The sequence below is a fragment of the Phascolarctos cinereus genome, unplaced genomic scaffold (assembly GCF_003287225.1).
Source record: "Phascolarctos cinereus isolate Bilbo 61053 unplaced genomic scaffold, phaCin_HiC Scaffold_9;HRSCAF=440, whole genome shotgun sequence".
Lineage (NCBI taxonomy): Eukaryota > Metazoa > Chordata > Mammalia > Diprotodontia > Phascolarctidae > Phascolarctos > Phascolarctos cinereus.
In genome coordinates this window covers 257,177,031-257,243,640 of record NW_027556402.1, presented here as the reverse complement: position 1 = coordinate 257,243,640, position 66,610 = coordinate 257,177,031, and the positions used below count along the sequence as shown (strand labels likewise).

At 50.8% G+C, this 66,610-nt stretch overlaps 4 protein-coding genes and 1 pseudogene across 4 annotated transcripts; 3 read left to right on the top strand and 2 right to left on the bottom strand.

Annotated features, from left to right (window-relative positions):
- Nucleotides 1–12,166: 12,166 nt before the first annotated feature.
- On the top strand, nucleotides 12,167–12,568 carry LOC144455350 (NADH dehydrogenase [ubiquinone] 1 alpha subcomplex subunit 1 pseudogene; annotated as a pseudogene).
- Nucleotides 12,569–14,734: 2,166 nt separating this feature from the next.
- On the bottom strand, nucleotides 14,735–22,891 carry CCS (copper chaperone for superoxide dismutase). The gene is given in 10 exon segments (XM_020968247.2): nucleotides 14,735–14,953; nucleotides 14,955–15,081; nucleotides 15,191–15,294; nucleotides 15,391–15,468; nucleotides 15,735–15,795; nucleotides 16,590–16,767; nucleotides 17,034–17,060; nucleotides 17,063–17,170; nucleotides 22,231–22,303; nucleotides 22,639–22,891. Coding segments are annotated over 10 exon segments (846 nt in total). The 5' UTR covers nucleotides 22,702–22,891; the 3' UTR covers nucleotides 14,735–14,926.
- A 243-nt stretch (nucleotides 22,892–23,134) lies between these two features.
- On the top strand, nucleotides 23,135–27,272 carry CCDC87 (coiled-coil domain containing 87). The gene has a single exon (XM_020968244.2). It carries the CDS (start codon nucleotides 23,271–23,273, stop codon nucleotides 25,956–25,958), a length of 2,688 nt encoding a protein of 895 aa, XP_020823903.1. The 5' UTR covers nucleotides 23,135–23,270; the 3' UTR covers nucleotides 25,959–27,272.
- A 5,210-nt stretch (nucleotides 27,273–32,482) lies between these two features.
- CTSF (cathepsin F) lies at nucleotides 32,483–40,813 on the top strand. Its single transcript, XM_020968163.2, has 14 exons — nucleotides 32,483–32,794; nucleotides 33,895–33,993; nucleotides 35,540–35,612; nucleotides 35,723–35,778; nucleotides 35,897–35,972; nucleotides 37,848–37,961; nucleotides 38,507–38,652; nucleotides 38,793–38,889; nucleotides 38,975–39,055; nucleotides 39,213–39,332; nucleotides 39,444–39,508; nucleotides 39,615–39,705; nucleotides 40,040–40,098; nucleotides 40,229–40,813. Exons 1-14 carry the CDS (start codon nucleotides 32,606–32,608, stop codon nucleotides 40,301–40,303), a joined length of 1,341 nt encoding a protein of 446 aa, XP_020823822.1. The 5' UTR covers nucleotides 32,483–32,605; the 3' UTR covers nucleotides 40,304–40,813.
- An 826-nt stretch (nucleotides 40,814–41,639) lies between these two features.
- ACTN3 (actinin alpha 3) lies at nucleotides 41,640–65,506 on the bottom strand. Its single transcript, XM_020968160.2, has 21 exons — nucleotides 65,339–65,506; nucleotides 60,427–60,541; nucleotides 56,325–56,444; nucleotides 56,153–56,239; nucleotides 55,981–56,068; nucleotides 55,382–55,460; nucleotides 55,141–55,222; nucleotides 53,485–53,570; nucleotides 52,000–52,092; nucleotides 50,865–51,095; nucleotides 50,625–50,772; nucleotides 49,047–49,197; nucleotides 47,596–47,704; nucleotides 47,361–47,501; nucleotides 46,427–46,609; nucleotides 45,353–45,487; nucleotides 44,461–44,640; nucleotides 43,111–43,257; nucleotides 42,898–42,963; nucleotides 42,165–42,323; nucleotides 41,640–42,024 (listed from the first exon to the last, which is right to left on the bottom strand). The coding sequence occupies exons 1-21, from the start codon at nucleotides 65,471–65,473 to the stop codon at nucleotides 41,866–41,868; spliced, it is 2,694 nt and encodes an 897-aa protein (XP_020823819.1). The 5' UTR covers nucleotides 65,474–65,506; the 3' UTR covers nucleotides 41,640–41,865.
- Between the last annotated feature and the right edge of the window lie 1,104 nt (nucleotides 65,507–66,610).

The window sequence follows — 66,610 nt, the reverse complement described above, 5'->3', positions numbered from 1 at the left end:
TATAAAATATTCTTGGAATGTATGAATTTGACTAGGAAACAATCTTTTCAAAAATAAAAAAGAGGGGCAGCTAGGTGGCTCAGTGGATAGAGCACCGGCCCTGAAGTCAGGACAACCTGAGTTCAAATCCAGCCTCAGACCAAGCACTTGACACTTACTAGTTGTGTGACCCTGGGCAAGTCATTTAATTCCAATTGCCTAAAAAAAACCCAAAAAATAAAAAAAAGACTTAAATAACTGAAAAGCATGAATTGTTCTGAGTAGATCAAGTCAATATAATAAAAAATGACAATACCACTTAATTTACTTATTCAGTGCTATAACAATCAAAGTACCAAAGGGGTGTTTTCTAAATCTAGAAAAAATTAACAAAGTCATGTGAAGGAAGAAAGGGTCAAGAATTTCAAGGATAATTATGAAAAAAGTGGGAAGGGCTTCTATTAGCAGCCATTATCAAACCCTACTATGAAGTAGTAATCACTGGAATAAATGGTGCCGGTTAAACAAGAGAGAAGTAGATCAATGGATCTAGGTGGCAGCTAGGTGGCAAAGTGGATAAAGCGCTGAAGTTGGAGTCAGGAAGACTGGGGTTCGAACCCAGACTTGGGACTCTTACTAGCCGTGTGACCCTGAGCAAATTACTTCATCTCTGCAAGTCTCAATGTTTTCATCTGTAAAATGGAGATAATAATAGTATTTACCTTCCAAGTTCTTGTAAGGATGAGCTAGTACGAGTAAAGCATTTTGCTAATTAGCTATATAAGTGATATACAGAAGCCAACATAGCAGTGATAGGGAAGGACTGAGGGAAGGACTCACCATTTGACAAAAACTGCTAGGAAAACCGGATAGCTGTCTGGCAGAAGTTAGGTTTAGACCAGCACCTTGTACCATCTACTGAAGTGCGCTCCAAATGAATATATGCCACAGATATAAAAAGTCACATCATAAACAGGTTAGAGGAGCAGGAAAGAAACTGTCTTTGTTTCTCTGGACAGGGGAAGAGTTCGTGACTCATAAGATAAGCTATATGATCACACATGATGAAATGAAGAGTTTTGATTATATGGAAATTTAAAAGGTTTTGTGCAAACCTATTTAATGTAGTAAAAATGAGGTGGGAAAACTGGGGAAAATCTTTGCAACAAGTTTCTCTGATAAATGTTCTATTCCCAAGATATATAAGGAGCTGATTCAAATTTACAAAACAAAGAGCTATTCCCTGTTAAGTAAATGGTCAAAGAACATAAATCGGCAGTTTTCAAAAGAAGAAATACAAGCTATCAACAACCCTATTTTTTAAAAAATGCTCTAAACTATTAATAATTCAAGAAATGCACATTTAAGCCCCCCCTCTGAGGCCCCATAAGACTGGCAAAGATGACTAAAAAGGAAAATGACAACCATTGGAGTGGCTGTATACTCTTGGTGAGTTGGGAATAATCCAGTCATGCTGGAAAGGAATTTGTAAATACGCCCCAAAAGTTTCTAAAATGTGCCTACCCTTCGACCCAACTATACTGCTACTTGGCACGTACCTCTAAAGACATCAAAGGGAAGAAAAAGATGTTTTTAAAAGTGTAAAAAAAATGTAGCAACTTTTTGAGGTTGCCAAAAATTGGAAATGAAGGGGGTGTCTTCCTATTAGGGAATGGCTAGCCGAGTTGTCATAGATGGATGTAATGGAGTATTATTGTGCCATAAGACATAATAAAATGGAAAGCTTCAGAGGAAACTGGGAAGATTAAATTGAGCAATACTAGGACTATTTATACAATCATCAGAACATCATAAAGAAAAACAACTTTGAAAGAATTTAGAACTCTGAACAATGCAATAATAAGCCAGGAGTCCAAAAGAATAAAGATGAAATACCCCACTCACCTCCTGATCAAGAGGCGATGAATTTAAGGTGCAGAAGAGGCATAGATGTTCAGACATAGCCAATGTTTGAATTTATTTTGCTGGACTATGCAGCTATTTAGTGATAGCTTTATTTTTCTGAGTCCTAAAAACATTTGCTCAGAATGGAGTAAGGGGAAAGACAGATTAGTTGAGAGAGAAAAAAGAGAGAGAGATTCACAGGAGGTAAAATGGATAATTTTGGCTACCTAAAATTTCGAAGTTTTTTGCACAAACAAAACCAATGCACCTAAAATTAGAAGAAAAGCAGGAAACTGAGAGAAAATTTTTGTAGCAAGTTTCTCTGATAAGGTCTCATTTCTCAAATATACAGAGAATTTAGTCAAATGTATAAGAATAAGAGCCATTCTCCAATTGATAAATGATCAAGGGATATGAACAGGCATTTTTTTCAGAGGAAGAAATCAGAGGTAACAATAATCATGTAAAAATACTTTAAATCAATAATTAGGGAAATACAAATCAAAACAATTCCAAGGTAGTACCTTACACCCATCCTATTGCTTAAGATGACAGAAAAGGAAAAATGACAAATGCTGGAAGAAATGTGGAAATATAAGACATATAGAAATGTATACATAGGAATATATATGTATGTATGTGTGTGTGTATGTATGTATGCAGACAGAGAGACATACACACTAATGTACTGTTAGTGGAGTTGTAAACTGGTCCAACCATTCTAGAGAGTAATTTGGTACTGTGCCCCCAAAGCTATAAAATTAGGTATCCCTTTGACCCAGCAATACTACTACTAGTCCTATCCACCAAAGAGATCAAATAAAAAGGAAAATGACCCATATAAAACCAAAAATATTCATAGCAGCTCTTTTTGTGGTGGCAAAGAATTGGACACTGAGAAGATAACCATCCAGTGGGGAATGGCTGAACAAGTTGTGGTACATGAATGTGATGGAATACTAGTGTACTGTAAGAAGTGATGAAGGGGATGGTTTTAGGAAAACCTGGGAAGACTCATGAACTGATGCAGAGTGAGGTGAAGAGAATTTACACAGTACGGTAATTTTGTAAAGATAGTCAACTGTGAAAGGCTTAGTGATTGATCAACACAATAACCCACCACAATTCCAAAGGACTCATAGAGAAACAGGTTATCCACCTTCAGAGAGAGAACCAATGGACTCAGAGTACAGATTGAAGGATATTTTTTCTTTATTATATTTTCTTGTTCCTCCCCTCCCCCATCCAAAATATGGCTAGTACAGAAATATGTTTTGCATGACTTCATACAGATAATGGACATTGTAATTCTTGCCTTGTCCATGGGTGAGGGAGGGAGAGAATTTGGAAATGAAAACAAAAGTAAAATTGAACTTAAAAAAAGAGAAAAGAAAGCAGTTAACAACATTGTCAACCATAAAACAGAGAAGCGGCATCAAAGACATTACTGAAGAAGTGTAGAACCAGAAAAGCTACAGACAGACAGTTGGAGTGGCCCATTGGTACAACAGAGGGCACAGCCCCAATGTGTTGAGATTTGTCGTAGAGGATTTATGGGAAGACACGAGGCAGAATGGCAGAGAGAGGGCAGTAGGAAGGAACTGACCAGGAGAGGCATGCTCCCATCAAAGAAATCACATGACCACCAAAGGAACAAAACCAAGGGGGGTGAAAACAAGCTTTATTGCAGACAGGAAAAGGTGAAGGAAATATCCTTTTAAAGTAAGCTCTATTCACCCACATAAGTCATCAGCATTTCTATATATAGTACTGACAAAGCCCAGCAGCAAGAGATAGAAAGAGAAATTCTATTTAAAGTTACTGTAGACATTATACAATATTTAGGAGTCTACCCCCCAAAACACACCCAGGAACTCTATGAACACAATTACAAAACACTTTTCACATGAATAAAGTCAGATCTAAATAACTGGAAAAACATCAGTCACTCATGGGTAGGCCGAGCTAATATAATAAAAATGACAATTCTACCTAAATTAATTTACTTATTCAGTGCCATACTGAATCAAACTACCAAAAAATTATTTGATAGAGCTAGAAAAAATACTAATAAAATTCATCTGGAAGAACAAGAGGTCCAGGAATTAATGAAAAGAAATGCAAGGGAAGGTGGCCTAGCAGTACCAGATCTTAAATTGTATTATAAAGCAGCAATCGTCAAAACTGCTTGGTGCCGGCTAAGAAATACAGTGGTCAGTGGAATAGGTTAAGTATGCAAGACACAGTGGTCAATGACTATAGTAATCTACTGTTTGATAAACCCAAAGACTCCAGATTCTGGGATAAGGACTCACCATTTGACAAAAACTACCGGGAAAACTGGAAAAGAGTATGGCAGAAACTAGGCATAGATCAACATCTTATACTGTATACCAAAATAATCAAGATGGGTATACAATTTAGATATAAAGGCTGATACTACAGGCAAACTAGGAGAGCAAAGAACAGTTCACCTGTCAGATTTATGGAGAACAGAAGAATTTATGACCAAAGAAGAGACAGAGAACATTATGAAATGCAAAATGGATAATTTTGATGTCATTAAGTTGGAAAGTTTTTGCACAAATACAGCCAATGCCACCAAGATTAGGAGAGAAACAGAAAACTGGGAAAGAATTTTTACAACCAGTGTCTCTGGCAAGTGCCTCATTTCTAAAATATATAGAGAACTGAGTCAAATTTGTAAGAATACAAATCATTCCCCAATTGATAAATGGTCAAAGGATATGAACAGGCAGTTTTCAGATGAAGAAACCAAAGCTATCTATAGTCTTATGAAAAAATGCTCTAAATCACTATTGATTAGAGAAATGCAAATCAAAACAGCTCTGAAGTACCACATTGCACCTATCAAACTGGCTAACATGACAAAACAGGCAAGTGATAAATATTGGAGAAGATGTGGGAAAATTGGAACACTAATGCATTGTTGATGGAGTTGTGAACTGATCCAACCATTTTGGAGAGCAATTTGGAACTATGCCCAAAGGGCTACAAAGATGTGCATACCCTTTGATCCAGCAATAGCACTTCTAGGGCTGTATCCCAAAGAGATCATACAAACGGGAAAAGGACCCACATGTACAAAAATATTTATAGCAGCTCTTTCTGTGTGGCCAAGAATTGGAAATTGAGAGGATGCCCATCCATTGGGGAATGGCTGAGCAAGTTGTGATATATGAATGTAATGGAATATTATTGTTCCTTAAAAAATGATGAGCAAGCAGATTTTAGAAAAACCGGGAGAGGCTTGCATGAGCAGACACTGAGTGACATGAGCAGAACCAGGAGAATGTTGTACATGGTAACAGCCACAATGTGCAACGACTGACTTTGACAGACTCATCACCTTTCAGCAATGCAATGGTCTAAGACATCTCCATGGAAAATGCTGTCCACATCCAGAGAAAGAACTAGGGAGTCTGAATGCAGATGAAACCCATTATTTGATATCTCTATTTTTGTTTGTTGTTTCTTCTTTCTCGTGGTTTCTCCCATTGATTCTAATTCTTCTTTACAACATGACTAATGTGAAAATAGGCTCAATATGAATGTATATGTAGAGCCTATATGAAATTGCATGCCATCTTGGGGTGAAGGGGAGGGGAGAGATGGGGAGAAAATTTGGAACTCAAAAACTTATGGAAGTGAATGTTGAAAACTAAAAATAAATACGTAAATAAATGAAGATTAAAAAAAAATAAGCTCTGTTCATCTTCCATACCTCCATGACTTATACAAGGCAAGGCAGCTGGATTTTAATACTGCAAAACAATTGTTTTCAGTGGTTCATGCAGGGTATTCAGCAGATAAAAAGTTTCAGCAAGCAAGGAAGGGAGACTGAGAGAGGCTTCTCTCTCTCACTTGGGTAAGTCCAAAGAAAGACCTTCTGGATTCCCGGAGATAGAGGCTTTGTGCTGTCCTCTGGGGAAACAGATTGCAACCACTCCCTGAAACTATTCCTAGAAACCTCATGCTTTTGGGCAGGAGGGCAAAGATCATCTAAGGCATCTGCCAGGGGTGCTTAGCAAAGCAAACTCAACTGAGCCATTCCTGGAAACAGATCCCTTTTTACAGGTCCACAAACAGATAAACAGGATGTCAGAGAACCCTTCCAAAACAGAAATGTTAATTTGTTATTGGGTTCTGAATGGATATCTGGATGATATCGGCACTAATGAGCTGCTGTAAATCTGTGTGGTGCAATGGCATATATGACTTATTCCAGCCCCCCTCCCTACCCACACTGGCATCCCTTCACTTTGCGGCATTATTACATGGCCAGGAGGGTGGCCTTGATTTGGGTTGCTTTTTAAAGCATTGATTTGTTCTAAGCTATCTGTTCAGGTTTGGGAGTGAAAGAGGAAAGAGCAGAGGAGAAAAGATGAGAAAATACAATAGAAGTACTTTATAGATTCCTTCATCTAGAGAAACAATGAAGAGTCATGGTGGTTTCAGGGGAAAAAATTCAATGAATGAATGAAAAAACACACTAAACAATTACTATGTGCTAAGCACCTGCCTAAGTGCTAGAGATACTAATTCAAAAATACAGTCCCTGCCCTCAAGGAACTTACATTCTATAAAAAAAATTTGTATTGATACCTTTCACTTTTTACATTACCTGGATTTCCCCCTGTATTCCCCTCCCATTCCCTTCTCAGAGATCCATCCCTTTTAACAAATAATTTTTAAAGAAAAAAAGGAAAAGAAAAAAGTAAGCAAAACTGATTAATGTATTTTTACAAATCTGATCTCATATGCCATGTTCCCCATCTGTGCCCCTCCCCGACCTCGGCAAAGGATTGGGGGTAGGTGTCTTCTTTAACTCTTCTTTAGGAAAATTTTGAAATTCCTTCCTTCCTTCCTCCCTCCCTCCCTCCCTCCCTCCCTTCCTCCCTTCCTTCCTTCCTTCCTCCCTCCCTCCCTCCCTTCCTTCCTTCCTTCCTCCCTCCCTCCCTTCCTTCCTTCCTTCCTTCCTCCCTCCCTCCCTCCCTCCCTTCCTCCCTCCCTCCTTCCTCCCTTCCTTCCTCCCTTCCTCCCTTCTGCACCTGGGCTGATTTGCCCCTCCTTGGGCAGCTTGGCTCCATTTTCTCCTGCATTAGGCAGCTAGATGAGAACTCCACTCCTCCCTGACCTCCTGCTCCCAGGTACAGGCCATATTGGTGCCACCTGTACAGAGGATAGCTTTTTAGTTCTACTGAAGCTCAGAAGTCCCCACAATCCCATACTCCAACAGCCTCACCTCACAGCCTTCAGGCACTAGAGCCATGCGTGGCCCTACCTCCCACAACATTCATGGTCTGTGGTGTCTTGGTGGTCCGTAGATTCTGTGCGCTCTCATAGGTTCTGCTGATTTCCTCCTGCACCTAGCCCTCTGCCTCCTTCCACGCTTCTTTGGATTCATCTGTGTTGTTTCTTACAACACTGTCCCATTCCATTCCATCCATATCCCCCAATCGATGGGAATCTAGGTTTTTTCCCCAGTGTTTTTGCTGCCACAAAAAGGTGCTCCTGTAAATATCTGGGTCCATAGGCAGCCTTTCTTTTGGTTAGTGGCCTCTAGTATATTCCTAGCAAGGGAGACCCTGTGTCAAAAGTTATAGACATCTTAGCCACTTTCCTCAAGTAATTCCAAAATGAGGAACTTACATTTGAAACGGGACACATCACTCATAGTGGGGCAGCCGCCAGAGAAGAATCTTTTGGTTTGTAAAGTTAGAGGGAAGCAGAGTTCCACTCCAGAGGAAGAAACTCCGAATTTAACAAAAACAAACAAAACTGCTGGGAAAACTGAAGAGCGAGTCTGAAGGAAATCAAGCCTAGATCATTATCTCTTACCATGCACCCCAATAGTCTCCAAACGGACAAGTGGCCGAGACTTTAACATACTAAAGGAGCCAAGTCTTTTTCAGTTGACCATCATTACAATGTTGCTGTTACCATGTACAATGTTATCCTGATTCTGCTCACTTCATTTCGCATCAGTTCATACAAGTCTTCCTAGGTTTTTCTGAAACCATCCCTTGCATTATTTCTTACAGCACAACATTCATAAACCATAACTTGTTCAGCCATTCCCCAATTAATGGACATCCCTTCTTTCCACAAAAAGACCTTCTACATATGAGTGCACATGGATCCTTTTCCCTTTTCTTTGATATCTTTGGGGTACATACCTAGCAGTGGTATTGCTGGGACAAAGGGTATTCAGTTTCACAGCCCTTTGGGCATAGTTCCAAATTGTTCTCCAGAATAGTTGGACTAGTTCACAGTTCCATGAACAGTTAATTAGTGTCCCCATTTCCCCAAATCCCCTCCAGCATTTGTCATTTTCCATTTTTGTCATCTTAGTTGATCTGACAGATATAAAATGGTACCTTGTTTTAATTTGCATTTTAGAGGAAGATTTCTTGATGGCTCACAGGAGACCAAATGGACAATTCTGATTACATAAAACTGAAAAGTCTCTGCACAAACAAAATGAATAGTTATATTTAGAAGGGAAAGTTAACTGGGAAAAAATAGTCTTTGCAACAGCTTTCTTGACAATGATATGATATCCAAGATAGAGAGGGATCTAGTTCATATATAAGAGCCATGAGCCAGGACATAAATTCTCAGAGGACATAAACAGGCAGTTCTCAAAGGAAGAAAACAAACTTATTGATGACAATATGAAAAAATGCTCCAGATCCCTAACGGGAGACGCAGATGAAAACATCTCTTCGGTTCCATTCCATACTCATCCTGTCAGCAAAGACGCCAGAAAGGGAAAATGATCCTTGTTGGAGAGGCTTTTGGGAAAATCGCTGCACTGTGCTCAGAACCAAGCATTGGTTCAGCAGTTCTGGAAAGTAATTTGGAGTTATGCCCCCTAAATTGTGTGTATGATTTTACCTTTTTGGGCTATGCCCCCAAAGAGATCAAAGAAAGAGGGCAGAGGTCTATTGGTATAAAAGTAACCCAGAGATTCCACCATTAGGCATGTAACCCAAAGAGCATGTTGTTTACTTTTTATTTTTAGGCAGTTGGGGCTAAGTGACTTGCCCAGGGTCATACAGCTAGTAAGTGTCAAGTGTTTGGTCTGAGGCTGGATTTGAACTCATGTCTTCCTGACTTTAGGGCCAGTGCTCTATCCCCTGCACTGCCTAGCTGCCCCAAATGTGTTGTTTAAAATAAAGGCCCAGTATGCACCATAATGTTTATAGCAGCATTTTCTTGTGGTGGTAGAGAATTGGGGGGGAAAAAAGAGGAGGCCCCTGTGGATCGGAGCTAAATAAATTGTGGAACATGAATGTGACAGAACATCACTGTGCTTTGAGAAATGATTAATGAGATGAACGCAGAGAGGCGTGGACATGCTTACGTGTATTGATACAGAATGAAGTCCACACGGCCAGGAAAACAAGATACCTGTGACACAATGCAAATATTCCAAAACCAGCCAAACAACTGGAAAGGCATGCTGGAAGACTACAAAGAACAGCACAGCCCGAAGAAGAGTTCTGAGAAGGCACCTCCACCTACTCCTTTGCATAGGTCGGGGGCCCCTCAGGGTGGAGAACATTTCCAGAGGATGTCAGACTTTTTCAATGTGTTTCTGGGATTGGCTGAAATCTTTTTCTTTTTTAAAAAAAAATTCTTTGTTATAAGAGATAGGTCCCTGGCAGCGGGGAGAGGAGGAACATAAGGGGAAGTTTAAGCAATGTTAAAAAACAAAAACATAGCTGTGTGACCCTGGGCAAGTCACTTAACCCCATTGCCTAGCAAAAGACAAAAAACAAACAAATTAACCATAAAAAATTATTTTGAAAAGCAGCAAATTCTTTGAGGGTGGGAGCTGTCTGTCCTTAATATTGATGCCCCCGGGGCTTCTCATTCATTCATTAGCGCTTGCTGACAGAGCTGGGAACTGGTAGCATTCTGGACTAAAATGCCCATCCTGCATGTAGAGATTCCACTACAAGTCGTAAGTCCTCAGGAGGAGAAGGGAAGGGAAAGGAACAAACATTTATTAAAAACCTACTAAGTGCAGGTATTTTAAAACACCTGCTATGCACCAGGCATCGGGCTAAGCACCTTACAGGTATCTCATTTGAGCCTCACAAAGATCCTGTGAAGTAGAAGTCATCATTATCTGTACTGTACAGGTGAGGAAACTGAGGCAGACAGGTGAAATGACTTGTCACACAGCTAGGAAGTATCTGAGGTCATATCTGAACTCAGGTCTTCCAGACTCCAGGCCCAAGTGCTCTGTGGCGCCACCTAGCCGCCTCTAAGAGGCTTTAAATATTTAGAAAATACATATGCAATAGTTACATATTTATATGTATTTTATTTATATTACATATTTATTTGGTTTGACATTTCCCAATTGCATGTAAAGTTTTCATATTTATCTTTAAAATTTTGAGTTTCAAATTCTCTCCCTCCTGCTTGCCCCTCCCCTATCCCTGGAGAAGGCAGACACTATATCCATTATATGTGTGAAGTCATTCTAGGAAGGCTTTGATCAAGAAGAAAGGCTCCATGCACACCCAAATATTCACAGCAATGCTTTTTGTGGCAGCAAAGAGTTGAAAATAAACCAGATGCCCATTGATCAGGGAATGGTAAGACAAAGCGCAGCACGCAAATGTAACAGAATATTACTGTGCTGGAAAAAATGACAAGGAGATGAATGAAGCGGCATCAAAGCCAAGGAAACAACATCCACGATGCCGAACGACGCAAAGGAAAAGGGGACCAGACAACGGAACTGAATGCCATGAAATGGCCCCAAAGGGGAGGGAAGAGGAAACACCTTCCTGGCTCCTCCGCAGAGGGGGGCCTTGGGCGCAGGACACACGGCCAGGCTTCATTTTCTGTTCTTTAGTTTTGCACTGTTTTCGTTCTTTTTTTCCATAGTTATCCCTCTCACATCAAGACTTTTCCCATCTCCACAGATAAAACTCGAGTTGGCTGAAGAATTTCATGGAAGCCGCAGACAACTCATGAAGGCCAGCAGATGACACAGAAAAAGTTTAGAAACTCAGAAGTGCACAAAAGATATGTACGTTATTGTGTATTAATACCATAAATATGTACCATTTCTTCTTCTCTGATACGAAGAGAAGGCCGCAACATTTTACACAGATTTCCTAGATTGTGGGGGGAGGTACTACATCCCTGAACCCCAAAATGTGGAAGGGATAACTATTCTTTATTATGAAGGATGGCTCTCTGAGTGGGATGAGGGGATGCAATGGGGGCACAGGTCAGTCAGTCTACAATCATTCATGAACCACTTACTATTAGCGAATCACCTTGCTAAGTACTGGGGATACAGAGGCAAAAAATTGTCCCTGCCCTCAAGGAGCTGACATTCTAATGTGTTGGGAGAAAGGTGCAGATAACTCAGTACATACAAGATGTATACGGAGGAGATGGAGGATGTCATCTCAGAGGAAAGAACTCCTGCAGAAGGAGAAATCTGAGTATTGAAGCAAGCCCCGGAAGCCAAGAGACAGATGAGGGGGCAGAGCCAATACAAACCACAGATGAGAGACAGAGTTTCAGGAAGGAACAGCAAGGAGGCCAGGGAGCTGCTCTTAGAGAAGGAAAGGCAGCCTAGGAAGGAGCCAGGTTGGGAAGGGCTTTGAAGGCCAAAAACTGGGGGGGTTAGAGTGAAGTTTATTGAGGAGGCAAGTAACACGGTCAGACCTATTAGAAAGCCATCACAACAGTCCAAGTGTGAAGTGACGGGGGCCTGCACCAGGCTGGTAGTGGTGTCAGAGGAGAGAAAGGGGCACGTAGGAGGGATGTTTTGAAGGTGGAAATGAGAGGTTTTATTATTTGCCCTGGTTATTGGCAAGGTAATTTAAAAATTCTATTGAGACCAATCTTGTAGGAGAGTGGACAAATGAAGGAAGATCTCTACAAGAAGAGAGTCTGCTGGACTCTGTTTGAACAGCACTTGGACCAGAGGACTTCGCCAGATGATGTCCAGTGTCAGACAGCTGTATGAGAAGAGATTCCTGAAGCTTTAAATGGACAATTTATCATTACTTTTGGGTCTCTGTATCTGTACTCAATCAGGGGACTGCCCCCTTTTTACTTTGTCAGTGCCGGTCGGTCAGTTCCTCCCTTCCTTTTCCCATATTGTTTTAAGTCCCCAAAATCCCTTGATGAAATGTTGCCCAGCCCAGTCACCTTAACCCCGCAGCCGGTGTAGTATCCGAGGTCAGTCGCAGTCTGTGGCTGTGAGCCTCCTGCCGAGATGTGGTTTGAAATTCTGCAGGGGCTGGCCGTTACGGGCGTATGTCTGACAATCCCGGGAATTAGCACCACCCTCATCCAAAAGTACAGCAATGGGGGCAAGGAAGAGAGAATTGCCCGTAATCGATACCAATGGAATCTATTGGAGAGGGACAGGAGGATCTCTGGATTCGATCGTTATTATGAGGCTAAGGGGTTGGAGAACATAACTGAAGATGCATAAGTGACTGCATGATGCCCATCTTCGAGATTGCAGAACACTTCTATGAGATGTTGTCTGGTGCCCGTTAAGGACGTAGCAGCCACCCAGAAAAAAAAAAAAGAAAGAAAGAAATGCTGCCCAGCAGCACAACCCCAGATAGAACCGTCACTAAGGCATTGCGAGGTTTAACCACTTTAGCTGAGGAGTTGGCAGAGAACTCTCGGATAGATAACTGATTAAAGGGTTAGTTAGAATCCTGGTTTGGCAAGTGGAAAGGAACAGCTGTATCCATTCAGGAGTATTAACTGCTGTAGCATGTTGTATAGTTCCATGCACTAGGAGACTGGTATAACAATCGATAGAGACATCCCTCACTAAAGATTATCCCAGTAGGACCCACAGTGGGAGTCCAGAGGGCAGGCTCCAGGAATATAAGGATGATGCTACATTATGGATCAATGAGACTTTCCCCAGTGATGGAGAATGTGAAATCATGTTAAGGAGATTAGAGGATACGGAAATTGGGAAGGTGTGGAAACCAAATCTTTACTTAAAAAATACAAAGTAGGAATTGTGAGAAATGAGTTAAGTTTCCCCATAAGTAGATAAGAAATCAGCACAGACAGGCTAACTTCTCCAGTGTATGTGTGTGTGGGAGAGTGATAACACAATTCTAGACATATAATGTATGTTAGGGGTGGGGCATATAAAGAAGATTGTAACCCAGAAGGATTAGGACCAATCCTGATCCAGAAGGGAGGAATTAAGCAATTACTAACTACAAAGCTTGCCTTGGCTTCTATCACCAGCATTTTCTTCCCAAGGAGGTGCGCTCCCTTCTGTCAAGAATCGAAATGACGCACTTCAACCTGTTTAATAGTCTTCGAGACACCAGTCTTCAGAACTGAGTCTGGGGTCATCTTTATAACATGAACTTTCTCTATCAGTTACGTCATGCAACTTCTCATAACTTGGTTACCAGTAAACTAAGTTAGCTATTGTCAGGTATCATTTCAATGTGTAAACTTGCCAAAAACCTTGTTGGGGTCATGTACGGCTTGCTGGGAATTTGCAAGTGTATAGAAATCTCTAATGACTGGCTTTTTACACCAGGACAAATTTAAGTTTGAGATGTAAAGCCTGGAAAAGTTTTTCCTAAGCTGTGATTAGTGAAACTTGCTGTGTGAGGTAAAAGGTCATAGGATTTTGAGTTGATGGGTCATAATCCATTGATAATCAATAATCCACCATCTGAGAGAAATGCCACAAGCCGCTCAAAGAAAATGGGATACTGGTGGGAAGTCAGCACTGGGAAAAGCTGAGAGGACAATTTTAGCCTCAGTCTAAGAATGGGAGCCTCCTGGATCAGTTTCTCCATTACGTTCCCTAGAAAAGGAATGTTACCCACCTGCCTATTCCTGAGTCTGGTTATGACGTGAATTTGATACCGCATGGTTGGAAAACGGAATTATCTGAAAACAGGATGTTTCATCCTGTCATATCTAGGCCCTGCAGTTTCTTTTCTGTCAGAATTGGGTCTTCCAGACTATAGGCCATTCACCTACGGTTGACAGCAAACAATGAGTACCAGCCGATGTCCACACATCATTCCCTGGATGCAGCCTGTGCTTTGTTCCATCAACCTCCTCTTTGGGGACCCTTGAGGCAGGGACAGCTCTATGCCCCTTGCCAGCAGGAAGCAGTTTCAGAAGCGGAGACCTTCGCCCCTTACTCCAAAAGAATTTGGGTTCTATTTGTTTGAGGGGGGAATGATGGGATTGGGATCTGGGCCCCAGAGAGAAAAACCCTGGACTTTCCCACATGGCCAAATCTCTGACATTAGCCTGAGGCTATAATCCCATCAATTGGACTTTCATTGTGGCTACACCCAATCTTCCTTCCACAACTTACCTCCCCATGGCTCCTGGCCGTTTTCCACCCTTAATCCTAGCTAGGCTCCATTCTCCCTTGGCCACTGTGGTCCAGGTCCCAGGAGTTCTGCTCACTCTAGCTTACTGGCCATTCCCATCCAGATCCTCCTTAGACCCCTCCTCCCATCACCCCAAACTACTAGGCCCCTCCTGGATCCCTCCCACCGTCCTTCTGTATATGAGGTCCATCTTGTCACCATTAAGGTGCTCAGATTCTTAAAATCTAGCCAATAGCTTACTAATGTTCAGACTCCTTAAGAGTCTGCCCAATATGACAGATGTTCTAACAAACCTTTGTTTATTAGGTGTTTGAAAAACAAAAGCTACTGATTAAGTTGACCTTATATCAATTGGGAAACAGGAAAGAAGCTAGACCCTGGCTACCCTTCCTCCGCTAGGGGGAGGATGCGGTGAAGAGCACTGGTAAGTGTGGAGCTTGATAGGAAAATAAAACTTTAATTTGAAGAGAAAGCAGCAGAGGAGAAGCAGTCACTCAGGAGCATCGCGGCCTGCTCGGTGCTGGTCCCAGAGGGGAGGGGAGGCATTCTGATTCAACTTGATTAGACAGTGAGACATCATTGGAGCCTCTTAGGGAGAACTGTGAGAGGGCCTGAGCCATCCCAGCAGGTCAAAGGTGAGCAGGGTTTGGGGCAGGCTTCCTTCGCCCCCTTCCCAGCGAGGGGCCGGCCCCGCTCTTCCCAGATGGTGAGGCCGTCACAGGAACAGATCTGCTTGGGGTTCTGGAAGAGGCCTGCAGAGCGAGCGATGATGCCACAGGCTAGCCTACAGGAGACAGAGGATGATGGTTGGTGTGAGCTGGGAAGGGGCCCTTGCCACACCCAAAGGCTCCAGGGAAACACCCCCACACCCAGAGAGGGGAGGGCTTCCTCACCTCTCTCCAGAGTTCCCGGTGACTTTGGAGAGTGGGTGTCCTCCCTGCCCCAGGTCATCTTCATCTGCATCAACAACCAGGCTTCGGCCAATGACGTCCCACACCTGCAGAGGAAGCAGCTCTCAGGCCCCCCCTGGACAGAAGGCCATCCTGTCCCATTTCTGCCCCCCCCACCCCCACCCCATCAGCTGCCTCAGTACCTTGAGCCGCTCGTCCTCTATCCTGAAGGTCGCTCTTCCAACACCGTTGGCATGGACGTTCCCCAGATCTCCCAGGTGCTGGGAGGGGCAAGACAGTGGAGGGTCTCCTTGCTCCTCCTGACTTCAGCCAGGACAACAAGGGCAGGAACTGGAAGGCACCTCTGGTGTCGTCCCCCCCCACCCCCTCTGGGCTCCAGCCCCTTTGGCGCCTCTGGGACAGTCACTACCTCCCCGGGCCACAGCGCCCTCACTCACAAAATGAGGGGGTTGGCCTGGCTGGCTCCAAGGTCCCTTCCATCCCTAAAGCCAGGGTCCCACGATGCCTTTCTGGCACCAGCGCTTACCCGGTGGGTGTCCTTGGGGCCTCCATGGGGCATTCCTTCAGGGTTGAAGTGGTCTCCACAGCTGCAACCCAAAGGCATTTCGCGGGCATGGAGGAGCTCAGCAGGTGAGGGATGCCGCCCACCCCCACCCACTCCAGCTACTCCTGGGCTCTGCGTCCCTGGCATTAAATGTGTAGGAGCTGAGCAAACAGCTGGTGCATTGACTCGGTCCCATCGGGGCTTGTGAACAGCTCTGCTCCTTTTTCCTGGCCCCGGCCCCTCCCCTGCCCCATCATTACGTCCATTTCACTCAGAATCCCATGGGGCACTGGCCTTTCAGCAAGGACCACCGAGCCTCCAGGGCCTCCCGGCTCATAAGCACTGCTGTACATCTTTCTTTGGCAAGCAATCAACAAGCATTTATTAAGCTCCTCTGGTGTACCAGGCAGCGGCACATAAAGGAAAAAGGGGACAGCCCCTGCCCTCTACTGAGGGAAGGCAGCACATTCACACATGGGCAAATCGAGTTCATGTCCCAATAGACGCAGAGTGACTGGATGGAGAGGCAGGGGAAACGGGGGCCTCTGGGGGGCCACAAGGGGCCACGGCAACCCAGGCAAGGTGGGTGAAGACGGCAGACGGAGCGTCCACGTGAAGAAGTGTGGGTGAGCCACTTCAGCTCCACGGGTGGACGAGCTGGAAGGAGAGTCTGCAGGGCGTCCTGGCAGCAGAAGGGAGCCAGTGCAATCCCTTGAGGGGTTAGGTATCCTGCCCTCCTACCAGAGTCTGCTGGCTATCCAGGCATCTGAGCACCTAGAAAAAGGGGCCAAAACACCCAGGGAGGACACAAGGCTGACAGAAAGTCATTCTACCCACCTGGCGCAGTTTTGGGTCAAGTCTCCATACTGATGGACATGGAGGCCATGGGGTCCAGGCTCCAGGCCATCGATTGTCCCCTCGATGAGGCAGCACTGAGGGGACACTTGTAGGAAGCGCACGACTCCCTGTACGGCCCCGGGCTGCCCCAAGATGGCCACGGCCGCTCCCAAGTTCTCTGTGAGACAGTGACAGGGGAGTTGCCTTCCCCAGCCCACCCTGACCCCCCCCCCAACATGGCCACAGCCACCCCCAGGCTCTCTGTAAGATGATGACAGGGGAACTGCCCTCCCCAGCCCTCCCTGACCCCCTCTCTCGCCCCCAGCTTCCTTTTTTCTAGCGATGATAAGCCTTCCCATTCCCAGGATGAACATTCTCCCCATGCCCGTCCCAGGCTCCCTAAGCTTGCCCTCCCTGCCACAATCCTGGGGCCCGGGTGCTCACGAAGCTCGTGGCTGCCCATGCCCTTGACACCGCCTGGCGCCCCGTGCTCTCCAGGATGCTCTGCACCTCCTGGCTGGGCAAGGTGGTGGTCACCAGGACACTCTGGTTCTCCAGGTGCACCTCCACTCCCTGGACACCTGTGAGAACAAAGGAGGAGGAGGAAGAGACAGCAACAAGAGAAGAAGGGTGGACGACCTGGGCCGCCTGCGCCAAAATCCAGCCGATTCCATAGCAGCCCCTCTGTGGCACCCCTGGGTGTCCCAAGGAGTCACAGCTGAGGCAGTGCCCATGTTTCAAGAGAAGCCCTGGACGGACACCTGGCCTCCAATGCCCACACAGCCCACAACCCCGACTGGGCCCCTGGGCCAGCGGTGCGCCCTCCTTCCCAGGATAACAGCTGGCCTGTACCCCAGTCTAAGGCAGGGGTTCTTAACTTGGGGCCCACGGACCTGTGGATAGATTTCAGGGGCTTGGACAGGGAAAACCAAACCAAATCAGGCCCTCTATCTTTCTTTCACTAACCTGTATGCGAAATTTAGCATTTCCTTCAACAGCTTAAAAACACAGTTTTGAGAAGGGATCCCCTGGCTTCACCAGACAGGCTGCCCAAAGGGTCCTGGACCCCAACATGGTGGCGTACCCGGCTCTAAAAGGACAACGAGGCTGGCGGGAGGGAATCACCTGCGCCTCGATGAAGAGCAGCCCAGTGTGGCAGATGGGGGAGGGGAAACAAGACCTGGATTCAAATCCCGATTCAGCCTCTTAGGACCTTGGGCAGGGAGCAACCTCTGTGGCCTTCACGCTGGCAGGAACAGGGAATTTAAGGGTCGGAGGCATGCCTGCAGCTGGGCAGGGCTGCAGAGGCCAGCGCCTTCCACTCTGGGCCAGGTCTGACTATTTGGATGTGAGAACGGCCTTCGAGGATTTGAGGAAGGGTCTGCGTTGCTCTGCCTGGCCCAAGGGAGCCACGGCTTGGCAGGGAAAAGTGCCCTCTGATGGCCTGCGGGGCAAGGCGAGCCCCTCCTTCCTGGATCAGCCCTTCAAATACTTGACTTGTCTCTTTTCCAGCCTCAACAGCCCCAGCTCCTTTGACCACTCCTCAAGGCCTTTCTCTACCTCATGTGCCTTCCTCTGGACACTTCAGCTTATCCATGGGTAGAATACTGGGCAGCCCAGATATGGTCTGACCGGGGCCAAGGACAGGGGGCTATGGCCTCTTTTTTTGGTCTATGTGTTCTTCCACAACATGACTAACATGGAAATGGTTTTTGTTTTGTTTTGTTTTGCTTTTTGGTGAGGCAAGTGACTTGCCCCGGGTCACACAGCTAGTAAGCATCAAACGTCTGAGGCCAGATTTCAACTCCGGTCCTCCTGCCTCCAAGGCTGGAGCTCTACCCACTGTGCCACCCACCTGCCCCCGCTACAGCCTCTCTTTAAGCAAACCAAGAGCGCCCCAGCCTCGTGGGCTGTTCTATCACGCCACAGGACTGATCCAAGCTGAGCTACCGGAGTTGTTACAAGTGCTTTTCCCAATGCTCATGACAAACCCTGGGAGTGGAGTGCTGGGAGAGTCCCTGCCCAGGGCCACCCAGGTCACCCTGCGAAAACCACTCTGGATGACTCAAGAATGCTGACTGATGCAATGGCCAACGAGCCCCCCAGGGGGTGCCTCCTGACCCCGAGAACGCCAGGGCCAATGGCTGGGGCTGTGAGCTTAATTATACTTCCTGGTTACTAGGGAGGGATTAAAAATGGTTTCTGGACTGGAGCAGTATTGCCGCTGCAGCCATACCCATACAAAATGTTTTTTAAAAAAGAATAAAAGCCTAAGGAAGCATTTTTTTTTAATGCCCAGAACAGAACAGAAGGGAAGGAAAAACAGACAAGGGGGGAAGCTTTGGAAGTCCGGATCCACCAAGCTGTATGTGAGGAGCTTCCCACTTCTCTGTAGCGGGAAATGCTCCTATTTGTACGTATTTGTCAAACCCAGAAGGGCAACAACTGTTCTGAAATTTATTTTTAAAACAACATGTCTGAGCCAGGCTTAAAAGCCAGTCTTCAGAGCCTTCTCTCCCCACCAGGCCTCCTGCTTTTCAGTCAGTCAGTCGCCCATGACCATCTCGACAAGCCTTCCTCATCCTGAATCTGTGCCGCTTTGCTTTTTGGAGGCCGAGTATGGGGCCTGGCCTGCTAGATTCAGCCTAATGCTCCCAAAGCCTCGTGGCTCCAACCATGGCCGTGGCTGGGCAGGCCATCAGTGCTTTTTTCTTAGTCCTTGATGAGAAATGCTGAAGGGCCCAGGGTCACAGAGAGGCCTGGGCACATTCCTCTCCAAAGTGGCATCTAACCATTGATGACTACTCTGGGTGTCCAGCCGTGTAGCTGGGTCCAGAACCACCAGGACCAGAAAGGAAACAAGGTGAGTCTGTGTGACCTGCCTGTACCAGAGGAGGGAGGGCAGAAGGCATGAAAGCAGGAGAACAGTGCTGAGGCCAGCCCAGGGGTCCAAGGAGGGGCCAGCTGCCAGAACCCTGACTCAAAGGGGCTCCCCTTTCCAGCAGACCCTGAGGGGCCACACAGGCCTGTCTCCTCTCTCTGCCTTCCAGACTCTAGGGAGACGCATGAGTCAGCAGGATTAGGGAGGGGGGTGGAGCAGGAGAGAAGCTAAGGGATGATGGTTTGGGGGTTCCTCTTTTTTTGGTGTCTTGGTGTCCTGGGGAAGGCCTACTTGCTTCGTGTTCCTGACCTGGTCCCCTATAGCATGAGGATAAGCCTAGAAGGATAGTGTCTTTTGGTGACTGGGGGGTGCTGTGGTTCAGCCAATGGGACTCTGAGCTGATGGGACTCCAGGGCAGGCCCTTCCCCACCTGCTTAGGGCCTCAATTTCCTCTTCTATATAATGACGTAATTAAACCCTGCGATGCTCATTCCCAGCCTCCCTGGCCCTGGTTTCCTCCAAAGATCTCACCAGAATGTGGCGAGGAGATTACTTTTACAACTCCAGCAGTTTTTCAGTCTGGCCCCTGGACTTCATCTAGGGAAGGGATTGTAATGCAGAACATTATTTTACCATTTAGGTAGTAGAACCCTTTAGGCCATGGAAAACAGAAGCTGCTGCTTACTCTTGCCCCAGACCTCTTTCCTCCTAAATCTAAACAATAGTGAAATGTACTCTTGCATAGCTCAGGCTCCAGCCCTCAGATCATATCTCTGGAAACCTCCAAATTCCTAGCAAGACCCTTATCTGGCTGCTCAGGCCACAGCCCTCAGATCATATCTCTGGAAGCCTCCATTGTGAGAAAGTTTGCAGAGCATTATCATGTGTAGACAGAGGGAGAGGGGTGTCCTTGACCAGCCCCAAAACTCTTCCTCTTGCCAGACTTCAAAGATCCATCCCCCTCCCTGTCCTGTATACTCCCTATATAAACCCTAGCTCAACCCCTAATGGGGGCTGCTTGATTTGGATGTGAATATCCCTGGCAGCCGCGCACTAATATAATAAAGTCCACAATTTATATTAGTCTGGGTCAACTCGCTAATTTTTTGGTATAACAGGATCTCCCAGTCAGGAGAATCCCCCATCAAAGCAGGCCAGGCTAGCATCTGGTCCGCAGCTCCTGGTCTTACAGTGCAGCCTGGGAAGGCCTTCAAAGGCATGGCCGCTAGCTTGCCAGACTCAGCCAGCCAGAAGGTACGGGAGCTGACATGAGCCCAGGATGGCCTGGCCACAGGGCTCACTAACTCCGGCCAGGCCAATCCAGGTGAATGTTAGCCTGGGACAGGAAGGTAAGAATTACAGGGTGTGGGGGTCTGGAGTGAGAAGATCCAGATGAATGCAGGCATCGCTTGTGGGACCCTGCACTGCCCCTCGCCCAGTACAAGCTGATGTCTACAAGTGATCCTGTGTCCCTACCTGTCACCGTTAACATCCTCCCCTGGCCCAGCCACAGGGCAGGAAGAGACCTTGAACTCCCTCATTTTACAGAGGAGGGAACTGAGGCCCAAGAGAACACGGAGTGAGAGGGGATCCTCCCTGGCCTCACCCTATGACCTATGACCTCAGACCCTTGGGCAACTTCAATTCAACCAAAGTCAATGACGCACCTACTAAATCCAGGCCTGCCCTCAAATCCATTTATCTAGGTACAAAATAAATGTAAATTGAACTTGGGGGAATAAGGGGCTGGGGCACCAAGAAAGGCTCCAGGACAACAGGGTAGTTGAGTTGAATCTAGAAGGCACAAAGAGAGAAGGGAAGGCATTCCAGGCAGGGGAGACAGCCAGTGCAAAGGTATGGAGGGCGGGAGATGGAGAAGCAGCAAGAAGGCCATTTGGCTAGAACACAGGCTAAGAAGCAAAAAGGTCCAGCCAATTAGGTTGGCAGAGCTGGCGTGCCAGGACTTTCAATGCCAAAAAGGAGCTGAGGCCGCCTTAAAGGCGGGAGAAGGAAAGAGGGAGAGAGAGAGAGAGAGTACACGCATGAACCAGAGGAGAGAAGATGGACTGCAGAGGGGCAAGGCTGGAAACAGAGGGGCTGGGGAGGAAACAGAACGGGAGACCCACTGTTTAAGTGTCTGCCACGGGCCAGGAATCCAGAAAGGCTTTGTGGGAGATGAGCCCCAAGCTGCACCCTGAAAGAAGAGCAGGAATGTGAGCCCCAGAGGTGAGTGGGGATGACATTCCTGGAGGGGAGCATGCCTGTGCAAAGACACAGAGGTGATCCTGGGGAGGGGGGCTTAGGAACCTCAGCGAGTGAGAAGGGGGTGCGCCCACATCCAGCAGGTCGTTGGAGATGGGTTGGAGAGAGACAACCCAGAGGCATCAAACAGAGGGGACAGTGGAGGGAGCTGATGAGATCAGCCAGAGGGAACCTCAGGAAAAGGGCAAAGCCTTGGAGGAAGGTGCAGCAAAGATGGGAAGCTGGGTGGGCCAGACAAGGGGATGGGGTCAGGAGGGAGGGCAGCGATGACAGAGTCCAGGTCTGCAAAAAGGTCAAGGTGAAGAAGCCGCCAGAAAAACACTTGGCAGCCGACCCCCTAAGGCCATGGCCCCAGACCTGGAAGCTGCCCTGGGGCCATCGGGCCATGCCACCGCACTTTTACTGACGGGAAAACTGAGGCTCAGAGAAGGCAGGACGCGGAGGGAAAGGGATTCGAATCCAATCCTCAGTCGCCAAACCCGGGCCTCACTCTCTTACCTGCCATGCCACGCAACGATGTCTGCACCTTGTCCACGCAGCTCTGGCAGCTCATTTGCACAGTAAACTCCAGCTGTGGGAGAAAGAGCTATGATGGTGGGGCGGAGCTATACCAGAGAGGGCGGGGCTACGCTGGTGAAGGGCGGGATCATGTTGAACAGGAAGGCAGGCGCATGGAAGGGGCGGGCACAGAAGCGAGGGGTGGGACTATGCAAATAGGGGCGATGTTTCCCAACCCACGTGACTCGCTGCTCAAGCTCCCAGTAGCTACTGGAACCTGGAACCTGGAACCGGGGGGGGGGGGGCCCTTCCCCCACACACACACGCAGGGGCTCCCTTGGAGTGAACACTCCAGTCAGCGCGGTTGACCAGTCCGCCCTCTCTACCGAGATCCGCTTGCCCCCTCACCGTGCACGCTGTCTTGCTGTCCCCGGCCTGCGCAGGCGCAGCCACATCTACAGCAGAAGCCATATTCAACCTTCCAAAGGCAGTACGACTCTCCCAGTGGCGCTGGAAGCCGACGGGTAGGGCGGGACCGTGAGACCTTTGGCCCCTTTTACGTGTCCACCGGCGGTTCTAGACTCCGCCCTCTCCCCACCTCCTGACTTCAGTTAGCCATTCACCAGACAGATTGGCATAAAGGAGGCGGAGTCACGAGACTTAGCGTTCCTCACCTCCACCCCCACCCGTAGCGGTCGGGATTCATAGACTCCGCCTCTTTCCTCCTCCTGACCGCGGTTGGCCACTCACCAATCAGAAGAGTCCAGAGAGGGCTGTATCCCGAGACCTTACGTTCTCCAACTCATCATTGGTTCATTCCTCCCGCCCGTCTTCTCCACTGCGTGTAGTCATTGGCTAGGCTAGGCCCAGCGGTGCTGCCCCTTCCTTTTCCCTGTCTGTCTCCATAGCGACGCGTCCAGGCGTCTTAGAGGCTCCTGAGAAAGCTGTCCTGGTGCTGGGTATCAGATGTGAGAATCCATGCGTCGGGGGTCTGAGGTTCCCAGCGCCAGGTGCTCGGGGGTCAAGCAGCAGCTGCAGCAATGGAGTACAGGAAGAACGGGCTGGGGCGAAGGAAGCGGCAGCGGCCTCCGTCGGACAGGACGGCGGACCCGGAGCTCCGGAAGCTGTACCATCGGCTTTTGCGGCCCCTGTCGCTGTTCCCGGGTAAGGAGGCACGGATCTCTGTGACCCCCGAGCCTCTGCCCACGTCTCCGCAGATCAAGAGTGACGCCCGAGTGGGGCGGGACTCCTACTTCATGGAGCAGCTGTCTCCGGGCTCGCTGTGCTTGCTGGTGTCGGAGCGGCTGTCCCGCGTGGGCCACGTGCCCAAAGTGCCCCCAGAGGGCCGGCGGCGGCTGGCCGAAGTCATCCTGTCGGAGTTGCAGTATGGCTGGCAGATACCGCCGCCCGAGCCGGGCCTCAGCCCGCGGGACCAGCAGAAACTGCGCCAGCGCGTGGAGACTCACGTGGTGCTGTCCTCAGAGGAGCTCTTCCTGCGTTACCTGCACCTGCTGATCACCCTGTCGGTGCCCGAGTCCGTGCTCACCGAGCCCGCCACGCTCACGCGCCTGTCTGCCTGCCTGGCCACCGACTGCTCCCGCTTCCTCACCAGCCCCGTCGTCTACCGCCGCCTGGTCTCCGACTTCAAAGACCTGCAGGGCCTCCGCTCCTTCCTGAAGAAGGGCACAGGGGCCATCAAGCCAGACTATTCCCGCAAGCAGGCCCTCATTCCACAGCAAACCATTGGCACCTTCCAGGCGTCCAAGCTCTGCCCTCTGCCCTGGCCTCACAGCATAGGCTTTGCCCAGATCCCGTGTTCGGCCCTCAACATGAATTACTTGATTCATTTGAGCCGGCCAGACTTCCTAGGCAGGCCCTGTCTGGATCGTTTAAAGGGGCTGTGGTCCATCCCAGACCTGGACCAGAGAAAGTACCTACGCTGGCTGCCCACTGTAGCCCCCAGGCCCCCCAAGGCGCCAGAGGTTGACCATGCCCCGAGGGCTGACCTCTCAAGGATTTTGAGCTTGGCAGGAAATCTGGATTTGCGGACCTTCCTGCACCTCCATAACCCCAGGAAGTGCCGCTCTTTGCCCAACCTCAGAGAAGGTTGGAAGCTTTCAAATGAACTGGGCATATGTTACCCTCCCCCTCGAACTTTGACCCCACTGATCCTAGCCTGGGAGACCCGAAAGGAGGCCTTCATAGGTTCAGCTTCAGAGGACCTCAAGCACATGATGAAAAACTTGAAGGTGGAGCTGTCCAGGAAGCCCCACCACAGCTCAACCCTACCTCCTCTCCTTGGAGCCCTGACCCGTGGCCCAAAAGGCAACTACCGAGTAGAAGAGCTGCAGACGACTCTGCAGACCCTCCAAGAAGAAGAAGCCTCAGGAAAGTGGGAGCACAAGCCCAGCCTGAAGGCCACTATGCATCCTCAGCCAGTTACGGTGGCCCTGACGCTGAAGGACCAGATGGTGCTGCAGGCAGCAGCTGTCCGAGTCTCAGAGCGGGCCTTCCACGACAGCTTCTTTGTGAAGGAGGAAAGTGTCCTCTATAACCACCTGTCAGGGGAGTTGGACAGCAGAATCTTGGAAGACCTGGATGCCGTCCTCTTTGCTGGGGCTAGCATCCAGGAGATCTACAATGAGCTTCTGAGTCGAGTCTCCACTGATTATCTGCTCTTTGATAAGGGGCCCCTAGTGGAGCCCACGTCAGAAAAGGACTGGTCAAGCCTCATGGCCTCAACCTTCCTGTACAGAGATCCCAAGTATCGAGTCATCAACCCCGTCCTTGACGGCATTGGAAAGCACAGAGTCCATACCATAAGCCTCGATCCCCTTCTCCCACTGCCGACTCCCCTGACGCCTAAGCAGTGGGCTAAAAGTAAGGCCTCCTGGATGCGCTGGTGGAAAGCCACGCTGACCCCAGATGACTACTTCTTGTACCTGGCCACTCAGGACTGTGACTTCCTCCATGTGGTCTTCCACATGTACCCAGAAGAGGAACCCGTCCATCTTCCTGTCATCACTAAAGACACCCTGGAACTTCTGCCCCTGCCTCCACTGGCACAGGAAGAGGATGCCAGGGAGTTTGTGCCAGGTATCTGGGATGCCAACTCAGTCCTAGAGGATGGCCTGGGGGCTGAGGGGAGCAAATGCCTGGGAGACCACAGGAAAGTCAAGCTGCTCCAGAGACGACTGGAGAGAATCTGGGCAGCGCTGCAGGTGCCAGACAAAGATCGACTGGACATGGCTATCAAGTACAGCACCAATGCCCGCATGGGGCATCTCCCTGCCCTAGTGAATGCCTGGGAGAAGGCCTTGCAGCCCATCCAGGAGCGAGAGCTTTTGTTAGCCCAGCTGGAACACTTTGAGCAAGAGGCCTCTGACCCCAATCGCTTCTTCCTGAAGGTCGATTATGACCTCTGGCGCTGGACAGAAGAGTCCCAGATCCGAAGCCACTTGTATGAGAAGATCAGTAGAGTGGAGGCCTTGCTGACCAGGCTCCTGCGGGACATCCAGATTGCCTTCGGGGAGTCGGTGACGTACAAGGGGCGCTGCTATCTGGAGAAGATGAAGAGGGACAAAGTGGAGATGTTGTACTGGCTGCAGCAGGAACGGCGAGCCAAGAAGCTGGTCCGGGTCCAAAAGGGCTCACAACTGCCTTCCCTTAACCCTAAAAACACAGGAAACTCAGAAAATGGCCTCATTCCCTCTCCCAGAAATGTCTAAACGGCAAACATTACGCCCTTCTCTACTCTCTGTCCCCATTTGTCCCCCAAATGAGTCACCCTTGGTGGTAGACTAAGAAATCCAGGCCTCGGGGTGGGGGAGGAGGAGGGGGAGAAGGGGACTAATTAGGGAGATCTTAGTTGAGTTCATATTTTGTTATAACAGATACCGTAGCTATAGGATGAAAATTGCTGTTTTACAAAAGGCTCTGCAGGCCCCAAGTTGACCAGCTAATTTCAAATCCTGCTTAATCAATGTGGCCAAGTTCTGGTACCTCAGAATAATTGGGTCTGAACCTTAGTGTTTGGTAAAGTAGGATTTGCCAGGTAAAACAAAAGAGAGGGAACCTGTTTAGCAATTCATTCTGCTCCAATTCTAAGGGATGCTTGGTTTGAGTCTAGATTAAAAAAAAAAAGCTCTCTCTCAGGTCTGGCTTAATCAGCAGTTACAGAAGGCCGTGGCTGGCTGATAGGGTGGGACTTGGCCCCATCCTACTTCCACATCTCCAGACTGTTGTTGATAGCTGAAAACCATTGCTAGAGCTGTATTTCTTTCTCTCGGCCCTGTTAAGAGCAGAGCTGACACCATCAGTGAGCCCAAAGGTACAATGGAGCATCTTGAACCTTTGCTGGGAGTGGGTTTTGATGGGGAAGAGTCTGGAGAAGGAGAACGTATGCATTGCCCTGGGTACTGGTGGGGCTTGGGCCCTGATGGGATGGGGTGGATGGGATGGAAAGGGTAACAACACACTTAGCCAGCTTTTACAGTTTTCCCTAAGGTGTATACCCTGACCTTTTTCCTCAAAGAGGCTGAACTCCACTAGAAGAATCTATTGAGGCTTTTTTGGACCACAGAAGTCTGAGGGAATCTTTCACAGATCTAGATCCATAGTTTCCCTACTTCTGTCCCCCATGGCTGGGTTTAGAGAAAGTCCAACAATCCAAGTTATGATACTCAGCCAGTTACACATCTACCAGGGACCCTGTGCCCCAGCCTGAGGGAATTTTTTTTTTAATCAGAGAAAGTTTCTTAGAGGAGGTAGCATCTGAACAAGGCTGTTACTGATGAGGAAGGAGATTCACTGGCTACCTGAGCCAGAATTTGGAAGGGGGAGAAGGAATATGCTTTCATCCTAGCTCCTTTCCCCGAAGCCCTGGGATTTCTCTGCTTGGTTGCCTTTAGACAGTTTGACCCAGTCTCCCCAGTATGGACTACCTCATCACCAGTTTGATTGTGAGCCCTATAGGAGTAAATGGAAAGATTTAAGTTTTCTTGATTATTATAACAAGATGAAATGATGCAGTCATACAATCAGCCCTGAACATCTGAGGTTTGATTTTTTGAGATCGTTTAATTTCAACATTTGTCCACCGGTCAAAATTGCACATACAAACAGATTTCAAACATGTAAAATACATGTGTGTGCCTTTATGTATATGTATGTGTAATGTGCATTTGCATGTGTGTATTGTTGTTTGTCCTCCGTTCCTTGAAGAAGACCATGACATCAGGGAGATGATGCCATGACATGCAAGTGAATTAGATTTAAGTGAGGCAGGGCTGTGCAAAGTCACCAGCCTCACTTTCTCCTCTGGAGCCATCTGGGTCCAGTGGCAAGATATAGAGCAGGACAACTGGAGGTGATCCTGAATGCAGTGGGAGACCTTGGCCTTTCTAAGCTAAGGTCTTTAATAGGTCTCAGTTTGACTGGGGCAATACCCATTCAGTGATTAAGGCTAGGTAAGAAATGAGGCAGAGAATGTCCTCTTTACCTAGTCAAAAAAAAAAAAAAAAGAAAGAAAGAAAGAAAGAAAAGAAGAGAAAAAGATAAATTTGGGAGGGGAAGACCCTCAGGATTTCTGGCCAAAACAGAAACAATTGTTGTTTACATTCATTCTGAGCCAGTCTGGGCCCAAATAATGACCAAGTGGGGCTTGGCCTGGAACCTATTGCTGGCCAGAGTGATTTGGGTTTAAAGCATAGTACATGTAGGTATTTATATATGTCTTACAAAACCTGTGATTCCATCAAAGAATCTCTTAATGAGGAACTTTCTCTACCAATTCAGATTTAAGCCTCCTCTATGCCTTAGTCTCAGTTGCTTGAGGGCACTGAGAAGTCAGTTGATAGATTTAGAGCTAAAAGAGAACTTAGAAGTCATTTCGTCCAAACCCTCTGACTTTACAGATTAGAAAACTGAGGCCTCCAGAGGCCATGAGAGTTTTCCAAAGTTGCCCAGGTAGGAAGCCAAAGAGTTGGCATGGTGAGCTCCACTATGTGATGGGGGGGGAGGGGAGGGTCATCAGCCCCTTCTCCAGCTCTCCAAGTCAACTTTTCCAGTTGACCTCCTACATTCATATGGAGATAGAGATGTATGTGTATGCATAGATGTGGTTTCTATATGCATATGTATACACATGTGTATCCCCTCTGTGTATCCTCAGATGTACATGCACGTACAACATCCACGTTATTATGGACAGAAGCTGTGATTGCTTTGGTGCAATCATATAAGAGATTTGCTGAGAAAACTCCCTCTCTCAGTATCCAGAGGAACACCTGTCCTGCAACTTGGAACCTTTGAAAGCTTCAATTTTGGCCTAGCTTCATTTCTCTTCTGGTCAAAATTCAGGGCAGCTAGGTGGCACAGTGAATAGAGCACTGAGAATCAGGAAGACCTGAGTTCAAATCCAGCCTCAGACACAAGCTGTGTGACCCTGGGCAAGACACTTAACCTAACCCTGTTTGCCTCAGTTTCCACATCTGTAAAATGAGCTGGAGAAGGAAATGACAAACCACTTCAGTATCTTTACCAAGAAAAACCCAAATACAGTCAAAAAGCATCAAATATGACTGAACAAAAAAAATTGCATTCATACCACAGTTTACAAGACACAGCCCAGTGAGGCAGGGTGAACGTGTGTGTGTGTGTGTGTGTGTGTGTGTGTGTGATTTCACTGGTATATGGAAGTCCCTGTGCAGAGATTCCTTTCACCAATGCAAATTGCTGCCTGCTCTGCAACTTATATTCCTTTTTTTTTTTTAAGGCAATTGGGGTTAAGTGACTTGCCCAGGGTCACACAGCTAGTAAGTGTCAAGTGTTTGGCCTGAGGTTGGATTTGAACTCAGGTCCTCCTGACTTCAGGGCCGGTGCTCTATCCACCTCACCACCTAGCTGCCCCAGCAACTTACATTCTTAATGGAAGCACTGCTGTGCCTGTTTTACAAATGAGCAAACAGTGGACTTTAGAAAAACCTGGAAAGACTTGTATGGACTGATGCTGAGTGAAGTGAGCAGAACCAGAACATCATACACTGTAACAGCAAAACTTTGCAAGGATCAGTTATGAATGACGTAGCTCTTCTCAGCAATACAATGATCCAATCCTGTGATAAAACAATGACAATTCCAAAGGACTCATGATGGTAAAGGCTATCCGCTTCCAGAGATGGAGTTTGAATGCAGATTGAAGCCGACTATTTTCACTTTATTTTTTTGTGGAGTTTTTCTTTTGGTCTATTTCTTCTTTCACAACATGACTAATATGGAAATATGTTTTACAGGATTGCATATATATAACCTATGTCAAATTGCTTACCATTTTAGGGAGGGGGAAAGGAGGGAGGGAGGGAGAAAAATTTGGAACTCAAAATTTTTTTAAATGAATGTTTAAAATTGTCTTTATGTGTAATTGGAAAAAACAAAATACTATTTTTTTAAAAAGAAAGTATATTTTACAATGATAGACAAAACATACTGGAAAACATTTTTTTTTTGTCTAGACAAGTAATGTCATCTTTGTGGTGAAATCCTGGTCTGAAAATTTCCTCCACTAAAACATCTCAGCAATTTACCTGTAACTCCCAGTCTTATCAGTTGACTGGGGACACCAAGGAGTTAATTATCACAAACAGCACGTGTCAAAGGCAGGACCACACCCATTTTAGAGCATTCTTGGCTTGATGTCAGGGCCAAAGGACTTAGAAATGGAAGGGCCCAGCCCAAGCCCTCCTTTTACAGACCAGGAGGCTGAGGCTTAGAAAAGTCTCAAGGAGAGTCAAATCCAGCATTCTCTCCACTGGGCCATGTTGCCATGGGAGGGGTTTCAGAAGCTACTCAGCCACACCCCCTCATTTTACACCTAATACTTAGCCCACACAGATGTCTACATCTATAGACATGGCTGGCAGGTAGCACAGATAGGCTCTGTGGTCTGGCCAGCCTCTGAAGGGAGGAGGAGAGCCTAGGGCCAGGCCTTTACCACTCACACCCAAGCTCTGTCGGGGGCAAATAGGCCTCAGGAGCCCTGCAAGGTGGAATGCCCTTTCTTCATCTGTTCCTCTCAAATCCTGGTGGTGTTGGGATGATAGATCCTGAATGAGAGCTCCCTTTACTGCTCTTAAGGGGGGAGGGTGGCCTTGCACTTTTATATTCACCATATCAAAGGCTGGTTCCCCAAAAAACCATCACAACTAGTGACTATTGAGCAAACCCATTTATCCAAGCCGAACAAGCCAGCCAAAATCAGAGAGGTTACAGAGATTGGAATCCACCAAATAATACACAAGAGTGAAAGAGGGAGGGAGGGAGAGATGTTAGCTCATACATGGAGAGAAGAATCACTCAGAATTTTCTGAAAGCTGCTAGAATTTCAAACAAGTCCAAGGATATAACAGGGCCAGCTTCTCAAATGTTTGCTATTTAGAAGTCTGTCTGTCTGTCTGTCTGTCTCTACCGCCCCCTGAACCATCCTCTGTCCAAACCCTTTCCCGAAGAGTTTCTGGTCCCTGATACAAATCTTTCCTGGGTCCCCCTCTCCCCTCCATTCTCCTCTGCCCTCTGTCATCCCTGCTGCCATCCAGGCACCAAGAGCCTTGTCCTCACCTACCCCAAACCCTCCGGCTGTGAAGTGAGCAAAGCTCCTTTCCAGTGACTGCCCACCTCCCTTCTCCCTGTGCTAAGCTTGGGGATACAAAGAAAGGCAAAAGGCAGTTGCTGGAGAAGCTCACTGTCTAATGGGAGGGGAACAGGCAAACTCCTTGTACAAAGGAGACCCAGATGGAATGAACTGGAGGTAACCAGCAGAAAAGGCCAGATGGTGGAGAGTTAAGAAGAAAGGAATCGAGGAAGAGGAGCCACCAATTGTCCAGAGCCTTCTCAGGGAGTTTAGCTACAAAATGCCAGCTATGGGGATAGAGTTAGAAGGTCAGGATGGGTTGGAGGACATGGACTGGCTTTTTCTTTCTCTTTCTTTCGCCTAGTACACGGTAGGCATTTAATAAATATTTACTAAATTGTTTGGAGTTGAGCGGAGCCAGGGTTGCAGGGAAGCAGGTTGAGCAAGGGTTAAGACCCCAGCGGTCTCAGCCACCCCAGGCTGCTGACCCGTCAGCTCTTTTTCCCCCACCTTCAGGCACGGTCCCCAAGGGCACAAGGTCTCGGCTCTTTCAGCCACTTTGAGGGAGGCAGCCCCCAGCCCTCCTGCGGCTCAGCGGGAAGGGAAAGGGGGAGCAGGGTAACCCGCAGTTGGACCTGTGACTGCCCCTCCCTCTCATAGCTTCATGTGGTTTCTCTACCTCTGGCCTGTGGGGCTTCTCTGGGCAAGGAAGGTCGTCTAAATGTCAAAAATCCTAGAAATCATGCCAGGAACCAAGACCGCATGGCAATGTCCCTGGCAATGGGGCCCCATTGCCCTCAAAGTCTTCCCTCCCCTCCTCCTCCAGCAGAACAGAGGAAGCCGCTTTCCGTCAGCAAACACTCCCTACTATGTGCCGGTCCCTGACTGGGTGCTGGCGATGCAGAAGTTTACCTTCCACGGAGAGAAACACTGCATTTAAATACAAAGCGGTTTGGGGTGAAGGCACTAGCAGCTGGGGGAAGGGGGACCACCGCGTCTCGGTGATTCTAAGAGGCAGAGATGAGGACGGGGGAGTCCGATGTCACTCACTACGGACTAGAACCCCCCTCCCCCAATTCTCCCACCGAAGTGGGCCGGGCGGCTCTGCGGCATCTTTGTCGGATGAAATAGGTCTGACGGCCGCTCGTGGAAGGAGACTGTCCCAGGGAGACGTGGGCGCCGGGAGCCGGCGGAGCAGGCCTTCTACACCCTCCCTGCAGGTTACTGTATTGGGGTAGTGGAGACAGAGCTGGCCTTGGAGGCAGGTCTTGGGTTCCAGTTCCACGTCAGTCACACACTGGCTGAGAGATCCTGGCCATGTGAGGGTTGTGCCAGGCACCGTGCCAAGCGCTGGGCATACAAAGAAAGGCAAAACACAGTCCCTGTTTTCCAGGATGTCATAATAATGGGGAGGGGGGAGGACAACAGACGCACAACTATGTACAAACATACAGTAGAAGGAGGAGGGGGAGGAGAAAAGGGAGGGGAGGGGAGAGCCCGGGGCTCTGAGGTCCGCCCAGTAGGGCCCGCCCCGCCCCGCCCCGCCCCGCCCCGCCCCACGTGCTCCTGTAAACAGGCTAAGGCGCAGGCGCGGGCCGCCCTCCACGCCCATTGGTCAGCCGAGCCCCCGCCTCCTCCAGGGAGCTCGCTGCGGGAAGAGGCCTCACTGGTGGCTGTGCTGGTCCTCCAGAGTAGTCGAGAGCTGAGTTCAGCAGCTGATCCCGATCGGAGTCTGACCCCTGTCCGGCCATGGCGGCCTGGCTGCTGCTCCTCCCGATACTGTCGTCTCTGCTCCCGGGCGGGGATGGCTGGCACCTTCCCCTGGCGTCAGACCCCACGCTGGAGGCCCCGGCTCAGTTTGCGATGGAGGTTTACAACCGAGGCCGCCATCCTGGGGCTGCGGCCGTGCTGCAGAGTGTCCAGGGGCGGAGCCTGAAGGTGAAGGGGCGGGGCGTCAGGGGCCGGTGGGGAGGAGCCTGTGTGTAAGAAGCAGGGACTAAGAGGGTAATTTGACTTCAGGGGCGGGGGCCTGAGGGGATGGGGGTGCAACCTACAGGTGAGGGGCTCGGCATTGGGAGGGGGTTGTCTTATTTGGGAAGGGGCGGGCCTTACTTGATGGGGTGGGGCCTGCAGGTGAGGGATCTCAGGGTGGGGCTCCAGAGGTCCCTCTACCCCCCCCATGGACTGGGGGCTGAGGGCGTGCCCTAAAGTCGAGTGGGGGCAGATAGGGTGGACATGTGAGGCTGGCCTTCTTAAGGGCCTCCTAAGCGCTGGGGATGCAGATGCAGAGAGGAGAGACAGCTCCTGCCTTCAAGAAGCTCGCAGTCTAATGAGGGGAGACAACTGTGCACAGGAGATCTGGCTTCTGGGTTGCAGGGGTCCTGAGGGTGTCACAGCTGTAAGCTGGCAATGCCCAGGGGTCCACAAGACCAAGCAGAGGGCACATGGCCAGGCTCTAGGGGCCCTTGGGTCATTGGCACAGCAGATGGGCCCCGACCAATAACTTGGGAAGGGGGGAGTGGACCCTGATTGGATAAAGGGGGAGAGTTGGAGTCCAGCCCAGGAGGGCTTGTCCTAGGGCAGAGCGGTTAAACAAATAAAAACAAGGTCACCAAACTGTACATAAGGATCCCTGTGGATCCCATATGACATAGTTTTAAAATGTGTTACCTGTTTTATTGTATTTTTATTTATTTTGTTATATATTTCCCAATTACATTTTAGTCTGGCTTGGCAGCGCTGCCCTATGTGTTGTGGGCCACATGTACGTTTGACACTTCTGGAACTGAAAAGTGGGGCCTGGGGGAGAGGAAAGGAGGGGGAAGGCTTCCTGACCCATGCTCCTTCTGGGCCCTCAGCATCTGGAAGGCAGTGTCAGCCTGCCAGTTGGCATCTGTGGATGGGGCCTGAGAATGGAGGGGAGCATCTGCTGGGTGAGGGCAATGGAGAGCAGGCAAAGGGAGGCCCCAGAGCTGGATTCAGGGGTGAGGACCTAGGTTCCCAATTCCCCTTCTGACCTCTCCTTCTCTCTTGTCCAGATGGCCCATGGGGTGCTGTATTCCCTAGAAGTGACATTGCATGAGCCTCCTTGCAGCCCCCCCACAGCCTGCAAGGACCCGCAGTCTTCAGGGACCCTGGTAAGCACTGAGACCCCAAGCTTGGACAGGTCTGAGCCTGGCTCAGGTCCTGTGACTTTCTTGGCCCTAACACATCCACAGTAAGTCTGACTCAGCTGTTCAGCGTCACGGGTTAGGGAGCTGACCAAACAGCCTTCCCCCCACTTCCCCAGATATAAACAACTACACCATGAGTCATACCCAAGCACCTGGGGATCTGGTTCAAGGCCTGTTTCTCCCAGAGCATCTGTGTGGACTTTACTCAGGGTGTCTTTCCAGATCGGGGAGTAGCCACTGGGCTTCTCATCAGCCCCCAAGGCGTTGGACTCGGGCCCCAGCCCCTTTTTCTCCATTCCAGGCCTACCAACATTTATTAAGTATTATTGATGTGCAAAAGTACAAACGGGGCCGTGCCTGTCCTCCAAGAGCTTCTGGTCTGCTAGGAGGGCTATAACAGTACTGAGATGGTTCCTATGCTCTGGCCAAACTTCTGCTCAGACACTCGCTCTCTCTGAGACTTAAGGTTTCCTTATCTGTAAAGGAAACAGCCCCTGCCTCAAGAACTGTCGTGAGGAGCAAGGAAAGGCAGCTTAGAGGGTCTGGTGCGTGGAAGAATCTGGGCTTTAGAGCTGCCTCTGCGGCTTCCTGCCTGGGAGACCCTGGGGAAGACCCCCCCCCCCTTCTTCTGTCAGATGAGAGGTGGGCGGGGCAAGCAGCCTCTGAAGGCTCTGAGGGCCAAGTCTGGCATGCTACGATGAATGCATGCTCTATAAAAGTAATAATAATAATGATAGCCAATGTTTATATAGCACCTACTATGTGTCAGGCACTGTGCTAAGTGCTTTACTATTATCTCGTTTCATTTTCACAACAGTTCTGGGAGGGAGGTGCTATTATTATCATCCCCATTTTACAGATAAGGAAACTGAGGCAAACAGGACTACGTGACTTGTCCAGGGTTACATAGCTATTAAGTTCTGAAGCCATATTTGAATTCAGGTTTTCCTGACTCCGGGCCTGACGATCTATTGACTGATGTCATCAAGTAGTAAGCATTTATTAAGCACCTACTATGTGCCAGGCATTATGCCAGGCAACGGGATGCAAAGATAAAAAGGACGCCATCCCTGCTCTAAAGGAAATGATGGTGATGGTGGTGATGAGGATGATGGTGAGGGTGAGGATGGTGATGGTGTGATGGTACAAAGGAGAAGTTGGGGCAAAGAGCTCTCAGAAAGCCTGACGAGGAAGAGGCCCAACTTTTTGAGGGCCCTTTGTCCAGGGAGGATTGTGGGATCCTGGCTTCTGACCTGGAGGGGCCCTTAGAGACCCTCCAGTCTAACCCCAGCCCTGTCCTACACGTGAGGAAACGGATTCGCAGATAGGGAAAGGGACTTGCCCAGCGTCACCCTGAGGCCTCAGTCTTCTTGACCCCAAGTGGGCTGCCTCTCCAGGAAGGGGCCCATGACGTGCCCCTCGCTGCCAGGAAGCCATGCCCTGACTCTGCTCCCCACTTCTCAAGGGAAGTCTGATCCCCACCCCAACACAGACTCATTCTCTGCCTCAGCATTGTCGCTTTGAAGTCCTGGACCAGATGTGGGCCAAGCAGACGCTGCTGAAGCAGGACTGCGGCCAGCCTGGTGAGAAGAAAGAGCCCTGCTGGGGTCCCCGAGGAGTGGCTGGGCTCTTGTGGGAGGGGGGCTGGGCCAGGGCTCCCCTAAATGGCTGCTCTTCCTTTCACCCTGGCTAGGGGCCCAGCATCTTCCCTGGAGTTCTGGCGATCAGCCTCCCGTCCCCCCATCACAGGTGAGAAGCCAGAGCAGTCCAGGTGTGGGCCTCCCTGGGCTGTTCTCAGGGCTGAGCTCACCCCTCCAAGCCCCTCCCCCTGCTCAGGACATGTGGGCAGCTAATCCTTCTGTTTTAGGGTGACTCAGTGCAGCTGATTACACTCTTCAAGGACTTCCTCACCACCTACAACAAGAGTTATGCTAATGCCACAGGTGAGGCCCGCCTGCCTGGGAACCCACTCCCAGCCCCATCCAATCTCTACACCTCTTACAGGTGAGGAAACTGAGACCCAGAGAGGTTGGGTCACTGGGCCAGAGTCATGCAGGAAGTAAGGAGGCAGTCGGGCCTGGCAGGTCAGTGCCCACCTCCAGGCCTCCGGGTCTGCATTCCCATGATGAGGATGTACCTACAGCCCTGCAGATCAAACGAAGAAGACCCAAGGCCAAATTCTTCTTGGGGCAATGACCCTGAGCCTCTGTTTCTGCAAAGTGGCAATGCTGAGGTTGACATTTGCGCTTAGAATAGCCTCCTCAGCGGGCAGCTGATGGCACAGTGCACAGAGTGCTGGGCCTGGAGGCCGGGGGAAGACCTGAATGCAAACCCAGCCTCAGAGTGGCCCTGGGCCAGTCACGGAACCACTGCCTGCCTCAGTTTCCTCCTCTGTGAAATGGGTCAATAACAGTGCCCGTGAGCTCCTCTTTGTGAAGCTCGCTGCCGCGCTTCTAGGGCACACCAGCGCGTGCTGCCGTTGTCGTTTTTGTTCCTATTCTTCATTGGCCTCAGTGCCTCGTCTCTCCTGGCTGGGTTTCCCCTTTCGCACAGCTGCTGCTCCAAAGTGATTCCTAAAGCAGGCCTGAGCCGTCCCTCACCTCCTCAGTAAACTTCCACCACTCCCTGGGGGCTTCAGGAGCCCCTCTGAGCTTTGACGGGAAAGGGATGGGAACAGGCATTGATTAAGTGCCTACTACGTGCCAGGCACCCAGCCTGGCCTCCCCTTCCCACCCTTTCTCTCCAGCATCTCTTTCCCTCCACTCCTCATATGTCCCATCTCCATACCCTTACCCAGGCTGTTTCCCGTGCCTGGAATGCCCTCCTTCCTCCCCTTGTTTCTTCCAAGGCTCAGTTCAAGTGTCACCTCCTCCAGGAAGCCTTCCCTGCTCCCCATCACACACACACCCCAGTTCTCTCGTATCATTTTCATTGAGGTTTGTCTGTGTGTGTGTTTTCTCCTGCCAGGGAATGTAAGGTCCTTGAGGGCAGAGACTCTCATTTTGGGCTTTGTAGCCACAATGAGTAGGACGGGCCTTGGCATATAGTGGCTGCTTGGTCGGCCAGTCAGGAAGCATTTATTAAGCCCTTTCTGTGTGCCAAGGCCTGTGTTAAGCACTGCCATGCAAAGGACAGCTCCAGGAGCTCCCGGGCACCTTCCAGAACATACGAGATAAATACCATGACATTGAGAGGGGGAAGGCGTTACCCAGCAGGGACATGTAAGGGGCGGAGGCACTGGGAAAGGCCTCTGTGGAAGGCAGCATTTCAGCTGACACGTGCAGGAAGCCAGGGAGGCCAGGAGGGGAGGTGGAGGCGAGAAGAGAGAACTGCACGGGGTTGGCTGGGGAGAGAACCTGCCTCAAGGCCATTCTAGGTCCTTAAGTGCAGCCCTTTGACTGAATCCACACTTCACAGAATAAATCCCCTTAATAAAAGGACCCCCACCCCTGGGGTAGAGGGTGCATAGAGAATATTTGTAATGCGCTCAGCACAGAGCCTGGCACACAGTAGGTGCTTAATGTCCCCCTCCCTTCCCCAATCCTGCCCATTACTCCCTGAATGAATGAAGCATTTATTAAGCACCTGCTAGGTGCAAAGCACTGTGCTGAGCCCCTGCCCTCAGGGAGTTCCCACTCTAATGGGTGAGACTACACACAGAGAAGGCTTCAGCTCCAGTCAGAGGGAGAGGTCCCAGGGTCCTTGGGGGGCAGCAGAGGAGCCGGTTTGGTGAAGCCTATCCTTCCTGGGGAGACACATGCCCCAGATACCCTCGTGTCCCAGAGTACGGCTTGGTAAGCCCCCTTCCTCATCCACAGAGACACAGCGGCGTCTGGGCATCTTTGCCCAGAACCTTGAGCTGGCCCGGCAGATGCAAGAGTTGGATCAGGGTTCTGCTGAGTACGGAGTCACCAAGTTTAGTGACCTCACAGGTATGAGGGGATAGCAGGATCAGCTTCACCCCCACCAGGGGGTCCATTGGTCAGAGCGGATCCCAGGGAGGTGTGGTCTGCCAGATATTGCTGATGTGAGCCGCCCTTACCAGCCTCTGCCTCACCAGCCTCTCTGCCTTACCAGCCTCTGCCTTACCTAGCCTCTGCCTTACCAGCCTCTGCCTTACCCAGCCTCTGCTTTACCAGCCTCTGCCTTACCTGGCCTCTGCCTTACCTAGCCTCTGCTTTACCAGCCTCTGCCTTACCAGCCTCTGCCTTACCCAGCCTCTGCTTTACCCAGCCTCTGCTTTACCAGCCTCTGCCTTACCAGCCTCTGCCTTACCAGGCCTCTGCCTCACTAGCTTCTGCGTTCCAGCTTCTGCCTTACCAGCCTCTGTTTTACCCAGCCTCTGCCTTACCAACTTCTGCTTTACCAGCCTCTGCCTTATCAGCTTCTGCCTCACCAGCCTCTCTGCCTTACCCAACCTCTGCCCCGACCCTGCTGAAGGGCTGCTCCCCCATGGTATCTGTTTCATTCCCCTCAGAGGAGGAGTTTCGGACCTTCTATCTGAACCCCCTATTAAGCAGCCTCCCAGGCCAAGCTCTGAGGCCAGCCCCACCCGCCAAAGGCCCAGCCCCTGCTGCCTGGGACTGGAGAGATCATGGGGCTGTCACTGAAGTCAAGAATCAGGTGAATGATTGGCCATGGAAGAGCACAAGGAGGGCTGAGAATGGGTGGGAGGCTGGCCAGCCAGGGAGGAAGTAGCCTTGGGGAGCCTTGGGGAGGGGGTGGGCCCCAAGGCAGCTCCCTGCTCCTCTGTCTCTCCCCAGGGCATGTGTGGGTCCTGCTGGGCCTTCTCTGTCACAGGCAACGTGGAAGGGCAGTGGTTTCTACGCCATGGGACCCTGCTGGCCCTTTCTGAGCAGGGTAAGTATGGCTCTGGCTCAAGATCTTTCCCTGGCCCTACTTTGACCACTGGTCACCTCATGACTTTTTTTGTCCCTCCATGCAGAGCTGGTGGACTGTGACACCCTGGACCACGCCTGTGGTGGAGGCCTTCCCTCCAATGCCTATACAGCTATTGAGAGACTCGGTAGGCTGAGGCAAGACCTGGGAGATGGGGGAACCTAGCGAGGGAGGGGGCCCTGGCTCTGCTCTCCTGACTCTCCCCCTTCTCAGCCTGGCCCAATGCTTGGTGTCCCCTGTCTGCCTCCTCCTCCCTCCTCCTAACACATGCTGTGCTTCCCCAGGTGGGCTGGAGACAGAGAAGGATTACAGTTACGAGGGCCACAAGGAGCGGTGCACCTTTTCTCCTGACAAGGCGAGGGCCTACATCAACAGCTCGGTGGACCTGAGCCGAGATGAAGAAGGTAGAGAAGGAAAAGCTGGCAGGGAAACAGTCATAAGGAAGACCCTCCGTTGTCTTAGCTGCCTCGGGGGCTACCCCACAAGTAACCCCTGTTTCTTTCCCTCCATCCCAGAGCTCGCTGCCTGGCTGGCGGAGAATGGCCCCATCTCCATCGCTCTCAATGCCTTTGGCATGCAGGTGAGGGAGGGTACTCTGGCCTCTGTCCCGCCCCCCTCAGACCCCCAAGCCCTCAGGAGGGAATGGCACCCCCCCGCCCAGCTCCAACTTCGTACTCTCTCCCCAGTTCTACCGCCGTGGGGTCTCCCACCCATTCCGGCCCCTCTGCAGCCCCTGGTTCATTGACCACGCTGTGTTGATTGTGGGTTATGGCAACCGTAAGTCACCCAGCATCCCGGGCAGTGAGTGGGGGGCGGGCAGGTGTGGGGTGGGGTGGGAGGTGGCCATCTTGGGACAATTTGACGCCGTCCCCGTCCATCCTCCCCAATAGAATCGGATTGGGTTTTCCAAGCCCCCATGACTGAATGACATGCCTATTTGAGAGTGTCTCATGGTGGAGAAATGCTGGCTCAAACATCCGCCTCTCTGGACAGTACCCTGTACCATGAAATGTAATCTCTCGATGAACCCATAGGGGCTTCTGGGGCCAAGGCTGGGCCCTCTCAGGGCCCTGCCTGGCTCATGGAGCCATCAATGGTTTCTCTTCTGCAGGCTTGGGCCTCCCTTTCTGGGCCATCAAGAACAGCTGGGGCCAAGACTGGGGTGAGGAGGTGAGTAGTAGCGGTCTGGCCTCAGCCCCCCCCCCCAGTCCTTCCCCCCACTTCATCCCCTCCTCCCATCCAGCCCTCCTCTCCCATTTTCTCACTCCAGCTCTTTTTCTCTCCCTCTCCTTCCTTATAGGGTTACTATTACTTGTATCGAGGGGCCCGGGCCTGTGGGGTGAATGCCATGGCCAGCTCTGCCATCGTGGACTAGAGAGCCTGCTCGGGTCCGCAGTTGGTAACAGCACTACCCCCACTGGGCAGGGCAATGCCTCAGCAGCTGCCCGGCCTGGCTCGTGCACTCAGACCCCCTAGAGTAGCCTAGGCTGTTGTGGCTTATCCTGGTTGGTGTAGACACTCTCAGCCCTGCCTAGGGCTGTCTGAGGGCAAGGTAGCTTGGTGTGGGGAGGGAGCCAAGAGCAGCTGGGGGTCCAGATGGAGCAGGAGGGACGGGAGGAAGTCAGGGAGAAGGGGTCACCTCAAGTGAGCCAGGACCCCTGGGATCTGCTGTGGTAGTTTAGGGAGTGCTCTTCACTCAGATCTGAAGCCTGGTTCTGTCATGTTCCCAGCTACTGCAGATAAGGCCCTCCTCTGAACCTCAGTTTCCCCCTCTGTATGATAGCGTGAATTCTCCTTCCTCCCCCGGCTGAGATGAAAACCATGTCTGTTACCATTGAAGGCTTGTGCCTGACCACCTTCTAGCATCAATAAAGATAGGACCCTCCCTGTGTCTGGGTGATTGCTCCCGCTTCCGCCCCAGGTCTGAGGGGATCCAGGACACACACGGTCAGACTCTGGATACAGCAGCTTCAGCCTCAGCCTGGAGTGAGGGAAGTTTTCCCTAAGGTATCTTAGTGGGACTGCAACCATTGGGTCTCAGGCCTCTGCAATCCTCCATTGCCTGCAGGGCTGCCAGAGCAGCTTTCCTAAAGTACAGTCTCACTGCACCACTCCCCTACTCAGTCCCCTACAAGACCAGAGGCAAACCCCCTGGTTCAGCATTTAAAGCCCTTCCCAGCTTGGGCCCATGCAGCGGTCATCACACGCTGTGGTCCAGCCAGGCTGGCTCGCCTCCCTTCTGCGTCTTAAAACCTCTGGTTTCCTTCCCAGGTTGGGGCAGATGCCTCTTACTAGGCCTTTCCTGATGTCAGGACCTTCCCCTCCCCTCCAGCTGCAAGGGCCTCTCACTAAAAGGGCATTTATTTTGTATATTCATATGTTCATTTTGTCTCACTAAATACTAGAGTATCAGCTCTTTTCGGCAGGGGCTGTTTCCTTATAGCCCCAGTGCTTATCATAGTGACTGACACATAGTAGGTGCTTAATGGATGGCTGATGGATCCCCCTGGGGGTCACTGGCCCCAGATATCACTCATGGTGTGCCTCTCTCAGAAGCCAGTCCCTGCCCCTCCCCCAAGGAGAGATTCTGCAGCCATAAGGAGGGGGCAGGGGGGCAGGGCATGATGGAACTGGACCCCTTCTACACTCTGGCCCCACAGAGCTTCCAATCTTCTCCCTGCCCCCAGTATAGAGTAGAGACAGGGTCCGGGCCAGGAAAGGGGGAGCTTTATTGAGTACAGCCAGTGGGGAGGTGTCTAAGGTGATGGGCGTCTCTGAGCTCCCAGGTCCCTTGCCTTGGGAGGAGAAGGTCAAAGGACATTACGGGTAGAATTGAAGGGAGGGGGTCAGGGAGTCAGCTTAGGTGCTGCCCAAGAAAGGAGAGGGTCAGATGTTGAAGTGAACACTCCTGGGGGATTCGAGGGAAAGGACTGGGGGTCAGAGGTCACTCTCCCCATAGAGGGCATTGGAGAAGGCTACATAGTCCAGAGCCCCCGAGGGGACCCCGGGCCCAGTGTAGGGGACCATGCGGCGGATGCAGTACTCAGCCTGCTCGGGGGGCAGCTCCCGGCGCAGCTCCTCCCCTGTGATGTAGTTCTGCAGGAGACGAGGCGGGGCGGGGGCTCAGCTCCTGACTGAGCCCTGCCACCTGCTCGGAGACCAGCCCCCACTCCTGGGGGGAGAGGGCTTCGAGGACCCCTGTCAAGGTGCCCTGAGCCCCAGCCCCAGACACATACCTTGTCTCCTGCCAGGATCTTGAAGGAGGCCACCACCTGCTCTGCTGTGTCTGTCTCAGCTGTCTCCCTTGTCATGAAGTCAATGAAGGCCTGGAAGGTGACAACCCCGGCTGCGTTGGGGTCCACCATGGTCATGATTCGAGCAAACTCAGCTTCCCCCTACAGAGGCAAACCTGCAGTCAACTTTCATTTGTTCCTTCCTTTTAAAAAGTGCTTATTAAGGACCTACTATGCACCATTGTGGTAGGCCATGGAGATACAAAGGTGGAACAGTCCTTGTCCTCCAGAAGCTTATACTCTCCCGGGTGGGAACAACACAGACAAAGGAATAGGGAGGGAACAACAGAAGCCCGAGGGATGAGGAAGGGCCGCATGCAGGAGTTGGCCTGTTGGCTAAACTGTGAAGGAATTCGCATCACGGGCCACAGCCTTTGCAAAAGCTTGGAGATGGGAGATGGACTCGTGTGGGGAATAGCCAAAAGTTTGGTTTGGCTGGAGTGGAGAGTATGTGAAGGAGAGGAATGTGATGAGCCCGGAGAGTCAGTGTGAAAAGTTAAAGGTTAGGACAGGTTTATTTTATTCTAGAAGCGAGCACAAGGGAGCCGTGGAGCTCCTTGAGCAAGGGAGGGGTGTGGTCAGAGCTGACTGGTGGAGGGCTATGGGACAAGCCACCTTGGGTCCCCCTCCCGGGGCCAGGAGAGTGTGTGTGCAGAGGCACTGGAGAAGTGCTCACCAAGTCATAGCCCATGGAGATGAGACAGGCTCGGAAGTCATCCGGTTCCATCATGCCGTTCCGTTTCTGTGATTGGCAAGGAGAATGTCAGGCCTTGGGCCTCCCCCATCCCCCACCCCCCACCAGAACTGTGCTGTCCTCACTGGCTGGGGAGAGCACCCTCTCCTGCCCTGCCCACCCTGCCCTCTGCTCTGGTCAGGACCCTTTGCTGACCCTGTCAAAGTGATTGAAGGAGGCCCGGAACTCGTTTAGCTGTTCTTGGCTGAGGCCCTTGGCATCCCGGGTCAGCACCTGGTTCTCCACCTCATTGATGGTCCGGGCGATGGAGGTGAGCAGCTGTTCCCAGCCCACTCGGATGTGCTAGAGGGAGCAGAGGGAGGGGAGGAAGAGGAGAGCAAGAGAACGGGAAGAGCAGATGGCCCAGGTCCCTTCCAACTCTAAAATCCGTGGGGGCAAGAGATCTGGATTCAAGTTCTGACCATGCTTCTCTAGGGTTCCTCCTCTTGGATAAGTCAGTTTCTTTTTCTGGGCTTCAGTTCTCTAGGGCCCCTCCCAGTCCTGCTATCCCCTGTTCTAAGTGGATAGAACGTTAGCCCTGGAGTTAGCTGACATTCCCTGTTCTGAGGCCCTTCCCAGCTTTGACACCCCACATTCCAAAGCCCCTCCCAGCTCAGACATTGCCTGTTCTAAGGCCCCTCCCCCAGCTCTGGCAGTTCCTACTGTTGAAGCTTGAGAAAAGTCACCAAACCGTTCACAGCCTTTGTCTCTGAGACCTGGGTGTGTGCTCCAAGGAGCTCAAAGAGAACAAGGAAGGGGCCCATCGGAGCCCTGCGCTCTGGGTAGCAATGAATCACTCAGTCAGCAAACCCTTATCAAGTGCCTGTTATGCTGCAGGAGCTAGAGTCAAAGGAGGTGCCCGTGGATTGGACAGGAATAGCTGAGCAAGAGGTCTGGACCATTGGGATTGTACTGTAAGAAGCTCAAAAATGAGGAATTCAGAGGATCCTGGGAAGACTGACGCAGACCTAGGAAGCGAACTGAGGGGCTATCAGGACTGTGTGAAATAAAGGAGGACAACACTGAGACTGATGCAATGTCAGGACCTGTCTTAGTCCCAGAGGCAGGTGATGACACCTGCGTCCCCCTCCTGAGAGAGGCAGGGGGACTATGGGTGCTGAATGCGGCATGTGCTGTCAGATGTGGTCATTTCAGTGGCCAGTTTCAAGGGGAGTCCTATGGGGGAAATGCATCATTGGGAAATTACTGTGCCACAACCCCCCCCCAATGAGATGTTAAAACTTTTTAAAAGGAAGTTTTCCCTAAAGCTTCATGTTTAACTATAGCTTAATGTTGTTTGCTTTCATAAAAATGATGTTATCACTGGTACCCACCCAGGCCTGTCCACTTCAGTCCCCTCCTCCCTCCTCCCTCTCCCTCCTCCTCCCCCCTTCCTCCTCCTCTCTCTTCCCCTCACCCTCCTCTTCCCTCCCCTCTCTCTCCTCCTCCTCCTCCACCTCCAATGCCCCTCCCTGCCTCTGCAGGTCCCTCTGCTCCCACACCAACCTCCATGCTGTAGACGGTATGTTTGTTGTCAAACACCAAGCTCTCCTGTAGCAGCTGGTGGTCACCCTCCAGCCGGTCCACGTTGCTCTTATAGTTGATAATATTTTGTTCTTGCTGCCTCAGCCCTGCCATCTGTTCCTCTAGGGAGCCAGCCAGCCCCACTGCCAGTCGTCCAACTTCCTGCAGGGGCCAAAGACAGGGTCACCCTGGTCAGAGCTGGACCTAGTGTGGGGCAACTAGAGCTTTGCCCTCAGGTGCCAACTTTTTTGGGGGGCACTTCCTCCCATGCAAATGCTTCAATCATGCTCCTCCCTGTTGCCCTTTCCCTGCCTTCACCTGCTCCCATGGGCTAGTCGATGTCATCGGATCACAAATTGGACTCTGGGTTGTTTTACCTGACTGGGTCTCTATACCCCATGTCACAGCTCCAGGCCTGGACTCCTACACCAAACCTTTTGTAGAGTGGCAGGAACTGGGGGAGAGACTTGCTTGCCTGGGAGGGATCATGAATCTTTCCCCCATCTCAGGAGAGCTTTCCCAAGACCAGCCCACTCCTGCTGTCTTTCCAGGTCCTGGGGTCTTTGCTCCTGAGGGCTGTCCTGGGGTCTCTGTGTTCTGCCACCTGAAGTCTTTCCCTGAATAGGACTTTGGGTCCTGAGGTCTGAGGTTTCTCCTCAAGTCTTCTTCTCCAATTGAATTTTACCCAGCCCCCAAAATTCCCCCTTGCATCCCTGCTGCATCCCCAGACCCAGGTCCCTCCCCATAGGGGAGGAAGCCCACCCTTGCATGGCACAAGATTATAGCACAGACATCTAGAGGCATTCTCTCCAAAGAAGGCTAGGGTGGACCCTGCCCTGATCCCCACACACCCATTGGCCCCAACTCTTCTCACCTCCACTTTTCCCTGAATCCAAGGGCCGATGGCATTGGCCTGAGCCGCGAATTGTCTGCGGAGCCGTTCATTGGCCTGCTGGCGGGCCAGCTCCTCCTGGAGGGTCTGGTCACGGCTGGGCACCAGCTTCCGCACCTGTGTAATCAGGAGGCTGGGATCAGGCGGGTTGGGGGACAGGGGAGTGGGCTGGTCACACCGTGTGGGCAGGCCCTGGTGGGTATATGGGTATGGGGAGAAGGTGATGCCTCTCCCAGGCTCCCCAGCTGCTAATGCCTTCCCCTTGTCAGGCTCCCTTCATATACTCTGTCTGGAGCTTGGACGTGTCTACATGGATACCGGCTGTTTCCAGCATTATAATGTAGGTTCTCTGCAGGCAGGACTATGGATCTGGAGTGTCGTTGTATTTGCCTTTGTGCACTTAGGAGCGGGCCTGGTACATGATAAGCACTTTATCAATGCTTGTTGACTGATGGCAGAAGCCTCAGGGGTAGGGAAGGCATATTCTCTGGCCTTCGAGGACCAGAACCCAGCCTGACAGCTCTGCTCACCTTCAACAGGCCATAAGCCTTCGGGCTGCAATCACTGGCTGTCAACAAATCAACCAGTTCACAAACACTTATTAATCACCTACTGTGTGCTATTAGGGCTAGAAAGACCCAAACAGTCCCTGCCCTCAAGAGCACTGCCAGCTGGACTGGAGCTGCAGTGGGGTAAGTGAGATGGGGATAGACATCCTGGCTCTGACTCTCACTAGCTGGGTGACCCTGGGCAAGCCACAGGCCCTCCAAGCCTCAGTCTACCCATCTGTTAAATGAGGATAGACTTGTAAACCCTACCTCAAAGTTTGTTTGTGAAAGTGCTCTGTGAAGTGTTAAGTATGGTGTAGTGTAAAAGATCAAAAGGCCCCAATTAAACTTTCTTTTTAAGAGTGACAGAGTCAGGTGACAGGCAGAAGGATTTGGGGGAGAAGGGCAGGGGGAGAGTGACCCCCAAAGCCAGAAAGCAGGCCAGTGGGGGCCTGAACAGCAGGGTGATTCAAGCTCGGGACACACCCGACGGTGACCAAGGACTTACCATTTCCCACTTGCTGGTGATGTCCTGGGGTGTGAGGCTAATATAGGGGTTGGAGATGGTCAGGCGCAGTCCGTAGGTCTGACAGATCTTCTGAATCTCCCCCTGAATACCCAGGATGGCTCCCCGCTCCCGGTCAGCCTCAGGCAGAGTGGCCTTGAACTGCTCGTGAGCCGTGATGAGGCTCTGAGGAATACCAGGAAGGGGAGGATCTTAGAAACAAACATCTCTGCCCCCAGCCTTTCTTGACGCCCAACAGTCCGAAGGGGAAAGTGGGTCACCTAAGGAAGGGGTGGGACTAGATGCCCTCTGAGGCCCTAGGCTTGATGCTTCGGGGGACAACAGGGGGAATCCTGAGAGTGAGAAGTCCGGGCTGGCTAGGAGGGATGGCAGATTGGCGTGCAGGGCGTTTGCTTGTAAGAAGGGGTCCTGGAGCACCTCCTTCCTGGCCACGAACAACCTCTCGGTCTCGCTCTCTCTACTTTTTTGGTCTTAACCCCATTCAGTCCCGGGTCACTCGGACCTGGGGAAGCCCATGCCCTAAGAGGAAGTCTGCACCGCACGGGCACTGGCTCCCCCCCCCCCACCCCGCGCCCCAACATAAGAGATGTGGAGAGAGATGCTTAGCAACAGGCTGAGGACCGGCAGGGCCACGGAAAGTCCAACAGACACGACGTATCACCTCAGGCAGCTGCCAGGGACCAGTTTCTTATACTGTATTGCACTAGCAGAGGGGAGGGGAAGCCATAGGCTGGCTGAGCTGTCAATCAGTCTCAGGACCGCCAATGATTGGACAGCAACCAAGTAAAGGTACTCACTGAAAGCTCAGGCAGCCAATGACATTGGTTGCAGGCGGGCAGGGTCGTCTTCCTCGGCATTTTATAACTATTTCTGGGCTCTATTAGGGAAAACCTCCTGCCCTCTCTGAGTGACCCACCTGGGTCTCCTCGGCCGAATGTACCAGCCACACATCCTGCAGGTCCTCCACTGCCCCATCCAGCCAGTTGTTGAAAGGGGCCGCCCGTCGGGCAAACTCCAACTGCAGCTGGTCTATGGTTTCCAGCAGCTTCTCCATCCTCTAAGGATGAGAGGGCAGAGGAGAGGTTGACCAGAAGGTTTGGTGTGGCCCACTCCCCCCTCCCTCTGCTGCCCACCCCCAACCCCTCTGTCACCTCCAAAGCATCCCTCCTTTTCTGAGTCAGAGTGCCCAGCGAGTCCCACTGGTCACAGATGGCCTGGCAGCGGCTGTTCACTGAGGCGGCATCGTGGTAATCCAGTTCACTGAAAGGGGCAAGGCATCGGCTGACTCTACAGGCCCAGGGTGGCCCCAGCTCAGGCCCTGAGCCCCTCCCCACCCCCTCGATTCCTAGGCTGATGGGGAAGCACTGGTTTTGGAGCCCGGACACCCCGGCTTACCCTGGGCATAGTTATGGCAACCCATCCCCCATCAGCAATGGCACAGGGCTCCCTCTGGAACACAGGCACTGAGAATAAGAGACCTGGGTTCGAATTCTGATTCTACCACTTATGCACAATGAGCAGTTTGGACTAGACGGCCCTGAGGTGCCTTCCAGTTCAGGGTCCTAGGGTCCTAGTTATCCTTCTGCCAGGAGCCTTTCCCAGACCTTCCCTCTGCTAATTAACTCCAATTTACCTTCTTACAACTTGTGTGTCTGGAGTTTGCATGTTGTCTCCCCTACTAAACCATGAGCTTCCCAAGGGCAGGAGCTGTTTCTTTGTATCCCCAGTGCTTAGCGCCATGCCCAGCACACAGCAGGTGCTTAAGTGCTACTTGACTTCTATACTCATGGGCAAGAGCAGTGCCTGGCACATAGTGGGCGCTTTAAAAGTGTTTGTTGCCTTGGTCAGCTCACCTCTAGGGCCTTCAGTTTACTCATTTGCAAAGTGCAGATGACGACAATAAAAATAGCAGACACTTAGGGAGTGGTGGCAAGGAGGCATTGTGGGTAGTGAACCAGCCTCAGAGTCAGGAAGACCCCGGTTCAAGTCCGGCCTCTGCCATATCCTGATGGGTGACACTGGGCAAGTCTCTCACTGCTCCATGTCCCAGACCATGCCCTACAGCTGGTTCTTGCAGTGTGGGTGGCAATCTGCACTAGTGGAGGGACTTTCCTCAATGGGAGTTCTTGAACCCATGAAATCCAGGGCCAGGCCCCTGATAGCCAAGGCAGAGCTGAGGCTGGGACTCCTGCCTTCGACTTCAATTGGACTTTATCAGGCACCAGATCCTGCACCACGCTTTGAAGATCAAAACTGAAAGGGGCCCTGCCCTCAAGGAGATTCCATTCTCCTGGAAGGCTCCAGGTGGCAGAGTTGGATCTGAGTTCGAGTTCTACATGTCCGAAGCATTTTTCACTACCTTCCCAATGTGTGAGAGCCTGAGGGGGACCCAGTGGATGGGTCACTGTAGCCTCCCCCTACAAAGCCAGCCCGAAGTCTGTGGGTTACTTTAGCATGGGGAATGGAGGGCGGGGAGGGGTGCCAGAGAAGCTTCCCAAGCTGAGGCTGGAGGCAGGAGCCATGGGAGAATGAGATGGCGACCAGAATCCTGGCAGTCCAGGCAGGAGAGGAGGAGGGAGGGAGAGGACGAGGCACCCCGTACTTGAGCTCCTGGGCTATGGCTGCAATCTGCTCCACTCGGTCCTGGTGGGCAGCCAGGTCGCTCTCAAAGGCCTCATGCCGCCTCAGCAGGGCCCGCACCTCCTGCAGGGAGGCTGACTCATAATCCCGCTGGCTCAGCATGTCTTCCTTTCCTGGGGGAGGAAGAAGCAGCTGGCTCCATGACTTTCCAGTCTCCCAGGGAGCCACCCAAGTCAGAAAGGTCAGAGGACATGGGGCCAGAGGGAAGAAGAAACACCAGTGTCCAATCCTACCATTTCACAGAGGGACAAATGCAGCATGGGGAAGGGGCTCTTCACCAAGGCCACGTGGTGGGACCCCAACCCACGCCTCTGGATGCCTACCCTAGGGCTCCTCCCTTCCCACTGTGCATTCTAGATGACTGTTCTTCATTATGCAAGTTTCTTTTCTTTTTTTTTTTAGTGAAGCAGTCACCCAGGGTCACACAGCTAGTAAGTGTCTGAGGCCGGATTTGAACTCAGGTCCTCCTGCCTCCAAGGCCAGAGCTCTATCCACTGCACCACCTGGCTTCCCCTGTACAAGTTATTTTTATCAGAACCATCAGCTGCTGTGGAGACACAGGCAGAGTCATAGATGTGCACAGCTAGAAGGACCTCAGTGGTCAGCCCACATCCAGAAATACCCACAACACTATTCCCAACAAGAGGCCATGCCGCCTCTGCTTGAATACTGCCAGTGATGAAGAGCTCACCCCTTCCACTTTGGGATGGCTCTAATTGTTAGGAAGTTTTTCCTGCTGTCAATACTAAGTTATCTCTTTGAATTTACCCTCAGCTCCTGGGTCTGCCCTGTGGGCCAAAGAGAAGATGCCTAATCCCTCTTCTCCATGAAAGCACTTTGGATGCTTGAAGTCGGCCATCATGTCCACCCCATGTCTTCTCTCCTCTGAGCTAAGTGCTCCCAATTCCTCCAGCTGAGCCTTGTGCAATGCAGATTCCAGGCCAGCAGATCCATGTCGTTCCCGAACTGTGGTGCCCAGCCCTAACCCCTCCTTAGATCACCCACTGATGGAGGCTTTGGGAAATGTGCTCTGATCCCCTATTCCTAAGGAATCCTGGTGCTGGCCTGGAGTCAGAGACAAGTAACAATCCCCTTCTGTAGTAACGACTTAGATGAAGTCGCAGATGGACAGGGCTATGGGGCACTGGAAAGACAGCTGTGCTTGGAAGGACTGGGAATCCTCCCCACTTCTGACATTTATTAGCTGTGTGGCTATTGGAAAGTCTCAGCCTCAATTTCCTCATCTGCAAAATGGGGCAATAATACCAGTAGTCTCCACCTCACAGGGTTGTTGTGAGCATCAAAGGCTATGACCCATGTAAAGTCTTCGCAAACAGTAAATGTTAAAAAAAAAAAAAAGGCTCATTGCTCGGGGTGACTCTAGATACAGAGAAGGTGCAGTCTTGCCTTGGGGAGTCCCTACGACAGTGAAATCACTCTGCCCCACGATATTTTCCTTGGGCCTCTAGGGCAATGGTCTGGCGGTTCTGTGGAATGCGGCGGAGCAGGTGCGCCGCGTCCGCACCGTCTGGGCCCTTACCCCGAGTCCACGTCTCGTGCAGGGAAGCTTTCTGTCGGAACTTCTCTGCCAGATGTTGCAGACGCTGAAGCCTCCGAATCTCGGCCAGCAGCCAGTCTTCATAGCCCTTCTCCGCCTGTTCCAGGCCCCGCCAGGCATTGGCGATGTCCTGCGGAGGAAGAGAGGGGCTGTCCTGCAGCCCCGGCCGCCCAGCCCTTCCGGGTGCCCCCCACCCAGCAGGCCCTGGGCCTTGGAGCTCACCGAGACCAGCTTGCCCTCCGAGGGCATGAAGGCAGGCCGGTGGCTGAGCCGAAGCTTGGTTTGTAGCGTGTTAAAGTTAATCTCTAGCTGGCACTTCTCCTGCACGCGGGGTGGCTTGTGTAGACGCCGGTACTCACGGAAGTCCTCCAGCTTGCGCTGCATGGCGCTCATGCTGGGCTCGCCGGTCCGGTTCTCCAGCCAGGGCACTGTGCGCCGGATCCATTCTAGCAGCTGGAGAAGGATGGTGAGACAAGGGAAGGTGCCTGGCTTACCCCCAGGCTTCTCCAGTCCAGCCCAGCGGCCTGGGCTCCCTCCCCAGCGGCTGGAAGCTTCTGCAGAGCACTGACTGCTCCGCTTTTGTCTTGCTGCCCCCAGTGCCGAGTGGGCAGTGATAATTAAAAACGGACTCCCTCTTGTTCTAGCCCTGCCGGTCCGTCTGATCTAGAACCTTCTTACTTCGCAGGTTGGGCCACATCGGCCCCTGTTCAGAGCCCTCAGAGGATCCCTTTGCTTCAGGGATGAAATGCACAGTCCTCTGCAAGTGGCTCCAACCTGGCTTTCCAGACTTTACCGACTGTCCCTCGTGGTCTCTTTGCTCCGGCCACACTGGCCCTTTCCCCATTCAATAGCCACAACCCTGAGGCCACACCCTACCTGGGTGCCTTTAAACACGCCATACCTGGAGCCTAGAATGGGCTTCCACCCACCCTTCCTTCGTGGCCCACTCGGGTGCCATTTCTTCCAGGAAGCCTTCCTGGGTTCTCCAGACCAGAAACAATCTCTCCCTTGCTCAACTTTTCATTTCTCCTGTACGTTTAACACATTCTGGTTCATGCTGATTGTGTCCCATTCCTTTCCCGTTAGACTGAAAGCCCCTTGAGGGCAAGACTGTTGTCTGATTTCACCTACCTTTCCTCAGCAGCAAGCATGGGTCTCCACAGGGGGTGGGGTGGGTGACCCCAGGGTGAGAGCTGGATGACAGGTTAAATCTAGAGGGGTCGGGAAGAAGGCTGAACCAGCCAGTGGCTCGGCCAAGAAGGAAGGGGATGTCTAGGAGAGGGAAGCAGGACTCAGCTTGCCAGAGACTACAGATCCAGAAAAGCAAGGAAGCCATTGGAACCCCGAAGATGCCCACCTCACTGGCCAGCTTCTCGTATTCTTCCATCAGCTTCTCATTCTCCTGGTTCACCGCCAGCACCTTACAGATCCTGTTGGCGGCTGTCTCAGCCTGTGGCAAGAGGGTCAGGGGTCAAGATTCCCTAAGCCTGCTTCCTGGATGGACGGCCTCTTCCCCATCACAGGGTCGACTTTCCTCCCCTATGTGGAGCTAGGCCGGGTCACAAGATCCTGGATCTGCCCCAGGAAGGGGCACTTCTAAGACCATCAATTGAGGCCAGCCCACAAAGGATCCCAGAGAGGGAGGGGAAGGTACTTGACAGATGGACTTCTGTGACATACTCAGCTAAGTCCCTTTGACTAAGGTCTATGACATCTCATTTAATGTTGAGTCTTCTAATTGTCCTTGTAGCCTAATTCCCTACCAGGCCGCCACAAGTTCCCCAAGGGCATAGTGCTCTGCATACAGCGGGTGCTTAATAAATGTTTGTCGGATGAAGGAGTGAAGGAATAGAGGAGGGATGGGGGCTCATTCCCCAGAATCTGAGTCCTGGCACTGTGGGGTCCCTGTGGGATTTGAAGTAGGGTGTGTTAGCCTTACTTCACAAAGTTCAGGAGAAACACAGGGGACCAGTGTCCCTACACAGGCTCTGTCCCTAATCTGGAGACGTCCTGGGGACAGCTATGGCGTCCATGCTGATCCTCCCCAGGAACAGAGCCCATGGCTGAGGATGGCAGGGAATTGTTAGTCAGGAGCTGGGAGCAGTGAAGGTTTGGGGCCAGACCAGCCTCCCCACTTCCCCTTTTATAGACTCACAGAATTCTAGAGCTCGAAGGGACCTTAGGCCCCATTTTGTCTAGCTCCCTCACTTCACATGGGCAAGGGGAGGCCGAGAAAGAGGAAGTGACTTGCCCAGTCACTCAGTGAGTTAGACCTAAGATTTGAACCCGGGTCGCCAGATTGGAAGTTCAGGGTTTTTTCCATCCCACTGTCCCACCAGGCTAGAGATGTCTGTGTATCATCAGCGTCCAGCACAGGGTCACAACTGCTTCCAGTCTGGTCACTTCTCAAGAACACTGGGCACCTGTGTTTCTCCTGCACTGTGTGAAGTGAGGCTAACATGACCTGCTTCAAATCCCAAGGGGACCCCGTGGATCCAGCAGCCATTAATTCCAGTGCTTAATGAATGAATGATTAGCATAAATATTCAAAACTCTTACCTCACAACACCCTTGTGAGGTGGGCACTGAAAGGGTTATTCTCTCCATTTGACAGATCAGTAAACTGAGGCCCAGAAAGATCAAGTAGTGGTTTTCCCAGCATCCCAGAATTTGAACACAAGGCCTTGGACACAACATCTGTTCTGTGCCCACCTGCGCTGATCTGTCCTTGTCCCAGGAGGCCTCGTACCCCAGCCTCACCTCAGAACTCCAGTACTCCTCACTCCCAGCTCTATCACCCCCCTCCCCCTCCCTCCCCCACCTCAGCCCCTGGTCCCTTCACCTGCTCAGCCCCAGCAAAGGCATGATAGAAGCAGGATACATATGTCATGACGGCCTTCTCATCCGGCTTGGGGGTGTTCACAATATCTGAGGGAGCAGGAAAGGGGGAGGTGCTTCAAAATGCTGTCTCCCTTTTGTCCCTCCTCGCTTTCTGTTTCTGGCTCTCAATCTCTTCCCTCTCTGTCTATCTCTCCCCCCTCTCTGTTTCTCCCTCCTTTCTCTCTCTCTGTCCATCTGTCTGTCTGTCTGTCTCTCCCTCTCTCTGCCTTTTTCTCTTTTTCTCCCTCACTCTCTTTCCCTCTCTCTTTTACTCAACACCATCCCTCCCCACCTAGGGAGTCATTAGCGTATAGTGCAAAGACCTTTAGGTCTGGAGTCAAAGGACCTGGATTCCAACTCTGCTTCTGATAATGACCCCTATGTGACCCTTGGCAAATAGCAACCCCCAGGCCTCAGTTTCCCCTTCTGTAAAATGAAGAGGGTGAGGCCAGATGGGCTCTGAGGTGCTTCTTGACTCTGGCGTGATGGTCTCTGGCATCTCAGGAATGACCAGCGCCACCCAGCAACGGGCTCTCCAACATTCACTTTCTCCACACCCAGAAACCAGGGTCCCACTTCTTCGTGGCAGCCTTTCCTGGCCCCTTCCCCCTACAGTGACCCCTCCGGCCTTGGCCCCAGAGCATCCTCTATGGAACAGGCTGACTACTGACTGTGAGGGTGACACACATGTGCTGGCCCTGCCTGGAGGTGGCTTCTCATGTATCACAAGGTTTTAAATGCATTGAATTTGGAGCTGGAGGGTCTCAGGGAGAGCCTATGGGCTCACTTCCTCACTTTACAGAAATGGAAACTGAGGCCTGGTGACTCAGCAGACAAATATAGGGGGCTAGAAAAAGCCAAAACAACCCATCTCCATCATGTTTCCCCTTCATCATATAGGATGGTGGGGAAAGGGCTGAATTTGGAGTCAGAGGACCTGGGTTCAAATCCTGACCCTAGCCTTTACTAGCTGTGTGACTTTGGGCAAGTCACTTAAATTTTCTAGGCCTCAGTTTCCTTAACTGTAAAACAAGGGGTTCGACCAGTCGTCTTCACAGTCACTCCCGTCTCTGACCATCCTGTGACAGTGAAGATGGCGCCATGATTCTTGGTGTTATTTTAGGCATTTTTTTCTTTTATGTTTAAGATTTCTGTTCTAAAAATCCTCATAAATTCTTAGTTTTATTTGAATAAAAAAAAAAAGCTAATAAATAAAAGGAAGAGAAGACCCCAGAAGGCCCTGAGAAGCGGGTGAGGGGAGGGGCGCTGCCTGGGGTCACTAAGTGGAACAGAGTCCAGCCCTGGGAGGGGCCTCAGGGGCCATCTTGTCTAACCCCCCTTCATTTTACAGAAGAGGAAACTGAGGCCCAGGAACTGCAGCAGCTTCCCCAAGGTCACACTGGTGGTTGGAGTGATTTGAACCTGGATCCTTGGACTCTTTCCACTGTATCTTATCCCCTGTACATTGGCTGTTGTGTCAGGCCTCCCCCATGAGACCCTGTGCTCTGAGAAGGCTGAGCTAGTCTTCTTCATCTGACTGCCCACCCAGCAAAACAAGGGTGAGCCCTTCACGTTTGTTGATGGGCTGATTGACTCCCAGCCCCCAGATTCCTCTCACCTTCTGCATCCAACATTTTGGGGATGTCCAGATACTTCTCGGCCACCTCAAAGGCGGTGTTCAGGTTGCCGATGGGGTCATCCTGGGAGGAGAGTGATTGTCAAAGCCAGGTCAGAGGTCAAGCCAAAGGGAGGGGCAGTGGGCCAAGGTCAGTGAAATACATCAGGGGGCAATGGAGAAGCCCAGATGTGTAGACGGTGAGTCCAGCAGGAGCCAGATGCTGGCTGGGTCAGGGCCCCACCTTGCGCAATTTGGCGTAATCGATGAGGTCAGGGCGGTGCCGGTGGATGAGAGCGCAGAGGGCCAGGCCGTCCTTCCAGCTGGGGGACAGAGAAAGAGAGGTTGGAGCCCACCCCTTCATTAAAGCCGAGACCCATGATTGCCACTGAGCTGAAGGAGCGTTGAGCTCTGAGCGGGTCAGCGTGGTGTATTCTGCCAGCCAGGGCAGGAGACTTGGCTTCAGGTCCTGCTCCCACTAAGGATTCCCTGTCTGGGCTTGGGAAAGTCCCTCCCCCTCACCTGCAAAATGACAAGGTTGAACTAAATAACCTCTAAGTTCCTCCCCTTGAGCTCTGACGTTCCAGGTCCTAAGGGCCCTCCCAGCTCTGACGTTCCAGGTTCTAAGGGAACTCCCAGGTCTGACATCCCCTGGTTCTAAGGCCCCCCCAGCTCTGATATCTCCTGTTCTAAAGACCCCCCCCCAAGCTCTGACATCCTGGGTTCTAAGGACCCCTAGCTCTGACTCTCCCTGGCTCTAGCCAGCTCCCTCCCAGGGCCCTCCAGGGACAGTGGCCCAGGCAGGGCAGTATTTGGGCGCCAGTCACTGTCCCCAGCAGTGACCTGGTGTGGAAGTTTTGCACGTTCACGTTGCGATAGGGCGCTGTCTTCCGCTGACACCACAGGAGCAAACCTTCTTTGGCTGAGGTCTCTGTGAGGAAGGCAGATGAGTCAGCAGGTCAGCGGGTCAGCAGGGTCAGCAGGGTCAGCCCCATCCACTCAGCCCGGGCCTTACCTTCCACAGAGATGTCCTGGATGGCAAATCGAAGGATGATGGTCCAGATCATTCCCAAGGTCATCTTCAGGTTCCCATCCACGATCTCTGGGGGGGAGAGTCAGGCCAGGGAGAGAGGAGATTTAACCAGAGCTTTCCCTCCCTCCCCTCCCCCATTAGCCCGGGAACTCACCTTCAGCCCCGATGGACACGAGCTTGACCCCTTTGCTGGCGATGAAGTCCAGGGCCTTGTTGACATTGGCAATCTTGTGGAAGCGCATCTTGCCTTTATCTGGCCTGGGCAGCCTTTCCCCTGGGATGAGAGAGAGCCAAGGTCATGGGAGGCCACCATGGGCCGGTCTTTTCAGCTCAATTCAGAAATATTATTATTAAACACCTACTGTGTGCTTGGCACTCAGGCTAGAAGGAGGGGAAAAAATGATAGTCCCTGCCCTCAGGAAGTTTATAGTCTAATGGAGGAGACAGAGACTGGGCCTGCTATTTCATTGGTGTCAGGAACTCCCCTGAGAGGGAAATAGTTCCGACCAATTCAGGTCGGAGAGCTTGGAGAGCTGCCTAGACCAGAGGGACCATAACACTCCTGAGTGCTGCTGGAACCCGGAAATATTGAACACAACAAATAAAAATGCAATAAAACAAAGATAATGTTCATATGGCATAATAGCTCCCATTTCTATCTGAGTTTGACACCCTGGTCTAGATCACTGAAAGGTTAAGATACTTGCCCAGGGTCACACAGGCAGGATGTGGCAAAGATAGGACTCTATTCATTATGCCATACTGCTTTTCAAAGGGGGGAGGGGGAAGAAATTACACAAATAATTAGATAATATATAAAATGCATGGGAGTCTACTTGCCAAAACACCCATAGGAAAGGACCCACATGGACAAAAATATTTATAGCTGCTTTTTTTTTTTCATGGTGGCAAAGAATTGGAAATGGAGAGGATGCCCATCAATTAGGGAATGGCTGAACAAGTTGTGGTATATGAATGTAATGGAATACTATTGTGCTATAAGAAATGATGAGCAGGGGAAATGAGTTTTTCCAGAAAAACATGTAAAGACTTATATGAACTAATGTTGAATGAAATGAGCCAAACCAGGAGAACATTGTACACAGTAACAGCCACACTGTGCTATGACTGACTTTGACAGACTTGGCTCTTCTCAGCAACACAAGGATCTAAGACAACTCCAAAAGACTCATGATGGAAACTGTGATCTTCATCCAGAGAAAGATCTTAGGAGTCTGAATGCAGATGGAAGCAGACTGTTTGCTCTCCTTTTCTTTCATTGTTTTGTTTTATATCTTCTTTCTCATGGCTCCTCCCATTGGTTCTAATTCTTCTTTACATCATGACTAATGTGAAAATATGCTTAATATGAATGTATAAGTAGAGCCTATATCAGATTGCTCTTGGTCTTGGGTGGGGGGAGGAGACGAAAGGGGAGATTTGAGACTTAAAATCTATGGAAGTGAATGTTGAAAATTAAAAATTAATAAATAAATTGTTTTTAAAAAAGACACACATAGGAACTATATGAACACAATTACAAAACACTGCCTCTGTAAATATGGATTTAAATAGCTGGAAAAATATTAAGTGCTCATGAGTAGTCTGAGTCAATATGGTAAAAATGACAATACTACTAAATTAATTTACTTATTTGGTTTCATGGCAATTGAACTACTAAAGAATTACTTTATAGAGCAAGAAAAAATAATAATGAAATTCATCCAGAGGGACAAAAGGTAAAGAATTTCAAGGGAAATAATGAGGAAAAAACGGGAAGGAAGGAGGCCTAGCAGTATCAGATTTCAAATTATGCTGCAAAGTTGCAATTATCAAAAACAGTCTGGCACTGGGTAAGAAATAGAGGTTGGTCAATGGAACCAATTAAGTACATGATTTACAGATGCAAATGAGCACAGCAATGGAGTGTTGGAGATACCAGCTATCGGGGCAAAAATTCACTATGAGACAAAAATTAGGAAAACTGGAACGTGATCTGGCAGAAACTAGGTCCAGAGGTTCCCAAACTTATTTGGCCCACCACTCCCTTTTCAAAAAAAATTACTCCTGGATGTCAGGTGAGGTTAGGTGAGGTTAATCCCCCCAATTACACCCAAGGCTACCACCACCAGTTCCTCCCTCCTGCCCCCGATTGTTCCAGCGCCCTCCCAGGGGTAGTATTGCCCAAGATAAGCTGTAAATGAGTATGTAACTTAAATATATAAAGTGTGAAATCACAAACAAATTAGAAGATCAAGGAAAAAATTATGGTTCATTCACGACCAAAAGGACAGAGAGAATCAAAGAAGATTAAAATAATTTTGATGACATAAAATTTAAATGTTTTTGTACAAACAAAACCAATTCATCTAAATGTAGAAGAGAAGCAGGTAACTTGGGGGAAAATCTTTGCATCAAGTTTCTCAGGTAAGTATCTCATTTCTAAGATAGGAAACTGATTCAAATGTATAAAATTGATAATGATCAAAGGATATGAACTGGAGATTTTCAGAGAAGAAATCCAAGCTATCAATAGCCATATGAAAAAAAAATACTCTAAATCACTGATAATTTTAAATTTTAAAAATACAAATTAAAGCAACTCTATCATAGCACCCCACATTCCTCAAAGTTGTGAAAGTTGACCAAAAAAGGAAAATAAATGCTGGAGAAGCTATGGGAAAACAGATACTTGAATGCATTGTTGGTGAAGTTGTGAACCGATCATGCCATTCTAGAGAGCAATTTGGAACTATGGCCCTCAAGCTATTAAACTGCATCCCCTTTGACCCAGGGATTCGCTGCTAAGCCTATACTCCCAAAAGATCAGAGAAAGAAGAACCACACATACAAAAATGTTCCGAACAGCTCTTTTTGTGGTGGTAAAGAATTGGAAACAGGGGATGTCCATCAATTGGGGAATGGCTGAACAAGTTGTGGTATATGAAGGTGACAGATGCTATTGTAGTGTAAGAAATGATGAGGGGGGGATCGTTTCAGAGAAAACTGCAAAGATTTGTATGAACTGATGCAGAGGAGAGTGAACAGAATGATGAGAATAATTAGGCGTAACAATATATCATAAAGATAATCAATTTTGAAAGACTCAAGCACTCTGATCAACCCAGTGACTCACCACAATCCTAGAGGACTCATGATATAACACGCTGCCTGCCTTCAGCAAGAGAGCAAATGCACTCCAAGTGCAGGCAGAGGCATATGTTTTTTGCATATGGACAATGAAGAAAGTGAAGGCAGTTGGTGGTACAGTGGATAGAGTGCAGGGCATGGAGTCAGGAAGATCCAAGTTCAAATTTGGTGCCAGACACTTTCTAGCTGTGTGACCCTGAGCAAGCCACTTAACCCCATTTGCCTCACTTTCTTCATCTGTCAAATGAGCTGGAGAAGGAAATGGCAAACCCCTCCAGTATCTCTGCCAAGAAAAACCCCAAATGGGGTCATTAAGTCAGACACAACTGAACAGCAAAGCAAGAAATCCTTTTGCTTGATGTGTATAGTTGTTACAAAGGCTGTTTTTTTCTTTCTTTTTAATAAGGGGTGGGGAGAGAGGTAGGAGAGAGAGAAGGTCGATATTCTTTAATTGAATAAAATAACAGAAATTTTTAAAATAGATATTGCATAAGTAACTATGAGACAAGTGTGAAAATGACCAAGTGGAGGGAAAAAAAGAAAATTGCCCTTTTCTTTTGCATTGTTGGGTAGGAATTCAGAAATCACAGAGCTATGATTTGCTGCTCACTGTGGGGAGCTCCCAGTGTGGAAATTCTCCCTACTCATGCAGATTGGTGACTATTCTGTAATGGAGAGTCTTAGGGGTTGCTTGGGGGCACTGGGAGGTTCCTGGGACTTGTTCAGCGTCACTCTACCAGCATAAGTCAGAGGCAGGCCAGCCATCTCCTCTACATGGATAGAGGAGGTCAGCCAGGGCAGCCTAACTAAAGCCACGGAGGTAGGACCTGCTTCCCTTCTGACTGAGGGGGGGGATGGGAGGAATCGTCAGATAGAGCTGATGCCTAAGGCTTTATATCCACTTATCCCCTACCCCTCCAGTGGACCCTGCCTCTCCAGCCCCCAAAGAGCAGGGCAGCCCTGGCCCCACCATCCCCAGGGCCACATATGGCTCCCACTTGTCCATGCCCTATCTCCCCTCCCACCTCCAGCCATCCCTTGAGCCCAGCCTCAGCCCCTCTGCCTCGAGGATCTCTGAGAACATCAGGTCCCCCAGGGCCCCTCACCAGATATGACCTCCAGGAGCAGCATGAGTTTAAGGCCATTGCGGAAATCCTCTTCGATGTTCTCAATCTGGGTCCCGGCTTTGCGCAGGTGAGAGTTACACCAGGCTGTGAAGGTCTGGGAACAGAGGGAAGAGGGCAGAGGGAAGCAGCTGGACCCTTTTACTGGCAGGCAATGCCTTACAACAGCCCTCAGAAGCAGTTAGTGTGAGGGCTGGCACCCACTGGACAGATGGGGAAACTGAGGTTCAGGATGGGAAAGGCATTGCCTCCACTCCCATGTCAACGGAGGACCTGGATTTCTGTTCTGCCTCTCCCATTTACCACCTGGTGATCCATGGCAGGCCAGTGAGCCTCTCTGGCCCTCAATTTGACATCCCTGATCTCAGGAGTGGCCAACCTGGGACTCTAAGCCAATCCACCAGCATATATAAAACCCTCACTATGTATGCACCAGCGCTGTGCTGGCTTCTGGGGCTGCAAGAAAGACAGAATTGGTCCCTGTGCTCTAGGAGAGGAAACAGTAAGAAAAGAGAAGAAATGAAACCACATACGTATACAGATATATAAGCAGCTATAAAGTGGCTTGGGGAGGACGAGGCACTAGCAGCAGGAAAGCCCAGGAGGGTCTTCATGTTTGTAATTTTTTCTTTTTTTTTTTTTAGGCAGTTGGGGTTAAGTGACTTGCCCAGGGTCACACAGCTAGTTAAGTGTCAAGTGTTTGGTCTGAGGCCAGATTTGAACTCAGGTCCTCCTGACTTCAGGGACGGTGCTCTATCCACCACACCACCTAGCTGCCCCAAGTGTCTTCATGTTGAAGGTGGGGCTCTGGCTGAGCCTTGAAGGGAAACCAGGGATTCTAAAATAAGAAGTGAGGAGGAAGAGCATTCTTGGCATCAGGGACAGCCAGTGCAAAGGCATGGAGATGGGAAATGAGGCATTGTGGGTAAGGATCAAGAAGCCCATCAAAGGAGAGTCCTCAAAGAATATGGCTGGGGCAGGCAGCTAAGTGGTGCAGTGGGTAAAGCTCTGGCCTTGGAGTCAGGAGGACCTGAGTTCAAATTTGACCTCTGACACTTACTAGCTGTGTGACCCTGGGCAAGTCACTTAACCTTGATTTCCTCATAAAAAAAAAAAAAGAATACAGCAGGAAGGGCGACTTTAAAGGCCACACTGAGGAAGTCAGATGGGGCCTGGAGGCAATGGAGCCACTGGCCTTTATGCAGCAGGGGATAGGACCAGATTTTAGGGAAATCACTTTGGCGGCCATTCAGACTGGACACCAAAGGGGAGGCCATTGCAACAGTTCAGGGGAGGTGACCTGGGCGGGGGTGGGTGGATAGTGTGAGTAGCAAGCACAGGGTGGACACTAGAGATGCCGCAGAGGTAGACAGGACAAGATTGGGTGACTGCTTAGGTAGACAAGGGGAGGGATGACCCCTCAGCGGTGGCCCTGGCAATCTGCCCTCACTATAAGTAGACAAGCTCAGGAGAGGGGTGGGTTTGGGGGTCAAGATGATGAGTTATAGTGTTAAAATGCTGACTTTGGGAAATCTGTAGGACAATGAGCTGGAGATGTCCAGGAGGCAGTGAGTGATACCAGAGAGAGGCTGAGGCTGGAGACAGGAATATGAGAGTTACAGGATCACAGATGCAAAGGTTTTGTTGCTGTTTAGTCATTTTTCAGTCACGTCTGACTCTTCATGACCCCATTTGGGGTTTTCTTGGTTGAGTGGTTGGCCATTTCCTTCTCCAGCTTATTTTGCAGATGAAGAAACTGAGGCAAAGAGGGTTAAATGACTTGTCCAGGGTCACACAGTTAGTAAGTGTCTGAGGTCAAATTTGAACACAGGAAGATGAGTCTTCCCAACTGTAGGGCCAGAGCTCTACCTACTGCACCTAGCTGCCCCTAGAGCTAGAAGGACCCTTATAGGCCACTGAGTCCAACCCCTTCATTTTACAGGTGAAAAGAAGGCACAGAGACATTAAGGAGTTATCTGGGGGTCATGCAGCTAGTAAGTGTGTGAGGTAGGATCTGAACCCAGATCTTTCTTAGCTCAGTACCCTAGCCTCTACTCAACACTACCATAGAATCCTCTGCAGGGAGATGATGAGGTAATTAACAGATCGTTGGTGGCTTTGGAAAAAGCAGTCACTTGGGTGATGATGTCAGAAGCCCCATGGCAAAAGACTGATGAGTAAGGGGAAAGGAAGTGGAAGGAGTGAACGGGGGGGGGGTGATTTTTTTTCAAGGAGTTTGGCTGAGAAAGGGAGGGGAGATACAGTCCTATAGCTTGAAGGAACGATAGAGTCTCATGGAGGTTTTTTAAGGATGAGGGAGATTCGGAGGTGTTTGCAAACAATCTGGAAGAAGAGATTGAAGATTAGAGAGAGGACGATTGAGGTGCCAATCTGCCAGAGAAGATGGAAGGCCATGCAGCAGGGCACGTGTAAAGGAGCTGGCCATGGTAAGGAGAAAAGCCATCTCACAGTCAGAAGCTGGCATAAAGCAGGGGAGAATAAGGAATCGTATTGAGGGTGTACGGAAGGGGAAAAGAGAGAGTTTGTGGTAAAAAAAAAAACCCCAAAAGATCCTCTTTTCTCAGTAAAGTCCAAGGCAGATCCTTAGCTGATGGGAGGTGTAGGAGGCTTGAGAAAAGAAGAGGATTTGCTTAGCTGCAGTGGAGAGTAGGAGAGAGAATCACTTAGGGCGGAGCCAAAGGATTGCCTTGCTGCAGTGAGGGTCCATGTGAGATTGGGGAGCACGAACCCAGTGAAATCTTTCTCCAGTTCCCTTCGGCTGCCTGTGAGTAATTGTGGAGGAGGCAACCATCCTGGGCTAGGGACTCACAAGGCTTGACTAGTGGGCAGGACAAGGGTGCAAGAGACTGCAGAGTAGAACATAGCATATCAAGTCATCGATCAAGCATCCCCTGCTTGGTGTAGGAGGTGCTAAGAGCTGGCCTGAAGACTCAAACGGTTGTGTGATTGGCAAGGGAAGGCTCCTGCTACTGGCCCAGAGCTGCTTTTCTTATTGGCAAACGGCCAGTTTGCCTCTGGACCCCAGGGTCAAAACAAGGAGACTCAGTATCTAGGGCAGATTCTGGCAAGCAGGGGCATGGAGCTGGGGGTAGTAGCTCTGAAGGCAGAGGTCATGGGAGTGGAGGGGGCCAAGGAACTTCCAGGCCAGGCTTCTCTGGAGCTAGGTTTAGGGCAGAGAAGACTGAACCAGACAATAAACGTATTGGGGAGAAGAGAGAGTGATCGGGAAGAACATGGGTCTGAAAGCAGTGGTGAGGAGGTGGCTCCTGACACTTCCTCCTCCTGGACCTGTGTGTCAGGAGTGTGAGAGAAGGCATGGCAGGCCTTGGGAAGAGGGGGTGGGGGCACAGAGGCCCTCAGGAGAAAGCTAGGTTGTTGTGAGCATTGGGAGGCACAGAGTTTGATGAAGACGGAGTTTGTTCATCAGAGAAGGGCTCATCAGCCAGGGAGGGCAGAAGTAGGCAGAAGATTAGAACTAAACTGGATTGGAGGAGGGTTTGCCCATCCTGACTGACAAGGATTAGAAGGTCGGGGGAGGAATCTGCCGGCCTTTGGACTTGTGGAGGATCAAATAGGGAGACGCTGAATTGGCTCAAGGACGTAAGTGGAATGATGGCCAGAGCCGAGGCAGGTCTGGCCTTTGAGGGGGAGCCCCCAGAGACAGGGAGGAGTAAGGGAGGTGGCTCAATGCCACTGGTTCATCCCTCAGCCAGCTTTGGCCCAAGCCTCAGAATCACCTTGGGCTTCTTTAGGAGTGAAAGCCCTAGCCTAGTCACTTCCTGAGAAGCTCCTAGAGGGAAAACATGGAGCAGGGAAATCCCCACCTCCAAACCTCAGGCCTGAGGGTGGGGTTGGGGACACCCTGCTAACTACCCTAAAAGGTCAGGATTCAGCAGTGATCGCTACACCCCTTCTTTAGGCTCCCCCAAGTCGCTGCCTCAGCAGAAAGTGTCCATCTGGCCAGAGGGTCAGGTTACTCGGTAAGGAGACCCGGGTATCCCCTCCCCCTCAGCCTCTACTTCTGGGAGACCTAATGCCTCCCCTCCCCAGCCCTGGATAGGGAGCCCTGAGAGCTGGAAGCTGGGGTCCTGGATCGGGGCGAGGTTGGTCCTAGAAAGAGGGTGTGGCTTCTGAGTCAGGGGAATCTGAGTTTTAGCCCTGGCTCTGCCACTGACTAGACATGTGGCCTAGAACACTTCTCTCTGAACCTCAGTTTCCCCATCGTAGAATGAGGAGTTTGGACTAAATGGTCTGTCCCTAAGGACCCCCCCCCCCAGCTCTGCCATTCTACATCCAGTGTTCTAAGGTGCTGCCTCCTTCTCTCTTCCTCTAATCCCTGGGCCACCCCAGGCCCTGGCCAGGAGAAAAGCAGAAGGAGGCTCTGGTGAAACAGCAGTGGGGGCTCTGGGTGGGTCTGGCAGGTCACCAGGGCTTGGGGCATGGTTCTTGAGCTGAGCTCTGAGCTCTTTCTCTTCTCCTTGCCCCCCCCCCCATTCCAGGCTGGGGGTGGGACGTGATTGCCAAGTCAGACACCTTCAAGGGTGAGGCAGAGGGGTAGATTTAACCTCTTGGAGGGAGGAGGCATCCTCCAACTTCTCTAGCCCTCCCCCTCCTTACAGCCCCGCCCCATAGGGTTCCTCTACAGGTATTGGAGAACTAACTCCTTGAAAAGTAAAGCCTGGCGCTTGCCCTTAAGAGGGGAAGGTAGGCAGTCCTGTCCCACTGTGCAGAGGCAGGCTTGTGAATGCCCTTCAGAGTGGAGGGATGGTCCCTGTTACCTGAATGCTGTCCTGGGCCCGCTCCCGGGCCCCCCATTCTCTCTCGCAAGAACCCCCGAGGCCCGGGTCCCAGCCCCTGTGCCCGTGCCCCTCACCTTCCGCTGTTGCTTCTCCCAGGCGGGGTCCAGGAGCAGGTCTCGGTCCCAGTCCTCCTCCTGTTCCATGTATTCCCCGCCCCGATAGGGACCCTGGCCCTCGCCCAGACCCTCGGGCTGTAGCACCATCATCATGCCCACGTCCTGTGGTTCTGCCCTGGCTCGGCCCGGCCCCTGGGCCCTCGACGGCAGCCCCCATAAATATCTCCCAGAGCTCGGATCAGGTTCCAGCTAAATTTGGAAATGAGGGAGGGGCCAACAGAAGTTGGGGAAGGGAGGGAGCGAGGATGTCTGGGTCTAAGGCAGGTGACGGGCGGAGGGGAAAGGGCAAAACCGGGAGGCAGATTCTCCCCTTCCCAAGCCCAGAAATACTTCGAAAATGTTTGGGGGTCCAGTGTCCTCAAAAGTGTTTTGAGATCATTGGTCCAAGGAAGCCCTGGGGTTGGGGCTCTCTCACCTTGGCTAGGCGTTGCTTAATCCCTTTTCCTTCACACATCTGAGCTGGGAGTGTGTGTGGGGAAATAACCCATCAACCCATTTCTTGGACGGAAAAATCGAGGCATACGGAAATGCTTTGGGTGGGTTTTGCTTTTTTTGCTGTACCAAGGAGGGGCCCAAATGTCTGGGAAGGTGTGGAAAGCCAGAGCCCGGGCGCTAATCCTGGGGATGACTGCAGAGCCAGCTGGATGCAGTGGGGGCTATAAATACTGCTCTGGCTTGGGGCTAGCAACCCAGGGAATGTGCTGAGATAGGGAAGGCCTGCACTCGGTTGCAATTCCATCCCCTCTGCCTCTGGGGGGAATGAGAGGTGGGCTAAGCTCTCAGACAAAGGACCCTAGTGACAGCATATATATAGCTGCCCTCAGTACACCTCCATCTCAGCCCAAAGGACGGACACATTCGGCCGATGAGAATGCTGAGTGACCTTTGACAGACTGTTCAGAAGGGAGAAGTCCGGCAGGACTGGAAATGAACAAATGGCACCCCCATTTTCAAAGCAGAGTCTCCAAACTGGAGACCAGTGAGCATGGCATCCATTCCTGACAAAATCATTGAAGAGATGACTGGTGAAGTCTAGAAAAGGAAGCAGTGATTACAAAGCGTGCACCAGGCAGGCCAGATGTACCCATTTTTTTTTTTGACAGGGTCACCAATTCAACAGATCAGGGGAAGACTTTGTTTCAGGTTATCCGAATTTTAGCAAAACATTTGATAAGGTTTCTTAAGATACTTTGTAGACAAATTAGATGAGGAGCTGGCAGCTACAGCACA

Coding starts and splice junctions, on each gene's coding strand:
- CCDC87 (XM_020968244.2), top strand. CDS start 23,271: ATGGAGTACAGGAAGAACGGGCTGGGGCGAAGGAAGCGGCAGCGGCCT.
- CTSF (XM_020968163.2), top strand. CDS start 32,606: ATGGCGGCCTGGCTGCTGCTCCTCCCGATACTGTCGTCTCTGCTCCCG. Junction 35,613..35,722: donor GCAGGACTGCGGCCAGCCTG/GTGAGAAGAAAG, acceptor CACCCTGGCTAG/GGGCCCAGCATCTTCCCTGG. Junction 35,779..35,896: donor CTCCCGTCCCCCCATCACAG/GTGAGAAGCCAG, acceptor CTTCTGTTTTAG/GGTGACTCAGTGCAGCTGAT.
- ACTN3 (XM_020968160.2), bottom strand. CDS start 65,473: ATGATGATGGTGCTACAGCCCGAGGGTCTGGGCGAGGGCCAGGGTCCC. Junction 56,445..60,426: donor GCTCCTGGAGGTCATATCTG/GTGAGGGGCCCT, acceptor CTCTCATCCCAG/GGGAAAGGCTGCCCAGGCCA. Junction 42,964..43,110: donor CCTTCAATCACTTTGACAGG/GTCAGCAAAGGG, acceptor TGCCAATCACAG/AAACGGAACGGCATGATGGA.